General features: G+C 32.5%; 4 protein-coding genes across 5 annotated transcripts; 3 read left to right on the top strand and 1 right to left on the bottom strand.

Moving 5' to 3' along the window:
- The first annotated feature begins 15,732 nt into the window (after positions 1-15,732).
- Positions 15,733-16,885, top strand: LOC132602830 (protein GLUTAMINE DUMPER 3). Its single transcript, XM_060315617.1, has one exon. It carries the CDS (start codon positions 15,947-15,949, stop codon positions 16,571-16,573), a length of 627 nt encoding a protein of 208 aa, XP_060171600.1. The 5' UTR covers positions 15,733-15,946; the 3' UTR covers positions 16,574-16,885.
- Positions 16,886-31,922: 15,037 nt separating this feature from the next.
- Positions 31,923-35,258, top strand: LOC132602027 (PTI1-like tyrosine-protein kinase At3g15890). Its single transcript, XM_060315055.1, has 4 exons — positions 31,923-31,969; positions 32,553-32,703; positions 33,635-33,897; positions 34,562-35,258. Exons 1-4 carry the CDS (start codon positions 31,923-31,925, stop codon positions 35,256-35,258), a joined length of 1,158 nt encoding a protein of 385 aa, XP_060171038.1.
- A 5,056-nt stretch (positions 35,259-40,314) lies between these two features.
- Positions 40,315-47,092, top strand: LOC132602829 (probable receptor-like serine/threonine-protein kinase At5g57670). Of its 2 annotated transcripts, none has more exons than XM_060315615.1 (10): positions 40,315-40,542; positions 40,958-41,115; positions 41,854-41,972; positions 42,143-42,267; positions 42,790-43,167; positions 44,188-44,442; positions 44,661-44,818; positions 45,335-45,550; positions 46,452-46,601; positions 46,736-47,092. In XM_060315615.1, exons 1-10 carry the CDS (start codon positions 40,401-40,403, stop codon positions 46,880-46,882), a joined length of 1,848 nt encoding a protein of 615 aa, XP_060171598.1. In that variant the 5' UTR covers positions 40,315-40,400; the 3' UTR covers positions 46,883-47,092. The 2 variants fall into 2 exon arrangements, with proteins under 2 accessions (XP_060171598.1, XP_060171599.1); XM_060315616.1 differs by lacking the exon at positions 40,315-40,542 and adding an exon at positions 40,712-40,848.
- An 11,559-nt stretch (positions 47,093-58,651) lies between these two features.
- Positions 58,652-60,569, bottom strand: LOC132602828 (zinc finger protein CONSTANS-LIKE 5-like). Its single transcript, XM_060315614.1, has 2 exons — positions 59,678-60,569; positions 58,652-59,337 (listed from the first exon to the last, which is right to left on the bottom strand). Exons 1-2 carry the CDS (start codon positions 60,440-60,442, stop codon positions 58,963-58,965), a joined length of 1,140 nt encoding a protein of 379 aa, XP_060171597.1. The 5' UTR covers positions 60,443-60,569; the 3' UTR covers positions 58,652-58,962.
- Positions 60,570-72,089: the final 11,520 nt, after the last annotated feature.

The raw sequence follows: 72,089 nt of genomic DNA, 5'->3' as shown, positions 1-72,089 counted from the left end.
TTGCCTTAGTTAACCTCTAGGTGTCCTAATTCACCGTTAAACTAATTAGGTGGCGACTCCTTTAAAAACGATAAATAGGAATCACCAATACGTCATACTCCTAAATCAACCCGGTTAAAATGGGGTGTGACAAATAGAATTGAGTTTAAGTTAGTTGTATTAACTTTATTTCTTGCATTTCGCAGGTGCAACGTTTGATTCTTTTTTCGATCAAATATCAACTTTACCAGGGGTCCCAAGCAAAAACAAGAACAAAGACAAGAGTTTAAGTTATAAACACAGTTAGTATAATAACATTTTATATTATCAGATGAAAATTTACAGGTAAGTCTCCTTAAAATTTAGAATTTATAATCTTGAAAATAAGGCATGTTATCTGTTAGAACATAAATATGACTTGATGGTACTAAAATTCTAATACTAACGATGCACAGTCAAACCTTTAAAACGAGGTTGTTCGTCCGTATATTTTTAAACTGCTATAGCGAGATGTAGTAATATGAAAGTCGATTTCAAAAAAAACTTGACTGTTATAGTGAATTGTTGTTATAAAGGATAATTGTTATAGTTAGAGATATCGATAACATGACTTTGAAGTAAAAAATCACACATTCTTAAACAAAATACATAAATGTAATGATTTGTGTTGACTCCGTCAAGCAAATGGGTTCGAAAGGAAAAAATAAAGTAATAATGTCATACTGTCATTATCACTTTAATTGTGAATATTACCCAAAACTACCAAATGTCCCTATTGCTTAAGTGAAAATTTAACGTGAAACAAGAAAACAAGTACACTAATTAGATTCACTTGCGTGGATAAAATTTTCTGCTTTATCTTATTTGGGAATAAAGTGGCTCAAACTTTTTAGGGCTTGACAAAGAAACTCATGGCAAGTTTTGCAACCATGTATACGATTTAATTAGTTAGTTTAATGAGAATTATACCTGCCAAGTTAGTTATTGGGTGCCTTCTTCTTTTTGCATTCTATATTTCTACTATATTAGAAGCACCGGATGGTGAACTTTTTCGTCATCCGTTTGTGAGCCCAAAAAATTGTGGGCCCACATATTAAACACAAACCAACTAATATTAAAAAAAAAAAAGTGTGATCCCCATATTAAACACAAACAACTAATATTAAAAAAAAAAAAGTAAAAAAATGGAACCCACCATCTCCAAATTCACGGAGAAAAAAAAAGTGGACCTCATATTAACAAAATCAAGCAATATTAAAAAAAGTGAATCTCATATTAAAAAAACAAACAATGTCAATAAAAAAAACGTACAGACTTTGTATTCGTAGCAAACACTAATATAATAAAGTTTTAGATACGGAACACAAACTATAATGTTATATTAATCGTGTTTTGAACATTAAAAAAAAAAAACAGTGGAACCCGCCATCTCCAAACTCACGGGGAAAAAAAAGCGGGCCCATATTAACAAAATCAAGCAATATAAAAAAAAAAGTGAATCCCATATTAAAAAAATAAACAATGTAAAAAAAAACGTGCAAACTTTGTATTCGTAGAAAACACTAATATAATAAAGTTTTAGATACGGAGCACAAACTACAATGTTAATTGTGGGCCCACATATTAAACACAAACCAACCAATATTAAAAAAAAAAAGTAAAAAAAGTCAAACCCACCATCTCCAAACTCAAGGGGAAAAAAAGTGGACCCCATATTAACCAAATCAAGCAATATAAAAAAAAAGTGAATCTCATATTAAAAAAACAAACAATGTCAAAAAACAAACAAACCGTGCAGACTTTGCATTCGTAGCAAACACTAATATAATAAAGTTTTATATACGGAGCACAAACTACAATGTTATATTAATCGTGTTTTGAACATTAAAAAAAAAAAGTAAAAAAAGTGGAACTCACTATCTCCAAACTCACGGGGAAAAAAATGTGGACCCCATATTAACAAAATCAGGCAATATAAAAAAAAAAGTGAATCCCATATTAAAAAAAATAAAAAATGTCAAAAAAAAAACTTGCAGATTTTGTATTCGTAGCAAACACTAATATAATAAAGTTTTAGATACGGAACACAAACTACAATATTATATTAATCGTGTTTTGAACATAGTAGGACACTTTTTCGTCGTCCGTTTGTGGGCTCAAAAAAAAATTATGGGCTCACATATTAAACACAAACTAACCAATATTAAAAAAAAAAAAGAAAAAGAAAAAAAAAGAGGGTAAAAAAGTAGAACCCACCATCTCCAAACTCACGGAGAGAAAAAAAGTGGATCCCACATTAACAAAATCAAGCAATATAAAAAAAAAAAAAAAGTAAATCCCATATTAAAAAAATAAACAATGTAAAAAAAAAAACGTGCAGACTTTGTATTCGTAGCAAACACAAATATAATAAAGTTTTAGTTACGGAGCACAAATTATAATGTTATATTAATCGTGTTTTGAATATTAAAAAAAAAGTAAATAAAGTGGAACCCACCATGTCCAAACTCACGGGCCCATATTAACAAAATCAAGGAATATAAAAAAAAAGTGAATCCCATATTAAAAAAATAAACAATGTCAAAAAAAAAACGTGCAGACTTTGTATTCGTAGCAAACACTAATAATAAAGTTTTAGATACGGAGCACAAACTATAATGTTAATTGTGGGCCCACATATTAAACACAAACCAACCAATATTTAAAAAAAAAAGGTGTGGTCCCCATATTAAACACAAACCAACCAATATTAAAAAATAAAAATAAAAAGTAAAAAAAGTGGAACCCACCATCTCCAAACTCACGGGAAAAAAAGTGGACCCCATATTAATAAAATCAAGCAATATAAAAAAAAGTGAATCACATATTAAAAAAACAAACAATGTAAAAAACAAAACGTGCAAAATTTGTATTCGTTGCAAACACTAATATAATAAAGTTTTAGATACGGAGCACAAACTACAATGTTATATTAATTGTGTTTTGAACATTAAAAAAAAAAGTAAAAAAAACGGAACCCACTATCTCCAAACTCACGGGGAAAAAAAAAAGTGGACCCCATATTAACAAAATCAAGCAATATAAAAAAAAAGTGAATCCCATATTAAAAAAACAAACAATGTCAAAAAAAAAAACGTGTAGACTTTGTATTCGTACTAAATACTAATATAATAAAGGTTTAGATACGGAGCACAAACTACAATGTTATATTAATCGTGTTTTGAACATAGTATGTATATATATATATATTATATGCATAAAAATAGTGCAAACTAATAATTTCCAAAAGGATGGGCCCCATACTAAACAACAACAAGCAATATAAAAAATGGACCCCATATTAACAAAATCAAGCAATATAAAAAAAAAAAATGTGAACCCCATATTAAAAAAAATTATGTCAAAAAAAAAAAATTGACTTTGTATTCGTAGTAAACACTAATTTCTAATTTTCCAAAGTATCTCATTAAGTCAATAATGATGGATTCATTGCCACGTGCGTATCAATCCATTAGTGGAAGCAAATGAAACTGTTTTTCTTCAAAAAGTTAAGTAGTCAAACCATACAGTTTTCTTTCTTTTTTTATATTAGCCTGAGATCTAATCTAAATATTAAACTGTTGTATTTGCTATTCCGCAATGTCATTTATTTGTTATGTTCACTAAAATAAGTATACTTAAAATATTTATATTTTAAAATAAGATAGAATAATGTGAAAAGAGATTAATGTCGTAAAAAAAAATATATCAAATAGAGATCAACTAATGAATAAGATAAATTAGTCAAATTATAATTTTAATCGACGTTTTCTTAAAAAAACATGCAAAAGATAACATGACAAGTAAAATGAGCTAAACTGAGAATATTTACCAAAAATTAAAAATAGTATTTCGTCGTTTAAATAGAAAATCAATTTCTACTTTGTTTCGTTTTAAACATGTAAAATTAATTTAATAATTTGAATTAGAATTATCCAAATCAAAATTTGTTAAAAAATAACAAGTATTTTACATCTTTAAATTAATCGAATTAAAATTGCAAGTATCAACTGATGCTTAAATATTGCTATTGTTTTATCTCAAAGAGAGGAAAATAGTTTCCTTTTAAATAAGTTTTCTCTTTTAAAAAATATTAATAAATTTGCCGATTTTGTATTCGTAGCAAACATTAATATAATAAAATTTTAGATACGAAGCACAAACTATAATGTTATATTAATCGTGTTTTGAACATAATATATAGTGTATATATATATAATCACTATTCAAAGACAACTACATATACATAGATGCACTATAATCTAAAATGTTAGGCCCGTGCTGCGCCATCTAGTCAATTAATAAAGCTACTTGCTTTTGTGACGACCCACAGAATTACACAGAAGGATTGATGGGCTTCTAAGTTGACGTGTGACAAACTTTTGAAGTTATATTGAAATGAGAGAAGAAAAAGACTAGTTTTATACGGCATATCACAAGTTCATATGATATGTAAGTTTTTTGACTCGATGATATTGTATCTAGTGCAATGGACAAATTTGTGAGACCTATTGGGCCAAGACAACAATATACAATACGTGTCGTGAACTTGAATCGTGACAATTTTCTGAACTGGTTAATTTTATTGTTAGCTTTCAATATATCATATAATTAATTTTGAAGACCTTCTAGTATAAATAATGAAATGAAGAGGATTGAGTGTGTATTTATATTATTTCCTATTCTTACTTTGTGTTTCTCTGTAATTATTTAAGTAATTGGGTTTATTCTGCTTCTGTTTATTCGGATATATCATAGTCAGGTAGATTAGAAAAAAAAATTCTTATAAAAATAATAATTAGTTATTTATTAGATTCTCATTATAAAATAGATTTAATTCAAAAGCCTTATTAGATCAAGAAAAATAACCAAAACTTAACAAGCCAGAAGCTTCTAAATGAATTATACCTGGACACCTGAACCAAAAACATATCCAAATTTATCTTATCTTATAATGTTGCACTCTTAGTCCAAAAGCGTCTTTGATTAAAATAAACAAAATAATTAATTAGTGGTGCGTCCTTAGTAAGCACACAACAACAGTAGTTATTTTAACTCTTAATTAGTGTGAATCCTTAGTGTACGCACAACAATATTTATTTTAAATTAACTAGCAATGTTGCCATACAAGTTTAATCATTTCTTGTATGTATTTGCGCCCACAAATTCCAACATTATCCCATAGGCTATACACTTGAACTAGGTGTGGGTTTACTTAATTATTGTTCTAATATCAAATTACGAATTAATTAATTAGAAGTGTAATCACTGTTATCCAAATCTCTTATCACCTCCAAGCCATCTCATTCGAGTGCTCTCTCCACCACCGCACACGTATTTTTTTAAGGGCGAGTTCATGATTCAAACTGTTGAGGCCTTTTTTGAATAAAAATCTTAAGAGACAAATTTAAGTCCTGAGACCCTAATTTAAGGTTGGGTCAAAGCATACCGTACCTTGACAGTTGGGCGTAGGTCCGTATACATGTACATAATATCAAATCCAATACCTCCACCTTGTACGGTGGTGAGACAAACCTCTGCTGGAATGCTGAATCCCAAAGGGAGTTGAGTATAACAACTCATAGAACGCTAACCGTTGAAATTGAAAGGAAATTCATTGTAAAAATAGCCTTAGGCAAATTTCACAACGAAATAGGAAGACAAAAGTTAGGGAATCAAATAAAGGTATATTTATTATTCAACTATTGAGACGTCTTTCATTTAACGTTCGAGGGAACACAATTGTAAGGTATCAAAAGTTGAGCCATAGCAAACAATATTTTACTGTTAGACCTGAGCTTAACATAAAGCTGTGGTTTCATACCAAAATCACTTAAAAGCAAAATGGTAAACATTCGATGTACATCATGAATTCTTTATATGTTAGCAGAATACATTGTGCTTAATATTGTATTGTGTGCTATTCTATGAACTTCTTAGTCCTCCAAACAACCACTGGTTCTTTAAGATAGGATTATCCGAGCTATTCTTAAAACTTTAATAAACTATAATCTAATATATAGTTATATTTAATAAACTATAATTAATTGGACTCACTTGTTGACATATAGTTGGACAGAAAGAAAAGCAGTTGAAAATCAATTATTTTTGTGGTGGCCTACATCCGTATCAGATTAGTTAGCAACCAAATAAAATTATGTAAAAAAAATTATAAAGGTAGTGGAAATCCCACTTCAACTAAAGAATTTAAAAATGATTTCCTTATTGACATCAATGTCCAATAAATCTATCCAAATTTATCTACTCATCCAATATTTTAAGACTAACTATTCTTTTTTTTTTATTATTAGTTGGGAATACATAGGATTCTTTAATGAGGCTTACGTGAGCATCTCAAGATACCTTACCACTTTACTTAACGAGGGAAAATTTATTGCAGTACGTCGTACCAACTTTATCATTTTTCTCAAATTCTTTTATTAAAATTAGTTTAGTACAAATGAATCATTTTGTTCGTTTCTTTTATACTGTGATGATTTGTTGGAGGAAATTACTCTTTTTGTTATTTGGGAAGCGGAAAAGGGCCTAAAATACCCTTAAACTATTGAAAATTGAGTAAAAATACCCTCCATCCACCTTTCAGCCCCCAAATACCCTTATCATCCACCTATTGAGTCTAAAATACCCCTATTGCTAATAGAATATTCTGGTCAAACACGTGGCATTTTTTTATTGGTTGACTTATAAAATTAATTAAACTAATTGACCAGATAACCCAAGTGCCCCCACCCTCCTACCCCCCCCCCCGAGATTTTTTTTTTTTTTTGAAAAAAAAGTTGACATTTTTTTTGCACCCCACCCCGCACCCTACCCCTCCCCCGCACCCCTACCCCCCCCCCCCTGACGCAAAAAAATAAATATTTTTGAAAAAACAAGTTTTGACGTTTTTTTTGGGTTTTTTTAGCTGGGAGGGGAGGGGGGCGTAGGGGGAGGGTGCAGTGTGTAAAAAAAGTCAACTTGTGCCTTTTAGATTTTTGGGGGTGGGGGGCGGGGGTGCGGGCGAGGTGTAGGGTGCGGGGTGGGGTGCAAAAAAAATATTGTAGTCTACACTTGTGCCTTTTAGATTTTTTGTTGAAAATATACCATGTTTTTTAGGGTGAGATGTATTTTTTTTTTTGGTAACTCAATTACATTAGACATTTTAATTTATCAAGACATTTCACAGTACTTGTGCTTTTTACTAGGAAGTTGAGAAGCGTAACAATATTTTTTTTGCACCCCACCCCGCACCCTACGCCTCCCCCCCCCCAGCTGAAAAAAAAAGTTGACTTTTTTTTCCACCCCGCACCCTCCCCCTCCCCCCACCCCCCAATCCCCGCACCCTACCAGCTAAAACAACCCAAAAAAAAGGTCAAAACTTTTTTTTTCAAAAATATTAATTTTTTTTGCGTCGGGGGGGGGGGGGGGGGTAGGGGTGCGGGGGAGGGGTAGGATGCGGGGTGGGGTGCAAAAAAAAATGTCAACTTTTTTTTCAAAAAAAAAAAAAAAAATCACGGGGGTGGGGGGGGGGGGGTGGGGGGCACTATCTGGTCAATATTGCAAAAGTTAATTAGTTTAATTAATTTTATAAGCCAACCAATAGAAAAATGACACGTGTTTAATGAAAAGATTTTGTTAGTGATAGGGTATTTTAGACCCAATAGGTGGATGATAAGGGTAATTGGGGGCTGAAAGGTGGATGAAGGGTATTTTTGCACAATTTTCAATAGTTTGAGGGTAGTTTAGGCCCTTTTTCGTTTGGGAAGTCATCTGAGTCATTGTGTGATGCCCTGACGAAGGACGGACCAACGAGAACGGGTTGAAGAGTAGGACTGACAGATTTTTAGGCTAGCAACTTTTTAAAGAAGTAGGTTAGCAACTTTTCAAAGAAGTAGGAGCATATTATACCTTAAGTGAATCGCACATCAAAATGAGAGAGAAAAGTAAAGAAAAAGTTTATAAGGCATAGCATAAATACACACGGTACACGCATTTTTGGACAGATGAAGGTGTAGCACAAGGAACAAATATGTAAGTTTTATTAGGTCAAAGTGGACAATGCGTGTCATAATTGTCACAGAGATCGTGACATATCTATGGATTCTAAACATGCAATTCACATTTAGCCTAAGAAATTAAAGGAGTTAATTTATGGGCTTGATGTCATGTTATATATATATATATATATATATATATATATATATATATATATATATATATATATATATATATTCTCTTCATATACTGAATTAGATTCCTGCATGCAATTATTCTAGTTTAAGACTTCTGAGAATCCAATACTAGGTGGAAATTTATGATATTTAATCACATCTTGATTATGCTTTTAATTCAATTATAAATTAAATAAATCCTGCCAATGTATCATTAGGCCATTTAATATCAACAATAATTCTTATCTGCTCATAATATACATGTTGCTGTCGATCTTTAATTTGTTACAGTCTTGTCTTAACACAATGAAAATATTCTTTGATTCACATTCATTGTATCTTTCTTTTGTATTCATTTTTTAAGTGACCCCAAAAAATGAATCTGAATTTTCTTTTTTACTTTCTTCTCATTTAAGCATAACAAATGACGGAAAAAAAAAAGAATTAATTCCGGTGACATATAGACTAACGACATCACTTAGTAATTAGTTAGTAACATTGTCAACAACTTTATATTGCATTTTGGACATTTCTTTAAGCAGACCAACAGATCAAATGTTCATGAATTGTAAGAGTAGCAACTATTAGAACTTTCTAATGACTTATAATTTTTCCTATTAAAGAAAAAAGAACTTCTACTCAATTTTTTCTTTCAATCTAACTAATTAATAAAATTAATAGACATTAATAATTTGATTCATAGTCGAATATTTATACATATTCAATTAATTTTCCAATACAAATAAGGAATTTAAGCAAAAGTTATTGGATTCACGTGAACTTGTAGGCATAAGGCTAGATCCGTTGCCCCTAAAGTTGGTCATCCTCAACTTATTTTTTGTCTACTTATAAGCCCTTGCTTTGATCTAAATTTTATAATTTCATATCCGGCGTTCATCTTTTTCCTTATTAAGATACTGTTGAATTTACAAATTTTTAAAACAAAATTAAGGACATCTTTATCATTTTATCAAAAGAGAATCTTAATAGTTCAGTTGGTTGGCAACCTGAACTTTCACCTTGCTGGTGAGGGTTCTATTTCCCTCTCTCATTTCCCCTTCCCATAGTCCCAAATTTCAAAAAAAAAAAAGAATCATTTTATCAAAAGAAATTATAAAAATTTCTTATTATCAGTTTCAATACTTTTATTTACACACTAATTATTTATAAAATTACTTTCATTCCACACTTAGAAGTGTTTATCAACATGTAATGCTTATCAAATATTTGCAATTAGATAAATCAAACAGGCTCAAATTACAAGTTTAAGTACTTTGCCCTTTTTATTTTTTTATTTTTTCTTCTGCTTTTTCTTTGTAACTGGTGCGTTTCAAGTACAATAGTAGCATTAGCAACACTGTAGCAGTAGTAGTAGCTACAAACTTAAAATAACAAAACCGTTGATTATTATATATATGTTGGCATGAATATTATATTATAAATATACATCAACTTGTACTTTAGTTTCTTAATCAACTATTGTGAGTGGGATTTGGTTTTGGATTAGGACGTCAGTTGTATTATTGAAGATTAGTTTAACCTATTAGTGGTAAAAACAAGAAAATATTAAAGTAGCATAAATGATCACTCCATACTTTGTTGATTCTAAGATTGAAAAATATACTAAAAACAATTGGATTTCACATATGCTCACGTAAGAAAATATCCAATCGTCCTTGCCGTGTACGTCCATTTTCAAAATGGAAGCTGACGATGAAAGGGTCCATTTTTTCTTAGTGGGACCTATATTAGTCGTTTTATTCATAGTGAACATCTGTAACTTTTGTTTGGGTCCTACTATATCAATTAGTGAACATCTGTAACTTTTGTTTGGGTCGTACTATATCAATTAGTTTCCAATTGCTTTGACTTTTTCTTTTTCTTTTTCATATTTCTTTCCCATTTATTTGTAAAATTAGTCTGCGGTTGAAAGTAGTTTTTTCGATAAAAAAATATGTGAGCATTGAAGAATTCAGCTGAGGAAGACTATGTGAAAGACTCTCATTGACACTACTAGAGTACTTTATGTCGTAGTTGGTATGGTTCACTTGCATTACTTAGAGTATCTCCTACATGTATATTAGAGCGAGAGTAGGCGCTAACTTCCTAAACAAATTTTTCTTTGAAGTTGAGGTCTTGCCGCGCAAAAGTAAGAGGAAATAGGTATAGGTTGGATCAATAAGAGAAATAAAGAAAGTGTACAAGACTTCAATTGGGGTTATCTCTGGAGAAAGGTAGTGGTGACCTAGGAGAAGGATATTTTGGATCTCAATCAATTAGTATGTCAGGTCGTTCTAATTTCGAAACGAGAGGACCTCGCGTGAAATGGACGCAAACTCGAGCTCGAGAACGTGCGGTTCTAGTTCTCTCACATGAGATAAATCAAAAGCATCAGACGAGGAATCCTTTCCTCATTGCACATGGCTACAAGACAATCTTACTTGAATAAGAAATGGTTGAGGTCGCATAAAAACATAAGAGATACCATTTTATGACATTTTTTTATCTTTTCATCTCTTTATGTTAAAATCTAAAAGTAAATGAGATCACAAGTTCACAAAGTGTTCATTTCTTTTTAAATTTTTGTGTCCAGCCAGCCAAACATCGCAACATTAATTGAAAAGGAGAGAGTACTATTGATCAACTAGTTCTTCAATAATTTGTAGTAGTACTTTAAGTTATTGTAAGATATTCTATCAATCAAATATAAAGCATAGTACATGATTGACAGAGGGTAAAATAAAGGGGTGACGAATGGGATTCCTTATAATCATTTGGGGCAAAAATGAAATTCACAACTATTAGTAATGAAATAATGATGATTGTCTAGGGGTGGCAGGCCAAATCATGTACAAGTGGCAGGGTCTTTTCAGTAGACCCCCCAAAGTTTTTCGGGACCCATTTTCCACCCCCAATCTTATGATGAGTACTCCTAAAATCAACCAACATGATCAAATTGTATTGAAGTCTTGCTCTAATCTCCCAAGATTGGAAATGCATCTTGTGCATATTCTCTTGTGATCTCTTTAGCATTACAAAAGAAAATCATATCTTTATTATTTTCACTCTATTTGAAGTAAACACTACAAAAAGATTCCAAAATTAGCTACGAACTTCGTAGCTACTATCGCTAAATAGCTCGTAGCTACTATGCTAAATAGCTCGTAGCTAACATAAGTGTTTGACAATAAATTCGTTGCTAAATAAGATTAGCATCAGATTTTTTTGCTACAAAATTTATTAGTTGTTAATTCATGTGTTTTAGGAGTGAAACATTTATATGAAATTTTGATTATTGTGTTAATGAGTGGGAGGAAAGAACCATCGAGAGATGTGAGGGGATGAACGAGAGTCCTCCACCCTTACCCGAAGGTCTTATGTTTCAACCTAAAAATGGAGAAATTCAAAGTTGGAAACGCTTCTCCTTTAATGGGTTCTGCGCAATACAAATCTGGATCGATCAGATCAGTAAATTTTGAATACAAGATGATTAAAAAAGGAGCAGTGGGAGAGGTGGAGAGGTGGAGGGGGGAGGAACCTCATTTTCCCTTTCCTTTTCTTCTTTCATCTTTTGTTTCTTTCAAGTGTATTTTGCTTTTATTGATGTCTTTAATTACAAAGTATGGAGCCAACTTTTAATTGACATGGGGATATTTTTGTTGTATTCTACTTGAATTCTTCATTGCAATGATGTTATATCATATATGGGGATGAGAATGAATCCATTAATGTCTTGTACATTAGAATCTACAAGAATATGCTATTAATTTCTTCATAAAAAGATAGTGGGAAGCACACATATCTAATGAACAATGTAAATTTTCACATTCAAAAAAGAGAGATCTAGGTTTGAAATTTATCATGGTTAAATCTTGTTTTAATTCAAATTTATATGTTGGCAAAGTGTGTTTAGTAATATTTTATAACAACATAATGTGTTTAATAGGCACTTACTAGACAAGATGAGGTGTCAAAACAAAATATTGTGTCAAGTTGAGAGGTAAACTTATTTAGCGTTTTCTCCTCAAATGAGCGAAATACTCCCCCTCTCCAAGGTATTAAGAATTGGGGTCGGAATTAAAAGGGCCAAAGGGTTTATCAGAATTCCTTTTCATATAATCATACCATACATATCACGTTTTTTTTTTTTTCTGTGTGTTTATTTACAGTAGATGTTGAATCCTCTCAGTGAAAATTCTACCTTCGTCTCTATACATTCAATATTAATATCAAATCTATGAATGCGAGATTTTTGCCTTCATAAAATATTTAATTGATATGCATATCATTTATCATGGTTAAATTTTGTTTTAATTTTTATTATTAAAATTAAATTATTTAATTTGATATTATAAATATTAGATGCAAATAAATATTCATGTAAACGAGGAAAAAAACAAGAGAAACGAAAATAGCGTGAGAATTCCATTTTCCAAGACAACAGAATACATCAGCTTAGAAACCGTTTGCTGTCTTTAAAGAACTGTTACACATGTCATGCAACTGTCTAAATAGCTATTTTCATCAAGCAACACCCACCCCCTAGGCCACCCCCCTAAATCATGTTACTATTTTCTTAATATAGCCAGACACAACTAAAACAATATGACTTGAGAATTTTTCCAAATTTACCAAATGAGAAATGTACTTTTAACTATTTAATAAAGAAGCTATTAGTCGTCAATAGAATTGTCTTTTAATGTTCTAATGAAAAGGTGTTATTTTTGTTAATTATGAGATTGAATCTTTTGTGGTTCGGTCATTAACTGATTGCTTGTAGGTTTGATTAATTCGGAATTAAGAAATTTAGAATAAAAGGGCTCACTTTGCTTGTTAAGAGTAGACAATCCATTCCTCGTCTTTGTTCTTATTGCATACTATCTCATCTCATCATATTCTGTTATGCGAGATTAGAAAATTACCATCAATATCTCGGTTTAAATCTGAAATAATTATTTTTCATAGCCCTATGGCTATTTATAGCTAGCAACTTAAGAAGTCTCGGATGTACTGACCACTACTAGCATTGCATCTTTAATTTGATGCAGTCAATGATTTCTCGAAAAGTCACAATTACCACAAATAAAAATATTAATGATGAGGAATGAAATTGACTTGTGAAAAGCACAGAAATCATCAGTATCGGTATATCCCGATCCATTTCTAGGTTTTTGAGAAATTTTAAGTGACAATTTAGATTTAATAACTTGTTAACAATTTGAGGTTAATGAATGAGCAGGTTTTAGACCAGAAGAATATGTTGTACCTGTTATTCGGATTTGTGTAGAATATGAATATATGACAAGTAATTGATTAGTCAATTTCATTCTTCTTTTTTCTTTTTTGCTTTCATCATAATGAAAATATATTTTGACAATTTTTGGGGATGAGTACACCTGTTCAAAGTTCCCAAAAGCCTGATAGGGTGGGTTACAGAGTTACGCTATGGAAAATTGTCTGTTCCATTTGTTTTGTTTCATAAAGTGAAGAATATTTAGAAAAATGAAAAGTTAGTAATTGAGACTTGTAGCTTTCAACCAAAAAGTATTGTACTTCTTTCAATAATCAAATTTGTCTAATATATGTTCACGTAACTTAGCTTATGGTGTAATGGTATCGGTTAAAGTTGCATGAGGCTGAAGTGTATACACATTCGATTTCGGACAAAATGCAATGTCTGAAATTTCATACGGTTGAATGTTAGACCTTTATGCTTGAACTACCGCTATATATGTGTGGCCAAATTCATTTAATTTTTTAATTTAGATAAAGTGCGATGTTTGAAATTTCCTATCACTAAAGTTTAGTGCCATTTGCTTGAACTTCATAAGTATGTGGCTGAATTTATTCATTTTAATTATCTGAAGTTCATCCAATGAACCCATAACTCATTTTATTTATTACACCGGGGAGGGAGAAGGGGGAAAGGGGATGAGTGATATGCTATTTATGCAGTTTTAACTCTCCACCTCAACTGTGAAAGGCAGGGAGTGCACTGAGTGAGCCAACCCTTGACCCGTCACAACTCGTTTTAATTTTTAAATTCGCAATAAAATAGTTTTACATATTTAATGAACTTTCTAATACAGATACATAGTCTGAGCAAAGCGATTGAGTTCGACCAAATCCGTACTATTCTAGCTTCGCCCTTATGGATGAGACTCATATGTTCTTAATTAGATGTCCCATATTAGAGCTCTTAGAATGGAGAAAATTTTGATTGGGAGCACTTTTTCCTTAATGAATCTGATACGATGCGAACCCAAATGGATTAGGCTAGTAAATTTCCAATACTAGATAATTAAATTTACCTCCAAACTCGCTTTGCTTTCGTATGAATTTTTCAATTTTTCACATAAAACATGATACTAATCGATTGGGGTCATATACTCATATCCAACTTGTCTTTCAAACTTTAATCTTAGCAAGTTCTCAACCAATTATATATACCCCCTACCCCTTTATGCAATTCTCTAGGTAGGGTCCCAACATAAGGAACTTAAAAGCTAACTCTACTAAACTCTACGATGGATGATTCAAGCAAATTTAGCCTTATCTTAAAAGAAGAACAAATGATGAGCCTAACGGAACTCTTTTATGGACACCCTTTCTTTGATATTACGTATTAAAAACCGCTCTTCCTGCTTATTGTGACAATTGAATTTAGTACCTGAAATAACAAATATAAAAAGTTTGATTTAAAGTGTTTAGGATTGAGTAAATTATGAAGACAATAAGAAAGAAAAAGATCTATATATATCCGAGATCAATTATAGTATTAATTACGATTTCGAAAATATACGTGTTAGCCATCGGAAAGTCTGATTTTTCATCGAGAGTGGTTCAAGATTTAATATATAAGTATATAAAATATTCTTTTACGTATATACATAATTAGTATAATTTCTAAACGGTATAAATTTTCAATAAAAGATGTTCAATGGACCATCTAAACCGTTGCGGTTTAATTTAATCATGTAAGAGTATGTTTACAGGACCAACTTTAAGTTCTGTACTTTCTAGGAACCTTTTACATTATCTAGGTATATAAATCGGTTTAAAAAATAGTAATCCCTTCAATTATGTGGACGGATTATAGTCATTATAGGTCTATAGCCTTTAAAGTTTAGATCAATAATTGATCTTGACATGAGAAGACTAATTAACCCAAAAAATTCCTACTAATATCCTTAAGAAAAATCTCAAAACAATTAAAAAAGAAGGTTAGTTATAACAAATTCACCTATGAAATCATTAACAAAAAAAAAGGCAAAAGATGATTGGGACCCTCTTAACTCATCCATAATCAACCATCTTTCTTCCCATTGTTCCCCCCACCCCCCCCCCCCCCCCCCTTCTAAGTGCTTCACACTGTATTATATATAGATATTCCCAAAATACAAAAACATAATATATAAAATGCGACCCCACTTCTCATGCAATGACGACAAAATTCACTCCAAAAAAAAATAATCAAAATTCAAAAAACAAATAAATCCACTGTCATCATCCTCTATATATAACCACCTCCCTTTACTCATCATCTTCATTCCATTCTCTTTTCTTTCTCCTCCATCACCACTACCATTTTCCTACAAAAAGAAAAAACCTTTTCCAAAAAACTTATAAATTTCGTCAAAAAATCATTATACGAAAAAAAATCACGAGTCTACAGCTACCTAGCTAGTTGTATGTCCAAATTTTGTTGTTAACAAAATTATTTCTCGTTTGGAATAAGAAGATTATTATTTTTAACGATGACACATTTAGCTGCATCGTCATCAACTATTGCACCGGTGGGCTCGCCACGGTCACCGTGGCACTCACCGGTGCCGTATTTATTTGGTGGATTAGCAGCCATGTTAGGGCTAATTGCATTTGCACTACTAATATTAGCATGTTCTTATTGGAGACTTAGTGGTTATCTTGAAGAAAATCAAGAAGGTGATATTGAAGAAGGAAATAATAATAATAGTAGTGGTGATGGTGATGTTAAAATGGAGGATCCACCAATTCTTGAAGATAAATTTTTGGTTATTATGGCTGGACAATTGAAGCCAACTTATATTGCTACACCTAGTTTGTCTAGTAGGGCTTCATCTTTTGGCAGTAGTAGCAGTTGTACCGCGAGCAGTGAGATTAGTACGGATAAATCCGAGGGAGAAGAGAATGATGAAGAGAAGATGAAAGAAGAAAATGGTTCCTCCAGTTCGATCCCTGAAAATGAAGAAGTACCTACAGGAAGTGTTTCATCAAATGGTGTCTCGAGTTCAACCCGTGAAAATGAAGAAGTATCTGCAGAAGGTGTTTCATCAGATGGTGTTTCGAGTTCGACCCCTGAAAATGAAGAAGTACCTACCAGAAGCGTAACTAATCCCATGTGACACAAATCCGAATTAATTGAGACAGTGAATTCTAAATATCGAAAATGAAGAGCATGGTAAGCATCGGTGAGCCTAAGAAGAAAAAAAGTAAATTTTCGGATGTTATTTATGGATATGTGGGAAACTAGGCATGTTTGGGAAAAAAAAAATGGGGCTTTGGAAAGAAGAATGGGATTCCTCTTAATTAACTTTTGGTAGAGGTATAGATAGAGCTTTCTCTTGTTTTCTTTTTCCTTAATCTTGGAAATATCGGAAATGTATATACTTTTTGGAGAATTTTAATGAATGGGAAAGCTTTATCTTGGTACTTAATTTTTATATCTTAGTTTTTTTACTTTTTCATTTCTCATTCTTTGCATACTCATCTACGAAAAATAAAGAATCTTTTAATACCTTGTATATTTTTAATTCATTTGTTGAAGGTAAGATGCCTCATTCTTTGATCTGATTTCCAAATTTTTTCTAGTAATTTTTCAGAAAGTTTCTTATCTTCTAGATGGAGTATAAAATTATACGATAAAATAGTAAGAAATGAACACACTGTCTTTCAATACAGGACAATTTACTTTTTTATATTTAAATTATGACTTCATTGATCACACAAAAAGTTACAATATATTCTTTTCACCATGCATATACATCTTCTCGCAGGGATTTAAATTTAAATTTCAATAATATATAATAGGGCATTAAATTATCATTATCTTCTCACATATATGGTATGAATCATCCACCTTAAAAATAGTTAGGTTGACATTGAATAAGATGGTTCTTGATGTGGTCCTAAGACCTGAGATCCCAAACTCTGAAAATGCCTGAACATTATGAAAGCTCCCCCCTCTTGTTACTTTATCATAGAAATGATCAGTTACAATTTAACTAAAAAAATTATAGTAATATTTTATTATCAATTTTTGGTGTTATATTTTGTCGATCTTATATAAAAAGTACATTATTTAACTACAAAATATTTGTAATGGGTCATAAAATATTCGTAAGGATTCCTCCATAATCTACTCTTTATAGAGAGGTTTCGGATTCGAGTCCGTAGCATAGAAAATATTTTGGTAGGTAGGGGCAGAACTGTAGCATAAGAAGCGGGTTCAACAGAACATAATAATTTTTGTTTAGACCTTGTATCTGTTTTAAGAAATTCATTTAATAAGTATAAATTATTAAGTTAGAACCTAATAATTCCAAAACACTAAAATCCCAAATTCATGAACTTCATGTCTTAGCTCCGTGTCAAGTAGAAATGTTGCCTTTTCAAATAACCTTACATGACGTGAATCTTAATTAATTGAGTTTTAATATGAGTACCGAATACCCGATACAAATCTGTTCTTTTTAAAAACAAAAGTGTTATCCAAACTGATCGGTCTATTGGCTTCAGCTTTAACTAGGGAGTAGTTCAGATATTCACATCACAAAGAATAAATTACTGAATTCATTAACTTCGTATCTTGGCTCCACGTCGGCTAGTAGAAAGTGCTTCCTACTCAAATGACTCAAATGACACGTCGGCTAGTAGAAAGTGCTTCCTACTCAAATGACTTTACCTGACGCGAATCATAATTAATTGGATTTTAATAAGAGGCGGATTTAGGATTTAAATTTTAGGGGTCCAATCTTTTAAGATTTTTAGTTGAACTTATTATATTTTAAAAGTTATGGATTCATATTTATTATTTATCAAAATTTTAATAAATTTTTACACATAAATTTATGCTCTTCGTCGAAAGTTAGGAATTGAACCCCTAACTTTAAGGCTACATACGCCCCAGGTTTTAATACGAGTACTGAATACGTGATAAAAAAAATCAAATAAAAATCTGTTTTTTTAACAAAAAAAAAAGTGCTGTCCAAACTGATCTGTCTATGGGCTTCACCTTTAACCAGAGAGTAGTTCAGATATTCACATGAAAAACCAGACAGTTATAGCTTTAACCTGAAACTGATCGAAACAACAAGAATTCATGCATTAAATTCTTGTACAGTTGTTAGTCACGTGACACTTGTATTTATATGTCATAAATATTGGGGGTACCCCCGCTACCCTACCCTACCTGGCTCCCTCATGCTAAATACTTACCCACATTAATATTTACATTAAATTATATCAATTAATCATTGTTAAGTGGTTTAACGATTGTAAGAATACATATACTAATTAATCATGGCTGAGTCATAATAAAATTATGTACAAGAACGTAAAATGAATCTATATATTGATTTGTTGTGCATATCGAATAACTTTTTCCCGATTTGACATTGATGTGGCCGCTTGATATAAGTTCAAGTTATTGAGTTCTATCGAACCTGTAAGTATAATCATATTCATAGCTTTTCTTCTCATTGAAGTACACACAAACTGATTCGAACACCATTGTGAAAATGTAATATATATAATATGGTTGAGTTGCTACTAATGATCTTATGTAATTTATTAATGCAATATATAAGTTCTGATTACTTATTGCTTCATATGAAGAGACTTGAGAGAATTAAAAAAAATCGATTTTGGTTCGTGAAATGGAGATCAAAATAGGATAAGATCATACATAGGAAATGAGTTTTCAAATTCTCTAATGATGGTATTTTATTTTGTTCTTGGGGAAGTGGTACACAACAGCACGCATTGTCTTGTTGAATGGGTGCATTGTCTTGTTGAGTGGGTGCATTGTCTTTGAATATTACATCTACTTTGTTGAGGTTATTGGACTGTACACCATTTTTGTGGGATCATTTAAAATGATTTGTAACCATAATTATCTTTCACAAACTTATTGGCTAGTGCACACCATTAATTTGAGCATGTCACAAAATAGAGAGGTTCACCTTTTTTTTTTTTTTTTTTTTTTCATATGGTGTTTGATATTTGTTTTTCATGGGAGGTAAAATGCTACCTGCCAAAAGGAAACTGCTTTATTTCCAAGAGTTGAACTCGAGATTCTCATTAAAAATAGAGGGGTATATTTACTCTCCTACCGTATTCTTTGTCCTCATTTAACTTTTGGTCTAATATTATTCCAGCCATTAAGGAATAAGTCTCGGCTTTTCTTTTCTCTTGATCCTTAATGGCACTCAGACGTGAGGGTAGTTTCAAATCTAAATCAAAAGCTGATGAGGAGTAATTTAAAATTTTCCAGAAGAATTTAGACATCTAGAATCACGTATTTCACACTGAATTTATGTTAGTAACAAGTACGAATAAAAGACGATGTGCTAACACCAACAACATAAATGGCGACTAGGGTGAGTGGGAGCCAGGGAAGAAAAATTTAATTAGTATATCACAAAGTAGAGAGGTTAACTATTTCTTCCCATCCGATTGATGTTCACATAGTACCTGTTTTAGGGCTTGATTAATTATTATTCGTGCCAGTAAGTCTCACTTTGGAGGTAAGACATTCAAAGATAACTTCATTACCAATCTCGAATCAGAAATTTCTGATTAAAGATAGAGAAATACTTACTAGTTACTACCCTAGTATAACCTTTGATGGTTACATATATACGTTAAATCCTATAAAAACGAAAAATTAGCTTACAAGCTCAATTGAAACAAATAAAGAACCAGTAAAGACATGAGAATAATCTCAACCATAATGAACCCAATTAATCCTCAAATGTCAATCATGAAAAAGAAGCACAAATACTAAAAAGATGCCGCATCATGAAAATGCTGCTTAATTAGTGCAGTACACATTTCACTGTATTTTTTGAACAAAATATAGTGCAACCTTGTACTATCTATATCACTCAAGTACTTATTTTTCAATTACTTACTTTTAGGACAAACTAAAATTTGCCAAGTGTTTGTATGCTTTCGTTGGAAAGGTCTTTTTTAGCTATCTTCCGTTCTTGTCTAATCTAACCTTTTATTTAAATCACATTCATGGTTGACTTCTAAGGTTTAAATTTGAGTTAATTTCTTAAATAGTCATTTAACTTAAGATATTTTTGCAGTAGAGTTATTAAGCTGATTATATTATTTAAGAATAATCAGGCTTTGCTTGCATTGCTTAGCAAATTAAAATGTTTAGAATAACCCCATCAGTAGCAACGAGTTCAGTAATAAAAACTTAAAGATAGAAATCGTTAAATTAAAATTGGAAAAATAATAGGCATGCCACATTTACAACAATTCCAAGATATATATAGCTATCTTTCGTTCTTATAATACCTATTACCCAGACTAGAAAACATAAGAGCGATGCTTTCTCATTTTCAATCTTTTAGTTTTTAATTGTCTAATCTTGCCTTTTGCTTAAATCCCATCCATGGTTGCCTTTTAAGGTTTAAAATTATGCTCTTGTTCTTCATATTTATCCACACCGAACCAATACCTAACACCCAAATTCTTATTTATTAAAAGTTAGAGAATAAACCCCCTTAATTCCTTTTTAAAAATTGGGAATATTTCGAAGCTATTCTGTATTCTCTTTTTCTTAAGACTCCCTTTGTTTAACGTATGACATGACATAGAACAACTGCGAAATGCTATCACAAATATGTACATTTCTTGATATAAATAGTTAGCAACTATTCATTTCACAAAGTTCATGAAACTATATTTATGTAAGAATTTATGAATCAAATCTACTTTATCCTTGAAGCTTGAAAGACAGCTCGTGGCTAAAGTGTACAATAGGTTATAAAGTTGTGATTGAACCTTTGTGCAACAGAAGAAGTGCTCTTGGTCTTTTTGTGGTAAATAGAACTTGATACCCACTGTTAGAATTTAATACCAAAATAATATACACATATGAACACAACGGAATTTAACGTAAATATTATGGTGGTTTTCAAGACTCTTCTGGAAAACCTTAGTAGCCCGGTACGATAGGATAAAAAAAGACTCTTTAGAGTTTTCCTTGCATATATGTCTCTAGGACTTTATCGATCAAGCACTTCTTACAAAATGTACGAAATTGAAAGAAGAATCGCTACTTTAGAATGAGAGAATTAGATCCAGGATTCAGATTAGGAATTGCTAATCTTATTCTTGGCCTTATTTCATGACCTGAGGGCAAAAACTGTCATATCTTATGGTAGGGGTATCAGCCCTATGTGGGGAAGGGTCGACAGTTCATTTTTTGATAATCACTAAGTAGCATAAGTTTCGATAAACCTCCATAGTGATTTTTACCAACAATCTTAGCGACCTTTATCTATCCAATATTGATCTATATTTAAATAAGTGAATCGAATAAAATTTTCATAGCATTAAATGAAGTCCTCTTCAAACAATATTTAGAAAACTAACCATTATTCCACGAGGTATAATGAATAATATTCAAGCACTAACACTATATATGGTGTCCAAATGAAACCAAAAGATTTTTCAAGTGTGTGCTATGTGTGATCACAATCGAAGTACATCATTATATGGATTGCATAAGCCATATCTAGCTAGGCCACTTCTCAACTACATTTAGCATGAGAATAATATGAGGTCATGTTCTTATTCAATTGAATAGGAAGTCTTCATCAATTTTATGTTATTAGCATAAACTCCAATTGCTTACTTATGAACAGTTAAACTTGAATTCAATATTTTCAACTTGGAGCATAAATTATAAAGTTGTGAATATTAAACCTTTGCGCAAAAGAAGAAGTGCTGATCTTGATCTTTATGTGGTAATGGAATTTGAATAATCATTTATTCATCTAATTAAATGGATGAGATACACAAGAAGATTGTTAGAGTTTTCTTTGCATACATATCTATCAAGCACTTCATACAAAATGTACGAAATTGGAAGAAAAGTTGTTACTTTTACAACGAGAATTAGATCCAGGATTCATACTAGGATTGCTACTCATTCCAATGCACTTTGCCTTATTACATGACCTGAGAGCAGAAACTGACTTATCTTATGGTAGGGGTACCGATCCTATGTAGCGAAGGGCTTGCCTGATAATCGCTATAATCTTAGCAACTTCTATGCATCAATTATTGATCTAGATTGAAGTAAGTGCATAACGAAAATTTCATAGCATTAAGTGAAGTCCTATTCAAACAATTAGAAATGCAGCAATAATTAAATAGAGCAGAAGAAATATTCAAGCATAACACTATATGGTGTCCAAATGAAACCAAGTTATTTTTTAAAGTGTGTGCTATGTGTGATCCCAATCAAAGTACATCATTATATTGGTTGCATAAGCCATATCTAGTCCGTATCTCAACTACATATAGCCCATATAGAGAATAATATGAGGTCATAGTTCTTATTTCAATTCAAGACAAGTCTTTATCAATTTTCTGTCATTAGCCCAATATCCAATTGCTTACATATGAACAGTTCAAAGCATATTAATGCAACATCCACTAAAGTCCTTTGGTACATTCACTTAATAGTAGACTAGTAGTTTTTTCCAATAGTTGGAAAGAAAATTAGTGTCTTGCAATTTTTTAAAACTGAAAATTAATTATTTAGACCATAAATCTACCATATTCGTTCTGGTAAATCAATGAGCTTAATCTCATTTGTTTTCTATTAATCATATCAATGAAGTTGCGGCTCGTGAAAATTGTTATTATTTTGGTTGTTACTATTACAATCTCAGTTTATGACACGTATTGTTTACTTTGACTCAAGACATCACAAATATATATATATATATATATATATATATATATATATATATATATATATATATATATATATATATATATATATATATATATATATATTCTCATTGACCCGTACTCATCGGTCTATCCTTCGACGTCATGGACATCACAGTTACCTAGGAATTGGGTCACACTCATCAATTAAATGGAGTAGAGTTTTGTATTGGACAAGCCTCATTCGAAATTGTTGAAGTGTGTAATCATCTCATCTAAAAACTTAAGTTTTTAAAAAAAACACATACTTCAGTTTTTTGTTTAATAATATTATATCTCAACACACCTCACATATGAGCTTGATTCTTTTTCATGAGTGAAACATGTGGAAACACATATTTATTTTCTAATATATTATATTCCAACATAAATTCATCTGGTTTAGGATTTCAATTTAGTATGTTTGGTATTTTATAAATTATGGGAAAGGTTTATTAAAGAGGACAATGATGAGGCATTTCCTAATGATTATGACAACCATTGATATTTGTTTTGACGAGAGTCAATTATTTGAATTCGAATGATTTTTTTGATGAAGTAAGCCAAGACTGGAAAACGATTCGATAATTTCATCTAAAAAAGTAATGAAATAACAAGTCATAAGCTTCATTATTATACCCCATTTGGACAAGTTGTGGACAAGATGACAAGATGCAGGATTATTCTTTTTGCAAACGTCAACAATAATTATGCAGAAACTAGAGAAAGGGCCAATTGTTGGGTTTATATGCAAGTAAAATCGTTTTTTTGTTGGGAAAATGTCCACAAAATAATGCACTCACTTTAGTGCAATGTGACATTTTCCAGTATGCAAAAAATTGTTTGAAGTATGTCTCCAAAAATTATTCTGATTGAGATGTATATATATATATATATATATATTTTGGAGAAACCACCCCAAGATTTTGAAAACTATATTATCCTTAGATTTAACTTTGTTGCGAATAAAATGTTACTTTTTTTTTCTTTTTGGTTACTTGAAGTGTAGCAAAGCTGCTGGAAATTGCTTCAAGAGTTTGACTCTAAAATACTAGGTTCTGCTTAACCCGCGAACTTATAATTGAAGCCGCCATTAAATTCAAATATTTATCAATTTTCTTTGCAAGAAAGAAAAATATTGTGCTTATAAGAGTAAAGGATACGTAAATGCAATTTCGGATATGCAAGCATCCTTTCTGTTTGTTGTTGTAAATAATGTCTTCATCAGAAAAAATCATTTTTCTAAAGTAAAACTTCTTGATATGTTTGACTGATCCGTAGAATGGATTGATCTTATATCTTATCTAGCCAACTCCAAATGATCATTTCCTAATGGAAATGCATTCACTTGACATTATTTAATTGTTAAGGAGATGAATGCTATCTATCAGAAATTTTTTCAGTCTTAGGGTTCGAATTTGAAATTTCTTATTAAAAGTGGATGAATTATATCCATCACATGGTATTCTGGGCTAGTTGATTTTATTTTTTCACTAATTTTCCATGTTTGACTCCTCTAGCAGTAATAAATTGATCAAAGTAGTTTGTCTCTCTCTCTTTTTTGTTTTTTAGAAATAGAATACTTTTGATAAGCCATTTTTTGGTTTCTTTTGAAATTCTTCAAAATAATTTTGTTTTTCCTTTTAAAACTTTTAGAGTTACAAAAAATTTCTAAGACTTGGTGTGTGCGCGATGCTATATATCTAGATATAGTGATAATTTTAACAGTACAAGGACTTTGTAGAAAAACTATATGAGCTTAAACTTATCCGACAATATCACACAATGTTAAAAATATTTGTTTAGTTATTTTAGCCAACAAAACTATCAATCGGTCGAGCATCGACAGGAAGGGGCATCTATATTGATCTGTAAATGCAAGCCCAATTATATCTTTATATCTTGACCCAAGTTTGATTTTTTTCCACGGGTTGTCCTTCAAACGCATTGGTCTTTAATTTTTTTTCCCTTCAAATTGATGGTCTTTAATTTTTGCCCTTCATCTAAAAAAGTGACCGAAAATATTTTGAGATTCTGGGTTTGAATACTGGCTCAGTCAAAAAAACAAAATCGCAAGGCTAGGTTACGCGAAAGTTAGGCCTAGGCCTAACTTAGAACCTGTTTGATTGGGCTTAAAAAAAGCAGCTTATGCAAAAAAAAAAAAAAGGGGGTAGGTCAACTTATTTTTTTTGGCTTATAAGCTGCTTTAGATAAATTAAGTCAAGCCAAACGGGCCCAATTCTTTTTTTTGGGCTTATTTTAATCACAAAATGGCTTATTAGCTGGCCAGCCAAACACTCAAAAAAGCTGAAAACAACAACTTATAAGCCAATCCAAATAGGCTCTTAGTTATGTTGTAGTGTAGTTCAAGTTATGCTGGACAAGGGGTAAAGTTACGCCTTAAGGCATAACTTCTATATAGAAAGTATGCCTTAAGGCATAATTCGCCTTACGAATTGTTTTTTTTTTTACTCTGTTGGGATTCTACAAAAGTTATGCCTAAGGCTTAACTTTGCCCGAATAGGCCTAATTTTACTACAAATCTGCCTTGCGATTTTTTTTTGATTAAGTCGAAATTCGAACCCAGAACCTCGAGATATTTTAAGCGAAAGACAAAAATTAAAGACCACCCCGAATAAGGGAAATCGGTGCAAATTTGCCCCCAAATTTTAGTACATGATGATTGTGTTTCCTGAGCCCAATTACTAGGCATGGGTAACTCTTCTTGCTTTAGCTTTTGAAAAGAAAATGCAAAATCTTTCTTTCTAAACAATATAATAAATAATAGTACCATAAAGAAGAATAGGACTCAATTTACGAGTTCTGCAATTAAACATGCTACTATCTTCGGAGCTAATTCATACCTCCATTTATACTGTATGACTAGAAAATCGAATGATGATAGGTTACATCTATTTTACGACATATAGAATGGACAAGTGGCACACATTATCACATCTAACGATGAAAGCAATGTTTTTTTCAGAAAATTTATTATTTGACTGGTTCATATGTTGTTTTATGTGATAAATTTACATGTTTAACAAGTACTCATCTTGATTAGTTGGAGATTGTGTTTATGGTTGTGGACAGTCGTGAGACTTGAAGAGTGAAGTAGTAAACTAATAAGAATAATACACATCTCAGAATTGGCATTGGGCCACGAGTTTCTCCAAATTCGTGGGCCTACAATAAGTTTCCACTTACTTTCTTGGGCCAATTGGTTCTTTGGGCCAGCCATTTTCTTGAAGGGAAAATAACCTAATAATACCACTTAAGACTCTATATTACAAAACATAAGAATATTTTTTTTTATTTACAAAATATACCAATTTAATTACAAAACATAATGGATCTGGAAAAACATAAAAGTTCACCCTTCCCTTCCCTTTTTTCCCATTCTTTGTTTCATCCAAAACAGAGCCACCCCACCTTTCCTTTTTTTTTTTTTTTTTAAATAAGCTACTACCACATGGGTGGATATATTTTATTAATAATAGCCAAATATCCATAACACAAGCAAACAAAAAAATAGCTGGACGGACAGATCTACAAAGCCCAAGAAAAAGCAACACCACCCAAAATTCAACCAACAGATATCAACTCCATTGCTTCTTAGCTCAGGTATTTCCTTTGCTGCTCTTTGTTCCACAGAGCTTTCTTCCTCCATTGCTTTCCACAAAATTGAAATCTTTGTATGTGACTCTTGAATCTCTTTACCATTTTCAGTTTCAAGCCCCAATCTCATTATCAGTATTTATTGTAAATGGCTTTACCTATAATCGATCTGAGTTCACCAGCAATATAAATGATTACCCAGATTTCTAAATCCTCTATATAGCTGGGTCTTGTATGTTTTGTGTAAGTAGCATTTGAATCTTTGATTGACGCCAATTATATGTCCCTCGAAGCTCTCACCAGAGACTTGGCTAACAAACCATCAGGAGTATGCCTCCAGATTCAAAATGAACTAAATATCACAAAACTCACATTTCGAAGCTGTATAGACTCTCTAGAATGAAGAGTATATAGATAATCAACTTATCAATCCCTCATTATGGATGTGCAATTCTGAATGTTTCTCTGGTATTGATATCTCTTCAATAGAATGAGCCAAGCTAATACCACACATTGCCGAAATGTCAATACCTGAGTTACAATATTAGTCATGCACTCCTTAGAAGCCTCAAGTCCTTGCATTCCTTATCCTTAAGTTAGGAATTTGTTGTTTATCCAAGTTGAGAATTTTCCTCCCTGCACTAGGCAATTCAGAAAAAGAATAGAACTTTAAGGTACCTGCAAAATAAAAAACAATGTTAGTTAAAAAATCTGCAAGGGAGTTGCCTTCCCTGTACACATGTTGAATCTCCACATTCCAGTGCTCCTTCATTCTCCTTATGCTTTCAACATGTGGTACTATACACCAAGGTGCCACCCACACCCCTTCCACAACATTTTTAAGCAACAAAGAATCAGTCTCCAGAATTAACGGATGTAAATTATTATCAATGCAGTACTTCATCCCCTCCAACATTGCTCTTGCTTCAGCTACAACATTTGTGGTCTCTCCAATTTCCCCACTTTGAGCATAAACCACCTTTCCTTTCCCAATTCCCTTTCTTCCCATTTTCTATTTCCTCCAAAAATTCCACCACCCACCTTTCTCTGACGTCTTCTTTGGCGAGTTCAAGCCACGCTTTGGTGGCAGATCTAAACAAACATGATTTGAAAAAGCGCAGATCTAGAAAAAATACTGAGAGAATGAAGCCATTCTTCAAAATTAGCAACTATATACTAAATCATATATAGGCAATGTAGATCCGGGAATTTAGAGTTTAGGTTCAGTTTGTTCAGATCACGTTTGTACCATTACGAAAGTTCCCTTTATGTGGCAAATACCTCCGTCTTGTCCACCCACTTGAATTCCTCTTCTTTTTTGTTCTTGTTTAATTTTTTTTCTACTTGTTGTTTTCAGTCTCCGTTATTTGAATATGAGACATTAGGAATTCCTCTTTCTACTTTCTTTTTTCAAATTATAATTTCCTCTTTGGTCTTAAGTAGAGGCTAAAAGTAGTGTTAAGCGTTGATCTCAAAGGATTGAAAACAACTCCAAACATCGCAAAAATAATTAAACTACTCGAAAATTCAACTATCAAATCGGGAAATTTCAAGAATATGAAACTTTCTGTTAATCTCAAATTCGATTATCGTACTATGCGGATTCAGAACGAAGAAAAATTAGCGGACTGATTGTGGATCTGATGAGATTTGTTTCTCTTCAAATTTTGAAGTGAGATTCAAGTTGTATGATAATTATATGTTGAGTTTGTATGAACGTTATTTTTTATGTTTTATATTTTGTTGTAATTATATTAGTATTGTATGAAAGTTGTATACAATGTTGTTGTAATTGTATTAAATTTCATTCGAATTTTGAAGCGAGATTCAAAATTTGCATTAAATTTGTATGAAAGTTGTGTACAATATTTTTGTAGTCATATTAAATTTCCAAAAACCTAACATGAACTTTTTACAAATTTTATACAGTTATATACATATTCCATACTGTTTCTATACAGTTTTCATACACGAAAAATATGAGAATTCTAAGCCTTGAGCGAGATATACATATTTCATACAGTTTTCATACACAAAAATTGAGCGAAATTTTTAAGCCTTGAACGAGATATACATATTTCATACAGTTTTCATACACAAAATTTTGAGAGAAAAATTTAAGCTTTAAGCGAGATATATACATTTCATACACAAATTTCCGCATATGTTTTGTAAGAAATCTATTGGTATATTTTGTAAACTGAAAAGTATCGTCATATTTTGTAAATATACTCTATTCTTATGTATATATAGGTTATTCCCCCTTTCTTGAATCACCAAATGGACGTCAATGTTCATCGGAATAATTTTTTATTCAAAGAGGAATTGCAATAATGTTGACTTAGTGAACCCTCCAAAAAAATTATTTGGATTTGATTTGGTCTCATGTTGAACAAGGTTCGCTCTTGTAACTTTGGATATTTCAAATCGAGTTCAAAGAAGAAAGGAACTGTGATAGAACGAGAGGGCACAAGAAAAGCAAGATACAATATTCATTGGAACAAAAAGAGAGTAACAAAAAATAACAACTCAATTGAGAAAAAACTTATCACTTTTTTGGTATTCATTTGAGAGAATGGTCAAAAACAAACTTGAATCATCTCCTTTTTCGTGAGTTTTACTCTTCAACTATCAGTTGTGACCTTTCTCTATATGAATTATCACTATTTATATAATAAAACACACCTAGATGATAGTTCAAGTGGGAACAAGGAACAACTGATAATTGGCCTAATAAGTTTCGAGGTATATTCTAATATATAAATGGTGATAGTTCAAATAGGAAAAAAGAACAACGGATAGTTGGGATCTGAAACTGACAAAAAAGTGTTAGTTTGGTGTGTTTATTAACCATTAACTCTATTCATTTGTTCCAATAGGAAGATACATAAAAGATAGGGAACACGCTATAGGCAACTTAACGCCTTAACAATTTTATTTTGTCATAAAACCCCTTAAACTCTCTAAAGTGTACAAATTATGTCATTTATTTTGTAGAGTACATATGTTTACCAATACAAATTTATTTCAAACATTTCCTTTAAATTACACAAAAATCAACATGGATGCCGAAATAGTACGGAGAGTAATCATAAAAGGTTGTAGTGGAGTAGTAAGTACTCCTCCATCCTTAATCAGATATCTCGAATTTGAACTTAGAGAATGAAGTCGACTTTGACAGGAGTGGTTTACCCCCAAAGTTGAATTTCCTGGTGGTAATCTGGATTTATCGGCTCCAAAATAAGTGCCGAACACCTGATGAAAAATAAAAAAAGTATGGAGGGAATTTTGCATCTGATTTTCTTATTTCCTACTTCAAATTGGAATAGTATTTATTTTATTAGGTGGAAGTTGAAAATGACTTGGGAAACTGGAAATTGAAAACCTCGTCGATCATGGACATTTCTTAATCCATTTGGACTATCTTTTTTGGACTTGGGATTATGTGTCACAAAGCACTAATCTACCGAAATAACTGATCTTAAATCATTTCATCAGATTTGTCACAATTCATAATGTGTCCGAGATATCAATAATATTGTTAGGAAGCAAACAATATAGTGTCTATATTTTCTTATATCGACTTTGAACCGTAGGAATTTATAGGATAGTAAAGAGAAAAATTTACCACATTCATTTTTTTCCTAAAAAAATGGAGACTTTTTTCTTCGAACATATAGAAAAATTATAATAGATTGAACAGGAAAGTTCAACCTAAAAGATTAGTCTAGCAGCTAAGTGAACTCATTCAACATATAAACTCATTAGTATTTTTCTTTTTATTTGATGAGTGGCAATTAACACACAACAATCGCCCCCGCTTGAGAACTAACGACCTAGTTTGTCACGTCGGACTCTTTTTCTTTGATCCAGGCCACCACTCTTGGTGTCTCTTTGGCCTAGTTGGTCGCGACAGACATCTCATTCTTTCTTTATATTTGTTTTGGGGTCTAGTTAGTCACAATTGAGACCTCTCTTAGATCCATTCCATCACCCCCCCCCCCCCCAGGGGACACCTTACCAGTTGGTCACGATCAATCCGCCACCATTCTGAGTCCCCATCTTAAGTGTTGATCGCTACGATATCAATTATTATAGATTGAACAGGAAAGTTCAACCCAAAAAGCTATTCTATTTTAGGTAAGAAAACACATTCAACATATAACTCTCTCAGAACCATAAAAAGAAATAGAAATTAATAAATATGAATTGAAACTGTTCTACAAAATCCTTTTTTTCTCTCTTTAAAGTGGCGGGGTTGGGCAGGGGGGATATCTCCAACATTCTAATTACTTCAAATGGTGAGAATTGCCATTCCAAATAAATACAAAAGCTATTGAATATACAGATAAATACACAATTTTTTGGGATAATCGACAAATATAGTCGAAGAGAGAAGAGTTTCAATTGCATATTTTACTTCTTTAATTTTCTATTGGAACTGCCTATTAATACAAATTTGTGATTAGTCAAATATTTTTTACTTGTAAGACTAAAATTGAGATCCACATAGAAACAGCAACCTTTTGACCATTTTCATTAAGCCAAGTGGCAAAACGACACCAATTTTTTGGTGGTTAGTTTTTTACTAAATTAATTGTAGCAATAGCACATTAATAAGAATTTTAATCACACATAATTAACGTCTCTAAGTTGTGCCTACATTTTTTAGAAAAACAAAAGAGCTATAATCTACACTTTTTAACACTTAACTTTTTATTTTATTTTTTGCCATAAAATCCACTTTTATTTTGAGAAAAGGTTCAAAATTTTGAAATAATCAATATTAAGATGAATTTCTAATTAGAGGAAGCTAAACGTCGATTCTTATTTTAATTTATTATGCATGAACACTAAAACTAGTATAGTATGAATATTCGTTAATCCAAGATTTTTAACCTATCAATTTAAACAATAAAGAAAAGAAGATGATTCAATTGGAATTAAATATTTGACATATATATTATTAACATAAATCAAGCCGGCAGAGGACGGCAGTTTTAGCCTATGGAAATGACAAATTATTAAATTGTCATTTTTCAGGTTTAAAAAGGAGACAACCAAATTAATATTTCTCAATTGAACTCAGTTTGCATTTTGTGTGAATTAGAAGCAATGGGATCATCTTTCAGTTGCTGTAGTGATGAAAAAGTTGATGAAGGGTATGCACTAACCAAAAAAATCTAGTATTAACTTTTTTTCTCTATTTTCTTTTTATTAGTTATCCCACTACGAAAGACAGATTTAAGATTTAAACTATCAAAAGCAATCTATCATGTATACATGTATTTTTACAAATTTTTATATACGTATACATAATTCGAGCCACGAACACCGAGTGACCTTCGGTGAAGAATTTTTTGGTCTCGTTGATAACATTTGTTGTTGCATATCTATTACATTGAATCAGACTTTTTTGCCATCCTTCTCTCTATATATGTTTATATATATACACCGTGTGCCCTTCTTAAGTGCCATTTTTGGACCTATTAGCAGATAGGCAGACCGTGCCTGAATTCCTACTAATAACATGCATGAATTTCAAATGGAAATCTAATGGAAATTTGCGCGTTAAAAATGTTTCTGGCAAACTCTGTGAGATCTCCGATGAATTTTTGATAGAAATATCTATCAGAGTTTTTTTTTTTTTTTTTTTTGTGTGTGTGTGTGTGTATTTTGAAATTTTATGTCTACTAGAAAATTATACATAGGTAAAATTAATGTGTATTGATTGGGATTTTGTAGGCAAAACAATGAAGTGGTTGGTGGAAATTCATGGAGAATATTCACATACAAGGAGTTATATGCAGCAACAAATGGTTTCAATGAGAGTAACAAGCTTGGAGAAGGAGGTTTTGGAAGTGTCTATTGGGGTAAAACCTCTGATGGTATTCAGGTACTAAATAAATAAATAAATTAATAGCTTCTAATACATATTTCTTATTTACCACTCAATGTTTGATACTTACTTTGGAGTTCCGACTAATTTAGATTCGCATCGCGTAAGGATCATTAGAGGATGAAATACTCAAAACCCAAGACATCTGATTAAGACTGAAGTGATCTTATCCATCCCATAACAACCTTTCGTGGACCGTGGTGTGTCTTAATTATTATTACATCACTAATAAATATATTGGTACTCCCAACAAATAATTTTCAAAAATGTATGGATGATTATACGTTGAAGAATGACGAATGCAATAATATTTTGCTAAGAACCATATATTTTGTTGTGCCTCTGTTGTAAAAATGGCAGTCCTATTTTTTTCTTTAAAAATTTAAATCAAATATTATCATTATTTTGGAATGAAAAAAATAGAAAAATAATTTTAAAATATCGCGCTTTCCCTCCTGATGAGTCCTATGTAACGTGAATCTAGATTAATCAAGTCAATATGTTGCGGAGATCAAATGGTTATACTAAAAAAAGGTTTTCAAATATCAACATTTTTACTTTTCTAAAAATAAATTAATTTTTACTTCTATGTAAGTATCATGATGATGGAGAGCCTTCGACCAACAATTGTCTCCATATAATCGAGTCACGGGTTCGAGCTGTGACATCAGCCGTTGATGTCTGCATCAGGATAGACTGTCCACATTACACATTCTTGGCGTGCGACCCTTTCCCCGATCTGCATGAACGTGGATACCTTGTGCACCAGACTGCCTTTTATATCAAAAGGTGGTTTAGAGCACTAAGTTTTCTCTATGCGAGAAGTCCGGTGACGGATCAAACCTCATATTGTGTCTATAGTATGCAGTCTTACCTTACATTTTTGCAAGAGGTTAAATTAAATTATAGTAAAATTTTGGAATTGCAGATAGCAGTAAAGAAGCTGAAGTCAATGAATTCAAAAGCTGAAATGGAATTTGCTGTGGAAGTTGAAGTTCTTGGAAGAGTTAGGCACAAAAATCTATTAGGCCTAAGAGGCTATTGTGCTGGAAATGAACAAAGGCTAATTGTGTATGATTACATGCCAAATTTGAGTTTGCTCTCACATGTACATGGCCATTTATCAAGAGAAGTTCAATTGGATTGGAAGAAAAGAATGAAAATTGCTATTGGTTCTGCAGAAGGCCTCGTGTAAGTTTCTTTACTTCTTCGATCCTTTTAATACCCTATATACACTAAATCAAAATGTGAAATTAGCGACAGATAATTAATGTCACTAAATAATAAAAATCCTTCTCTAATCTTGTTTAACGACGGATTATCAAAAAGTCATGTTAGCTAGGGCTATTCAACGATAAATTTCCTTTTTTTGTGGTGTATTTACCTTATAAAGTTGATATTCTACCTAACTCGAGTAGAGTTTAACGTCTATATATTGACAATATAAAAGATCTTTTTTGCATTATTAAATAGAATAAAATATAATTACAGGCAATACCCATACTTAAAATATCTTGATCACATCTCCTATACTTCAATTTGAAAATCATATTTCAAATGGACTTAATATATTTTAACCTGTGAAGTAAATACACGAAAAAATCAAAAAAATCAACATTTATTATATATACATGAAAAATAATCTTAACCTTTTATTTACCGTATAATTTTCTGGCCAAAGGAATTCATATGAATCCTCTTGCGCCCCTAGCTCCACCCCTGCCTTAATAGAAGAATAGTTAGTTACTATTTTTATCAGGTTGCCGATTAATATTTTTTTCATAGAAATTTACCTGTGATCATAAAACTTACACTCTATTCAAAGTAATCATACGAATGCTCTTTGACTATATAGGTATTTGCATCATGAGGTTACACCCCATATAATTCACAGAGACATTAAAGCTAGTAATGTGCTACTTGACTCAAACTTTGAGCCACTTGTTGCTGATTTTGGCTTTGCAAAATTAATCCCAGAAGGTGTTAGTCACATGACGACACGTGTCAAAGGGACATTGGGTTATTTAGCACCAGAATATGCTATGTGGGGCAAAGTTTCTGAAAGTTGTGATGTCTATAGTTTTGGAATTCTTCTGCTTGAACTAATTACTGGTAGAAAACCAATTGAAAAACTTCCAAATGGTGTTAAAAGGACAATAACAGAGTGGATGGAACCAATGATAGCTAAAGAAAAATTTCGGGATCTTGTTGATCCTAAGCTAAAGGGGAATTTCGACGAAGTTCAATTGAAACGATCGATACGTGTAGCTGCATTGTGTGTTCAGAGTGAGCCTGATAAACGCCCAACGATGAAAGAAGTTGTGTGTATTTTGAAAGGGCAAGAGGTGAATAATGTTGTGAAGGCAAATCATAGGGATTTGAGAATTCAAAGTGTTAAGTATGGAGATGATTTAATGGCCATGGACCAAGCTAGTGATCAAGAAGATGAAAGTAGTAGTGATCAAGGTAATGAAAGTAGTGTTTATGGTGTGTTTGGTGCTATGGAAATGCAAAGGATGCAAGATCCTTACAAGCGTTTTGGAGAGAAATAATGTTCGAGGTGTGCGTAAGCTGACTCGAACAATATCGTTATACAACAAGAAATTTACTTATACGATGTTTTGGTTTAAATTTGTAATGACATTGGAATGCAAAATGTCAAGGAATTGAGATTCTGAGGGCCTTTCTGATGTGTTTAATTATTACTATGTTTTTATGCATTCTTTTGTGTTAGAGAATGGAACTTTGAGAATGTTACCACATACTACTAAATGTATCTTAAATTTATCCCTTTTCCACATAATAAAGATGCTAATTATTCGTTAAACAACATGATTAATCTCATTAGCACCTAATGAGCAATTTATTTGGAAGCCACAAAGATTTGAAAAAGAAAACTAAGACAAGATTCCCATAGAGATATTCAACGCAGATACTACCAAATGATGGATCAGAACAGAGTCGTGGAAGGACAATGTTTTGGCTGCTATAACAGGAAACATCTTCTTAATTATTGCCATTGGAGCAGACCACATTTTATGTAGAAAAAATAGATCTTACCAAGTATTTGTAGGGGGTGGGGGCAGAGTATATATAAAAGAGATCTTTACACGACGGATTGTGGAGGGATGAATAGGATCTCTTTATCCTTAATTAGAAGGCTCGGATTCAAGCACTTGTAATGGAAAAAATCCTGGTACGGAATGCTTCCCTTTTAATAGGCCCTATGGGTTGTAAATTTAGAATAGTCCAGCCAGTTCGGATAAGAGGTTTTAAATTATTTTGAAATGGATTAAGGTTACGTAAACTGAAAACTGGAAGAAAAAAAATTGTTCTTGATTTATACAAGTTTTCTTCCTTTCTTTTATAACCTTTTGGTATTAAAGTCCGATTAATTAAGATTCGCGTCGTATAGGGGCATTTAAAAGGGAAATTCTCCTTATCAGGATTTTTCTCCATCCCAAGGGCTCGAGCCCGAGACCTATTATTAGTTTTAAGCTAATTCTTCTAGCCAAGCGAATCAGTCTCGTACCTATTTGGAATTTAGCTTAATTCAAAGAATCGATCCCAAAATTAACAGACTCGATAAGATAAGTCCACCGTAATTAACATTTCTTTGTAATAAAATTAAATTTGTAACTAACTCTATTTCAGTTCAATGTATCTAACTCAGAAAGCATTCAGCTTGGAGCTAGCAATGTAACAGAAGATACTTAAACTCTTCATTTTTGTGCCTAATTTACGAATCTAATATCAAGAAACTATTAATTACGAGTATTAAACTTTTAATTTCCACTATGAATTCATCATTTTTAGAAATTAGAAACGGATGAACATAGCTTATGGTATCTTAACCAAAAGTCTAGAGTTTGAGTCTGGGGAATGATAAATTTTGTATTTTTCATTAGCCTTTTGGCTAGAGTTGTACAAACTTCTGAATTTTTTGATAAAATTTATAAAATTAGCCCTAGGTCAAAAGCCTAGTGGACTTTAATTAAAAAAAAAAAAGTCTGGGGAATGAAGTCGCCTTTGATGAACTGTTTTATCCCTCAAATTAAGTGAAACTACAACATAAATTTAAATTATTCGGACCCAAAATGGACATCAGACATCTTGTGGGAAAACGAAAAATTAGAGTATTGTACTCTTACAAGTTAAATATTTAATTGTCCGCTATAGGATCCATGAGGTGAATTGAATTAAGGATAAATCACTTTAACACGAAACTCTTGTTCCTAAAAACTATTATTAGAAACTTAAATAATTCAATGAACTTGAAATTTGACACTCTTCTTTCTGTTCATCATAATAATTTCTCATAAAATCTTCTGTTTATTTCCTTTTTATTTATTAGTGCACGTTTTTCTTAGTCTTAATAATAAAGAATTCAGCCTACATAAATCACATCATTTGGAAATGGATTTTGCTGAAAGACTTGTTCATTTGCCTAATTTCATGAGGTTAGTTATTATTTCTTCCTCCTTCTCCCCTCCCCTCCCCTCCCCTCCCCAGGAACCAGGAGGCGCTCGCTGAATAATTTTATTGTATATACAAAGTTAAAATTATTTAGATACTTAATCTCATTCGCCTCTTCATGTGTTTACTTATGAATATGTGGACCTTAAATTAATGATTTAATTATAAAATAAGAAGAAATCTAGTACAGTGTGAGTAGAGATGGATTCAAAATTTAAACTTTATGAATCCTGATATCTAGAAAAATGACTGTGCGCAAGCGTTAATAGCGGAATTCTATATTTTAATTTGTACAATTTTTAGTGAATTTGTTAACATACATATTGGGTTTAGGCCAAGGTTATCGAATTTTTTTCGAAAGCATATGTTAAAGCCTACCTCCGCCCCAATGTATGAGGATTGGTCTTTTGTTTTATATTTGTTGAAGAACTTCAATATCTCCTTTAGAATTTCATAATTTTGTAATTTACAAAGTAAATTTATATAGTAAAGTGAATATTGATTTGAAGTAAAGCCTCTGCCATACCCTAATAATTGGGAAAATGCTAATGATTGTACGGTTAGTTGCTGTCTCAAACTGCCATATATATAATTACACAATCATCATCATTGTTTTCTAGTTATTTGTATATTATTCTCTTGGTGAAGAATTATAATGCTGTCGTTACCACGTATAATTTTCTGCTTAAAGTGGTGTTAGGTCTAAAACTGTACTTTAGATTGCGTGACACAATGATGATCCCACCCAAGAATTGCGTTGGAATGGATAGGATCTATCATTTTTAGTAGAGATTTTGAGTATGAGTTTTGAGAATGAAAAAAAAAATATGATAGGAAACACATTCTTTTCAACCGGCCCTATACGATGCGAATCCTATTACGCATGATTGCAAAGTGAATACCGAATGTCGGATGAAGAAAAAAAGATACTTTGATGATCCTACCACCCAGGATTATGATGGGATTGATAGGATCACTTCACCTTTAATTAGAAGTTTCGGATTCGAGGCTTGAGATAGAAAAAATCATAGAAGAAAGCATTTACCCCTTTCATGAATCTTACGTGATGTGAATTTGAATTAGTCGGGACTTCAAAACAGGCAACGGACATTGAATAGGAAAAAATAAATACACTATGTGACCCCCAAGAGGCACATGTCAGACTTTGAAACAATAATTTTTTTTACTCCCTCCGTCCTATAATATGTGTCACCTTAGCCATTTGTCCCATAATAAGTGTTACCTTAGGAAACCAAGACATAAATTGACTAGTTTTTTTCAATTCTACCCTTAGACAATAAAATAACATCTAAATGATGATTGAAAAAGCCACATAGTAACTTGGTATTGTTGGATTCTCATGTCAAAAGGTTTACTTTTTGTGCATACTTTAATCAAAAGGTAAAAGTAATTTATTTTTATTTTATTACATAAGGGTAATTTGATAAAGTTCACATTGTATTATTGATTTCTTAATATGCGTGTTAGGTGACATTTATTATGGGACGGAGGGAGTAATTCCAAGCATGTAGGGAAAGTTTATTAGCCCCGCACCCACGCACACACCCCATTCACTCTCTCTCCTTCCGCAAACCCATGCACCATTTTTTCCTTGCATCCAATTATATTTTATTATTGGTTCATTCTCTTGATTAATTAGTAGTCACAAAAAGACTGTGCTGTACGTTTCCCCATTTGTTTGTCTATTTCTCTTTTTTCTGATATTCAGTCATTCACCAATCAATTTATATGGGGTCATTATATTCTATAGGGTTTAACTTATATAACTATACTAATGGCATAAATTAAAAATATTGGTACATTTTAACTTATTATACTCCCTCCGTCTCACAATAAGTGTCACCTTAGCCAATTTTTTTTTGTCCTATAATAAGTGTCAGGAAATCAATGCATATATTGACAAGTTTTTTCCAACTTTGCCCTTAGACAAAAACTGATAAATTTATGTGTTCAAGACAAAAAGCATATAGAAACTTGATATTATTGGAGCCCCAATGTCAAAAGACTTACTTTTCATGCATGCTCTAATCAAAAGGGAAAAATAATTTATTTTTATTATATAGGGGTAGTTTAGTAAAATCAACATTGCATGATTGATTTCTTAATATGCGTGTTTTTGGCTAAGGTGACACTTATTATGGGACGGAGGGAGTAATATATAGGTCAAAATTATCTTATTTTTCAGGTTGCTAATTTCATTTTTTATATGCAGTTACTTACGACTACTTCCTCCATCCCATAATAAGTGTCACCTTAGCTAAAAAAATTATCCCTCAATAAGTGTCACCTTAGGAAGCCATGACATAAATTGACTAGTTTTTTTTCAACTCCACCCTTAGACAAAAACTCACAATTTAAAGTAATATCTAAATGATGATTGGAAAAGTCACATAGTAACTTTGTATTGTTAGATTCCCAATGTCAATATGAGTACTACTTGTGCATGCTCTAATCAAGAGGAAAAAATAATTTATTTTTGTTAAATAAGGATAATTTAGTTAACTTTACATTGCATTATTGATTTCTTAATATGTGTGTTTTTTTGCTAAGGTGACACTTCTATACGAGTCGATAGTATAAATATACCCAAACAGATGACACTATTAGAAGGAGATTGGACTGTACTAAAATAAATTATATATTATCAGTGTATAAAAGTTAAACTCTAAAAAATATCCCCTCCACCAACCCCAAGAATGTTTCCTTTCCATGAAGGCGAGGCAAATAAGAGATTGTTTTTTTCTCACAAAGTTTTGAACATGGTAAAAAGAATCACTTCATTTGAGTAGCATACACAACTTTCCCTACCAAACTCATAAGGAAAAATGAAATGAACATTATTCCCTTTATAGTTTACCATATCAGGAAGGAACAATATAATAAGTCATGTACCAAACTTATGCAACAAGTGAAATCAAATGCAAAACCCCTTTACCTTTGCTAAATCCAAAAGTTACATTACCTTTTTTTTTTTTTTTGGGTCTATGCTTCTTATGAAAGAAAATAATTGAAAGGTGGTCACAATGTACCCCTACCCCAACCCAACAAGAAGTCCTAATAAATACTACTAATCATTCAAATGTCTCTTACACAAGTTTTTCTACTTCTCTTTGTCCATTCACTCATTGTGTAAGCTATCAAGAAAAAAAATAGTGAAGAAGTGATTAAAAAAAAAACATTTTTTAGTGCAAAAAAAAATGGCTAGTGTTTCAAGTATTAAACCTTCAAAAATTCTAGTGGGAATTTCTTTGGATGTTGAAGAAAGTAAAGAACTTCTTTCTTGGGCAATTAGAGTTTTAGCCAATCCTAATGATACCATTATAGCACTACACATTGTTGGTAAGTTTATGGCCACAATTTTTATTTTGTGATATTTTCTTGATTTTTTTGTTTTTTTGTTGTTTTTTTTTTATGTGTGAGTGCCGACCTCTGGAGAATGACACATGTGACTTTCATTTTTACACAAGTACTAGGGAAATAATCTTTTTTGTCCTTTTCAACTGCTTTTTAGTGCTAAACCAATCAAAAAGAAGATAAGAAAGACAAACAATAAAATTACTTAGAAGGAATCTTGATATTTATACATCTCTTTGTGGAATTTATTCAACATTCTCATATGTGACATAGAAGCTGCTGTTCTTCAAAGTTAGCAATATTTCAAGTTTTCATATTTTCCCAAAAATGTAGTTTTTTCAGTCCTTGAATTTTATATATTATGCATTAATTTTTTTGTTTTTATGCCTTGATGAAACAGTGGCAACAGAGAAAAGCAAGAGTTTTGGTGATCATCAAAGGAAAGAAGAAAGCAAGAAATGGCAGTCTATATCAAAAAACCAAACTCAAATTCGACAGGCAAAAGCATTTGTTATTTCTATCATGGGACAGTTTACAGAAACATGTCAATCTAAACAGGTACTACCAAAATATTTCAATAACTTTTTTTGCATTATAAGTTTTATTCAATGTGTCCTTTATTTCTATTACAATAGCAATTACATTTCAGTTCTGAACAAGTTGTGTCGGGCCGTCAGCTATATCAATGGGATCTTAACATTTTTAGCCAGTCGTTCAAAAGATTTTCACCTTCCTAAATAGTATGCGGTTGTGACTAGTGTATATACTCCAAGCATAGCCACAGTGGTAGTTACTGGTTCAACATAACTCAGTAACTTTTGCTCGAGCCCTGTATTTGTATTTTAGAATTTCATTTAATATGTACAAATAATTTATTAAGAACCCAATAAGCAAAAAGTATTATGATCTAGAACCTATAATCTAAAAATTTTGTCCCCGACTCTATGTTTTCATTGTATAACCAGTGACTATACGTTGATTATATACGACATAAAATGAAGATTATATGGTTAATTTTTATTATAGGGCTTTGCTAGACTATTTTATAGTATAAAAATCTTCCTTATTGTCCATGTTGTTCCACTTAAGCTCGTCTTAATCCAATTAATATTATAAAATGTCTATGTTTTTTTTTTTTAATATCGGGTAGGGGAAGGGGAAATGAGGAGGGGATTACAAGGTGGGATATCGAACCCTCACCAACAAGGTGAAAGTTCAGGTAGCCAGCCAACTGAGCTACCAAGATTTCCTTAAAAATGTCTATGTCATTTATATGTATTTATTGAAAATTTTCAGGTTGGTTTGGAGGCAAGACTTGGTTTTAGTTCTAATGCAGGGAAAGGTCTAATTAAAGAAGCTAAAAGTATTCCAGCTGATTACCTTCTCATTGGTGGCAAAAAGAATAAAACTTGCAGGTAATAATTTACTCAAGAAATTAATTTCAATATACTGACAGTGCAATAAAAAAAAAAAGATCCATGGGAAATTTGCGTGTTTTTAGTATTGTGTATTCTTAAAGAACCTAAAAATACTATAGTTCCTTTAGAAGGAAACTTACTATTTTATTTTATTTTTGTCAAATCAGATATCCATTCACAATTGCAAAGTATTGTTGTGAAAGAGTTCCAGATAGTTGTTCAATAGTTGTGGTAGCTAGAAAATCAGGGCAACCACCACGTAACATTCAATCCAATTCAATTCGCATCAAAGGTAATTCAAATTCCTATATATCCCACAAAAATTAAGTTAATTTTATCTATGGTCTCGTTACAATAATTCAGTCACAGGACAATATGTTTTGTCACGTCAAAGTAACTGAGTTTTACCTATCGCATCAATAAAGTCACTGAACTAGTTTTTGTCATATTAAAGAAAGTCAACTCTTATCAATTATGACAATGACGTCACAAACTTTGCCCACTATTACAGTAAAATCACCTCGATTGATAGGTGTGTTTTATCGTTATAGTGAATAAACTTAAGTGGCCTTACTGTTATATTTGATAAAATTCAGTTACTTTAATGTGACAAAATATAGTTTTTTGACTTTACTGACGTCACGTCGAATAAAGTTCGACTACACTTTAATGTTCGAAAAATATATTATAGTTTTGCGATTTAACTGCTGCTGTACTGAATAAAGTTCAGTAAGCATACGTGAAATTAACCTCACAAACATTCTGAATTTCAATTCATATTAACAACAATACTTACACAACCAAATTGTTGCAGAAAATAATAAGCCTAGTTCAAGATGGCCTAAAGAAAGTAATTCTCCTCCTCCAGAAGAGAAGCAAATTATTACAAGGCATTCACCAAGAACTGTACTAAATGGCTGTGAAGAAGAAAATAGTTCAAGTTTTGGAGAAAATTCCATTACTAAATCATCAATATCATCATCAATGATTAGCCAATTTAAAGAGCAACAAGATCAATTGAAGAAGCCAATGTCTCCGTTGAGGCGAATTTCGTCTTTTTTACGTTCACCATTTGATTCGAGCTCGAGGAAGAAGAGTTCAAGATTTCAACATGAGGAAAAATTACAACAGCCTCCATTGAAGTGTTTTAGCTATGAGGAGATTGCAAGTTCTACTAACTATTTCCATCCAGGTTTGTGTTCTTTTCATGTCTAATGCTATGATTTTCTTTTGCTAAAAATAGAATAGAACAGTCCAGGGACATGGTGGGATGGATGGGATTTTTCGAGCCTTAATTAGAGAATTCGGATTCGAGCCTCGGAAATGAAGAAATTTGTGGTGAAGTGCTTTCCTCTTAAATGGACCCTACAAGCAATAGTAGATACCAAAAATATTAATAGTCTCTAGCCAATATACATGAACTATACATATATATCGGCTACTTTTTGAATGAGCGGTTACTTACGATTAATTTCTCAAAAATAATTAGAAAGAAAATACGATTATGAAAGCACGCTTGAAGTTTTATGATATATAGCAAGTTCCTTAGTTGAAACTTGATTTCACTAACGTACCTCTCCAAATTTAATAAAAATAGTGTCTTATATATTCTCTCCCTCCAATTTCATGTGATGCACTTTTACAGGACACGAAGTTTACGAAAAGAAATTTGAAACTTGTGGTCTAAAACAAGCAATGTTACTTGCGTGGCTATGAATCATCTCATTAAAGATAAAAGTGGATGTTTAAAATTAATTTTTTTTTTTTTGAAAAATATATATTTCTTAAAAATGATTTCCGAGAAGTTGAAGGATGGAAAATATTTCTCGAAAGAACATTTAATGATATTTATAATAATTAGCAACCAGGATAGTGTTCTGATGAAATATTTGAATATTGAAGATTGAGAATAATGTTTATGTGTTGGTAAAGGAATTTTATTTGGTATCGGTATGCACATTGAGAACCCGACTGACCCCGATTCATGTTGATAGGGCCCATTAAAGGCGGAAGTACTCCCTATAATGATTTTGTCCATACTCCGAGCTTGAACCAACATTAATGTAGTGATGTATAGTTAAGAGTTGGAATAAATATGACAGGAAATTCTGGAAACATTTTCCAGTTAATATAAAAGAATCACTTATACTGATGATGTATATAACTTAAATTCATTTAGAAATTTCATTGATATACTTTCTTGTTTTTGCAGAGAATTTAGTAGGGCAAGGAGGGTATTCAGATGTATATAGAGGAGATCTTGTAGATGGAAAAACAATAGCAGTAAAGAGATTAACAAAGGACAGCAATGATATGAACAAAGAAAAAGAATTCCTAATGGAATTAGGTGTAATTAGTCATGTTAATCATCCAAATACAGCAAGTTTAACTGGTTATTGCATTGAAAATGGCTTCTATCTGATCTTCAAGTTCTATCCCAATGGTACTCTCTCTTCTGCATTACATGGTATGTGCTTGAACCTAATTTACTCTTTGATTTCATACTAATCTGTCTATAGCGACGGACAAATTATGTAGTTAAACAGCTAGCATAATCCGCCACTAATCCTATTTAGCGACGAATTAGCGACAAAATATCAAAAAAACAAAGTTTGTTATAGCTACGAGCAATTTAACACAGTTCATGACTAATTTGATTTTTTTTTTTTTCCTTCTTGGTTGCAGGAAAATCAAATAAATCACTTGAATGGCCAATGAGATATAAAATTGCCCTTGGAATTGCAAGAGGTTTACATTATCTTCACAAATGTTGTAAACATCGTATAATACATCGAGATATCAAAGCATCAAATGTACTACTAGGACCAGACTACGAGCCTCAGGTAAAATTGATAAAGCATGTTTTTGTAATTTTTATCGCGTTTTCTGTACCTTTGCTAACTCTTCTACGTGTAAAATTCAAAAACAACCACTTTTCGAACTTGGATTTGAAAAAAAGCCATAGATTCAAAAGTCATTGCAAAATAGACAATTTTTGGAGTCCATCACAGTATCCTAGACGTAATATACAGGATATTTTCATGGTGTTCGCAATTTTTAAGTCAAAACCCATGTCAGTGCCATGAATTTCGAAAGTCATGACAATATCCTGAATTTTTCACTTGGTTAAGTTTGAAATCTGTGATATTGTCAATCTGTCTGATGTTTTCACATCAAAAGTGATCATTTTTCAACAACATTTAAAATACTGGCTATTTCTTAAAAGTTGTTTCGAAAGTTGGCTAGCCCGTATAATTTTTGCTCTTCTACCTATACGAAAGCTTGAAGGATGAAATTAAAGTTTTTTTTTTTTTCTTCTTATTTTTCGTCACTCTTTTTTTTTTTTTTTTCCTTAAAAGATATCAGATTTTGGGCTAGCAAAATGGCTACCAAATAAATGGACACACCATGCGGTAATTCCAATTGAGGGCACATTTGGGTACTTAGCACCAGAGTATTTCATGCATGGAACTGTGGATGAGAAAACAGATATTTATGCATTTGGAGTTCTTCTTCTTGAAATTATCACTGGTAGAAGGCCTGTGGACTCATCAAGACAAAATCTACTTTTATGGGTAAATCTATAAGATATTTAACATTTTATTACTCCTTCCGTCCGTTTTGATTTATGTGAGCCCATCTTTTTCCGGTCTGTGTCACAAAAAAAAAATTGCTTTCTAAATTTGAAAAAAATTGATTTAAACTTTCTGTTTTGCCTTTAATGAGAAGCTTTAATAGCTACGCAAATATTATGGCAGGGTTATGGCCTCAAGTTTCAAAAGTCCGACTCCCGACGTCTCAATTTATGTGACGATGCTTGACTAGACACGGAGTTTAAAAAGAAAAAAAAACTTCTAAAACTTGTTGTTTAAAATAAATTATAAGCATTTATGTGGCTATAAATCTCATCATCACTGGTAATATGAGAAGTAAAAGTTGAATTATTTTTAAAAGAGAAAGTCAAACTATAAAGGAAAATATGTCATATAAGTTAGAACAGAAGGAATACTGTTATCTTTTAAGCTTTATGCCATGTTAAATATGTTCACATTAATAATTAAGACGAATGGAGTATTTTTTTTTTTTTTAACTTTATTTGAAATTTCTTGAAAAATCCAATGAAAAAGACAACAAAAGTTTGGACTTTGGTCCCCAGATTTAATGATAATAGTAATTGCTCTAAGAAATATTCCATTGGCTTCTTTTTTTACTTTTTTGGATTTCCAACCAAAGTGATTCAAGACAGGAACGAACACAAACAAGCATGTGTAAGTTGGATATGAAAATGACATGTTACCTAATGGGGGCAGAAAAAAATCTAAGAAATTATCTTATGCTTTTTGAGAAAATATATTCTGATATTTTCAAAAAATAAATACTCCATGAAGGATGATAAGATAGCTGTATGTGTAATTTCTACAATTCATTTGAGGAATTCCTTTTTATTTCATTGCTAAATAAATTACTTTTTTTTAGGCAACACCTTTGATGGAAGCTGGAAAATTAATCGATTTAGCAGATCCAAAGTTAGAGGGTGAATTTGATATGGACGAATTGCATAAAATGGTTCTCACAGCTTCTTATTGTGTAAGGCAATCCTCAGTATGGCGTCCGTCAACGACCGAGGTAAAATACTTTATTTTATTTTAAAATAAAAATATTCAATTATAACAAACGACAATTACTATGCCTCGATTACAAGCAAATCGTAATCGGTTATATGAATCTTCATTTATATTTTTTTTCCCTTAATTTTTTAGGTGTTAGAGTTGTTGAGATATGGAGATGATTCTGAGGCAGCAAGGAGTTGGAGAATACCAAAATTTACAAGTGATGAAATTGATGATTACTCAATGGTTTTTGGATATGATCTTCCCTCTGATTTAATTTTGGAAGACCTTTTCTAATATCTTTTCTCATAATGTAGAATTATTTTTCTCTTTTTTCTTAGATTTCCCACTTAAACATACATAATGTTTAGGGTATTATGACTTGCATAGGGCACATATATAAGGTTTTGGTTAGCCCTTGTTAAAGAAATTGGGAGCTTGTACCCAATTGCAATTGCCATTTGTAATAGATTAATAATTATAGCATAGAAAATTTCCATTTAAGTACTTTCATAAGGTACTTTGATTTTTTTTTTCTTCAAGTTAATTCTTTTATTTGACATTTTTTCCGTTTTGTTATGATTGTGTCATTTTCATGAATTCTCAATTTTTTGCTTTAGCTTTGAACCTAATAAGAAAATTTTGATTTTTTTTTGTCATTTGTTGTTAAATAAAACAATTTCTCGTATATTTCACTCTCAACTAGCAATAACTTACATACGTCAAGTATTTACATTAGAAATAGTTCATAAGCTAATAAGCATTTTTTGGTGCTGAAACTGATTTATACATAAGCAGTTACTACATGTTTGTGTTGAATCACTGATAATAAACAATCGATGTGTTTTGATAAGCAGTTTTCTCCTAGAATGACTAATATGTCCTTTAAATTATTTAATTAAATTATTAAATTAGAAAATATATGTATAGGGAGAATAAGAAATGATGAAAATGGCATGAAGAGGGAATCGGGAGTTCTACTATGGGAAAACGATTTTGAAAATTAGAAAATAAATTAGGGATAAAACATTAAAACACTTGGTCAAATCAAAAGTGCTTATAAGCTGAAATGTCATAAGAGGGTGACCAACTTATGAGTTTTGGTTTCAGCACAAACAGAGAGATAGCATGGTTAGAGTTCGAGAGATCGTGGTCCAGTTACACCTCAGAGGGACTCAACAACAGAGATGGAAGACGATTTTAGGACAGTTAAACAGTTATCCTAGCTAGCTTTACATTATTTGTTGTTTGCTGTTTTACTGTAGCAAGAGACTATTTTTGAGGACCAGTTCTAGAGTACAAAGAACTGGCAGCTTTGAAAATATTTACTTGGTTAAAATAAAATTTTCCCACTTCGACCAAAAAAAAAATTATGAGTTTTGGTTGTTTTTGGCTTATAAACAGTTTGTGCGTTTAACAAACGCGAAATAGGTTTAAAAAAATACTTATAAACTAATTTGATCAACTTATAAGTATAGTCTAACATCCTCTGAGTTTTTCTATGATAGCTAATCAAGTCAACTACCCCAACATTATACAGCAGGCTAACTAAAATTATTAAGATTCATGAAAAAATTATAGGAAAATTTACTTGCCATAGCTACCTGTAAGACTTATTTATGAATAATAATTACCTTATTTTTTATTTAATTTTCGTAGCTTTATTTTTTCAAAATTACATTTCATAACTGGTCCAGTAACTTTTGAAATACATGTACCTCTCTATTCTCCCTCACTACACATTTAAGATTTATCATCTTCTCCAAACCCTAAAAAAAAAATTCCCTCTCCTCTCTCTCCTTCCCCTCACTACCGCCTCTCTCCCTCTCTTACTCTATCTCCCGCCTCTCTTCTCCTTCCCCTCACTTACCCCTCCCTCCCTTCTCTATCTCCACCACCCACACCGCCGTCAACACCACCACCACTATTACTATCATCTCCATCTCCAAACTCGAAAAAAAACCTTTAAGGTTCTAGTTCTTCAGATCTGAACTCCATATGCTTCTGTTCCATCACCTACCCTAGATCTCATTTTCTCTTACAAATCAGAAGAATCCTACAGTAGTAGCAGCAGCCATGGTCAACGACGGAGTGAAAAAAAGAGCTCTAACAACGGTGAAAGACGACGGAGTGAAGATTTATTAACTAGTCCAATTGAAAGTCCTTATCTCCGGATAACGTCCTTTTTGTAGCAACCTGAGACAACTCGTTTCTTTCCCATAAGAACACCATTGATGAGAGTTGTGGAGCTTCATGCTCACCAAGTGTTTGATAAAATGTTTCAGCATATTTCAGTGTATTAACAAACTGTCACGACCCGACTCGGGGCCGCGACGAGCACCCGGTTCTAACCCACCCGAGCACCCTCTTAGCTTACTCTTATACTTACATCTAGGTGAGCCACATAATTATACATGCATTTCCATTGATTCGTCAACTAGTCCCATATGGACGACCGCACATTTATATCATCATAAGCATTTATGCTACGTCAATATACATGGGCCAACGTGGCCGACAAAATGATATACAAAACATAGGCCGACAAGGCCAAACACATCTACCCACACACACACACGTCTACGAGCCTCTAAGAGTATAACATATCACATTAGCGGGACAGGACCCCGCTATGCCCATAATTATATACACAAAAGAATGAGTACCCAAAAGATATGGCTCCGAAGGAAATGGAGCTCTCTATGAAATCTCCGAATAGGCGGCTAAGGATCAAATCTGTCTCCCTGCGCACCTGCGGGCATGACGCAGCGTCCACAAACAAAAGGACGTCAGTACGAAGAATGTACTGAGTATGTAAAGCATGATCAACATCAATATAGAAGCATAATAGATATCATATGAAGATAGCATAGGAGGGGAGACAGTAATATCATCATCATGTCGCTTACTTGCATACATCGTCGTTCGTATCCCATAGTAATACTCGTACCATACTTGTGCTCATATTCGCATACATGTCCTTATCCATATTCCTATACATAGTCTTTTCACATTCATATTCATATTATATACATAGTCACTTCATATACATAGCATTTACATAGCATACCCGGCCTCATGGGATCGGTGTCTTATACATACTTGGCCAACCAAGGCTCAAGGTCATACATACCTGGCCCTACCAAGGCATCAGGGTTTTCCGTACCCTCTGCAGAGGTGTGCGCGCGTTTCGTAATCGTATACATACTTTATACATAGTCATATACATATAGTCTTACCCGGCATCATAAGCTCGGGGTCTTATTATAGCCCTTCATAGGCACACATACACATATATCGTAGCTCGTAAGCATCTCTAGTCTCATTTTACTCTCATCATCATTTCTATCTTCATCATTATCGTTACATTTACATTATAGACTTACTCGTCATACGAGGAACGTAGTATAAGCATAGTACATATCAAGGGTCGTGAGCTTATGAGCTCGGAATGTCAACCATGTGAAGACAACATACTCATATAGAGGAATTTAGGAATTTGGCCAAGAACCATGCCTTATGAAAGAAGGGTTAGCCTTACATACCTTTCCGTCGAACTATTCTATGCTTGCACGTTCCCTTCCAATGCTAGCGTTTATACCTTCATTAATATCATAACAATGGCCATTAGTCATTCACATTATCCACATTATCTAGAATTCCTCAATTTGCCTCTAATTCACCCACATTCATGATTATAACTCCCATCTTCGTCCATTCGTCTAAAGTGTTTAGTTCATGATCTTAATACCATTTATAACACATTCATATCACAACACAACAACATTCATAACTCAATTCAAACTATTTCTCAAAATGTCACTATTCATCATTCATGACCTAGTTGGCCACATTTTCTACAATCCATGTATTTTAATTCTCCAATACCTCAAACATCTTGTAAAAATCATGGATCTTACCTTAGAAGTTGTAGGAACAAGCTTTGGTTGATAATACTCTTCTTTGAGCAAAACCCTAGTTTTTCTCCATTTGGATTTCTTGACTTGGATGATCCTTGATGATTCCCTTATCCTTGATTTACTTGTCTTAATGTTATGGATGACTTATAATCCTTGAAAACTCATAAAATAAATGTAGAGGGAAGTTCTAGAGAGAAGTGGTGTAATATTGTAAATGAAATAAGACAAGTCTTGATCCTCATATTTAATGAATTGAAAAATCTGTGCTGGGTGAACAGTGGTCGTCCATGGAGGTTTACGGTCCGTATTTCAGTTTACGGACCGTCCCTCGTGGTCGTTTTTAAGCTTAAGCAGAACCAGAAACTTTGGCCTGCATGCATGGTGATTTACGACCATGGTTTACGGGCCGTAAATCACTTTACGGTCCGTCCACCAGGTCGTATTATACCCCTTCCTCAGCTGACAGAAAGTTGAAGTTTGGTATGCCAGTTTACGACCTGGCAGTTTATGGACCGTATACCAGTTTACGGTCCGTATTTGCACTTTACGACCACTGGCAGAAAGCTGAAGCTTTTGCATGGCACTTTACGACTGCCAGTTTACGGACCGTATTGCACTTTGCGGTCCGTATTTTGCAATATACGACCACTGGGCAGTTTTGCCAACTTTCAATTTTTCTCATTTCTCGACTTTTCATTCTAATCATCCACATCCCTTTACATACATTTCCCATGAAACATTATACACTCGCACTCCTCGCACACCTCATTAGTTCATTTACTTGCGTACCAACGGGAAATTTTCCGAGGTGTAACACAAACAATACATTTAATTTTCAGTATATTTCAGTACATTATTTCGTTGTATTTCAATGTATTTATCTTTTTTTGGTGTAGATATAGTGAATGTTCCAAATATAGATCTTATTTTTACTACACTTTGTTTTCACGACTTTTGTATTTCGCTGTATTTCAATGTATTTCTGCATTTTGTATTTCTAATTTATGAAACAGTTTCTGATATATTTCATTGTATTCCATCGTATATACGCATACTACAACTTTATATTTCTTAAACAATAAACCATATTTCATTATATTTCAGTGTATATGTTTCTGTATTTGGAAGTTTTTAGATCTTTAGTTGTTTTTGAATTCAAAAAGTTTTGATTGTGATAAAAGTTGAGAGAGATTCGTAAGCTTTTATGGAAGAACAACTGCTATGCGTGATTTATGGGAAGTTTTAAATTGAATCCCATAATTTTTTTAAAAAAAAAACTGTTCCATAAATAGGGCCTGATTTTACTCTTCAGTGATTTGTGTGAAATATGATTGATTTAATTTGACTTACTATTTAAAAAGGAAAAGAATATTATGTTAAAAAAATATAGCCTATTTTTTCTCTCAGAATTTTTAAAAAAAAATATGTTCCAAAAATAGAGCCTAAATTTACTCTAACGTGTTTTGTATTTCTCTGTATTTCGCTATATTTCACTGTGTTTAAAAAATGCGAGATACAACTGAAATATAGCCAAAAGCAACTACGAATTATAAATCTTCAACTTGTAGCTATAACTAGTTAGAAGCTATTAAAAGGTAGCTATTTGTGTAAGTTTCACAAAATTATAACAACAACCGAGTGTGATCCCACAAGTATAATGGATATAAAATTATAATATACCTAGTGTAATTTCACATGCGGTGTCTGGAAAAAATAAAGTGTACGCAGACCTTATCTCTATTTTGTAAGTAGAAAGGTTGTTTCCTATAAATCCTTGGTACAAGTATATTGGATATAAAATTAAAGTTTCTAAAATTAGAAAGAAAAAAAAAACAGATACAAATTGATGGATTTCAGACAAGAGACTTAAAATAGGCCAAAATGTTTTGTTGGTAAGCTAGCAACTGGATGTATACATACAAATAGAGTCCTCGAATGGACCAAATATTGGGCCTACATAGCACGTGAAGTTCACGAGGTAAACTCATGTATTTGGGCCCACACTACAAGTGATAGAGACTAGAGGGTTAGGCTCAATTTGTGATACATAGCAACAAAAAAGGAAGAAAAAAAGTGAATATATAACCAAACAAAAAAAAGTGACAACAATTTAATCTTACAAATAAAAATAAACTCTTATAATCCTGCATCAGATACTTTTCTTTTGAGCCTAGGGTATATCGGAAACAACCTCTCTACCTTACAAGGGTGGAGGTTAATATCTGCGTACATCCTATCCTCACCAAACCCCACTTCTTATGCAATTACACTGAATATGTTGTTGTTGGTGTTTGTAAATAATAACAAAACTCGAAGGCCACATTGGTGGATCTACATCGACATATGAGAAAAGTGTCAAACTTGTTGATGTATTATTCAAAATGGAACACCTGGGGTCAAATGTATTTCTATATTATTCAAAATCGAATCATACCACCCTATTTTAGACTCCTGATCTCGTATAATAAGTCTCATGCTTGCTCTTGATCATTGACGGCGTTTTAATCTGATGGTAATTTTAAATTACAATTAAAAGTTGAGGGGTAAATTTGAACCTTTTCTCCTTGAAGAACTTGGACACGTGCATCCATCCATTTTGTACTGGAGCTGTTATCCGTTAAAAAAGACAGTTTGCATACAAAAGGATGTGAATAGACCAAAATTATGCTATTTGCGAAATTGAGCGATTTCAACTGGTACATGAATATATTTATATCTTTTATTACCTTTAGAAAAGAAAAAAAAAAGAGTTTCAACTTGACTAACAGATTTAAAATGATAATAGCTAGTGAAAAGCATGCAAGAAATAAGATTTTTTTTCGGGCTTTCTGTACTTTGTTCTCTGTTTCATATTTATGTGCCTAATCTTCAAATTGCCAAACTACAAAAACAAATATCTAATTATCATGTAGGACTAATTGTTTTGAAACTTCACAAATTCCAGATTCAAATGTCTCTCTCAGTAATTGCTGAAAATAATTAAAAGACGTCGTGTTGTTGTTGTGATAAAAGATGTTTTACTACATAAAAAATGAGAGGTAATGATCTCTTATATAAAAAAATGTGAGGTAATGATCTCTTATGGCCATTTAGATCCTTATGTCATACTAAAGATGCACCACCAAAGGTGTTGATAGGATGGGATGACTAGAGTTCTCCACATTTAATTAAATGTCTCGAGTACGAGTTTTAAAAATTAAAACATTTAGATAAGAAGTCTTTTATCCCATTCGTGGACCTACTCGATTGATATAAATTCGAATTAATTGAATCAGTGAATTTCGTGAATCAGATGATTAAATAGGGGAAAATATTGAAGATGCAATAAATATTTACTCGCACTTTACATCAAATTTCAAACCATACAATTTAAATTTAACAGTTAAAAGTTAAACATATACTACATATCACTGAAGGAATAGATGAGTATATAAAAAGACAAATGTCATGCATTTATTAATTTGATGCAAATATCGGATAAATGGAATCCATGTAATTTTGTTATTTTTAGAAGATGGAGTCCATGTAATTTTGTTAGTCATTTTCTTAATATTATTATAATTAATATTTATTGAAGTTGAACATCAAGGACAGATTAATTATAGATAAATGATGAGACAAGATGTTTACGAAGTGCTACAAGCCTACAACATTAATTTCTTTCTTGTAATATATGCGTACAAAATTCTTTGAAAAACTTCCCCAGTGTGTGGTTAGGAATCTTACAAAATCTAAGATTGACCTAAACCTTTGTCTGTTTGGTATATATACTTTTAGATTTTAACATATATACATCAACAATTCAAATTAAAGAAAGTTTTATTCATCAAATCATTCAAAATATATTTATATATAATTATCCATAAAAAGTGAAACTTATAATCTTGAAAAATAAGGCAAATTACTTGCTGCAATAAATTTGGTTAACTTGGCAGCGTAAAAGTTTATTATTTTATCGATCTATATAAGTTAAAATCATATGATATACCAAGACTCAGATAAGAATTGTATGGCGTTGGGCTATGTAAACTCATTTGTTTCGTATTTTTGTTTAAAAATCTGAAAAATACACCATGAAAATAGGTTTGTTATTATTTTGTTCAGCAAGAAATGAAAAATTGACTTATATTTAATCACATTAACTTTTTCAAAAAAAAACAAAAAAAAAATCTCCAAAACTTTCTTACATATCAATCATTATAAATTCGTAAGCGTTATTGAAAGAGAGAATCATAAAAGTGCAAGGTTTGATTCTCATTGTGCAACAGTTATGTATTATTTTAGATTAGTATATAGTCATGTAGTTTTTTTTTTTTTCTTTTTTCCTATAGGTTTTTTCTAGCTATCACTAAAGAGGTTGTTTTCAGAAGACCCTCGGTTCGAAAAGAAAGAAAATATATATATGTATCATTATACTTTAAAATAAAGTGTGTGTTTGTTTGCACGCTTAAGTGTCACAAATGTTGAACACAATTTAGTTCCTAATTATGTCTAAGTGGACAAACAGTTAGTTAATTGCCATTGGCCAACCTTCTTGATTAATAATAGTGACTAAAACTATTAACAAAACTTTGGGCCTCTTACAGAATTTGGACACTTCATCACCTCTATAGAACTTCGACAACATTTCTAACTAATATTTAGTGAATTGACAACATCTTTTGGGTCTCAATCTAGCCAAACTTTCCAAAACAAAATTATATAAACTTTAACCTAACTTTGTCTCTTATCTTAGTTGTTATTAGCCTAATAAAAGCTGATGTAAGGGAGCCAAAGTAAACAAAAATTAAATAGACAAGGTCCATAATGGATAAAGCCAATTAGAATTTATCAAAAGATATACCATGTTATGTAGTCAAGGCCAGCTTTTAGAAATTAAAGAAATCTGGTACATGTCAAGGCAAAGGTTAGTGATCCCATGGCAATAAATATGCTTTGTAAATATATATTTTTGTTTATCCTTTACTTTTTGCTCTTTTTTTTCATAGGGTGGTTGGGTATCTAATGCATATCTTTTTTACTCCGGTTTGTCCATTTGGTATCTGACGTTCACTAATTGGATTAATCCTGATTGAGGTAGGTCGATCAAGAGAAAAAACTTCTATCAGTCAAAAGTTTTACTGCTATTCTTGAGATTCAAACCCGATAGTACATTCCTCGCACCTCATCTCTAGGTGGTGGAAAGAGATATTAATCTGGAATCGCACCATGTAGGGATGGTTAAAAATGAAGGGATAGTTCAACTTTACATATAATGTTTAGAAACTACAAGATGATCTTATCCTTTCCAAAAGCTTTGATTTCATTAAAAGAAATCTCAATTCATTTTGATGTAACTGACTCTAAACAGGGACTAAGGAAAATGCCAATTATTTGTATGACCATGATTGAAATGGCATTTTGGCAAAAAGGTCATAGCTTAAACCGTCCATTTTTAGTTTTTTACTTATCTTATATACTAAATATAGTTCTCCATTTTTACTTATTCCGATTGAAAAATCAAGAGATAATTTAACATATCATATCTATTTTTATCGTTATTATTAACTATTGAATTGGAAAGTTTAAAAAATTCTTGTACAACTTTTAAAGTAATATTTATTAATTTCAATCATTAGATAATTTAATAATAATTAAAGGTGATATAATAAAATTATCATTGCATATTCCAAATAAGGAATACTATATTATAAGAACAAAAAATATCAATATTTATGAAAGTGGCTAAAGGACAGATGAATGGTCGGCTGGATAAGGCAAATTTCTTTATATATATATCTACGATAAAATTGTCCTGATACCTGACATTATGATATGTCCAACACCAAATGTGGGACATAACACAGTTAAGAATAGCCAATCAAAATTCAGAAACAGATATATCTCCACTGCCATTGATATTGACAACTCAATACTGTGGGGCTGAATGGTTTCAATAGCCAATTAGATTTTAGAAACAGATCCCTTTGAAAGAGGAAACTACAATGAAAGACCTCAGATATGGAAGTAGAAACAATTGACACTAATAATGGACTTGCAAAGGAGTCAAGTTCAATTGCTCTGGTCTCTTTTTCCTTTTTCTTTTTCTTTTTTTAACTATTAAGTTTTCGGTATATTCACTTATATGATTACTCTAGATTTATGCATTCATTAAAAGAGAAGACATTTCTTGACAGGAATTTCTCCATTTTTAGGATTTGAACCTAAGACCTTTGGTTACGGTTGAGTTCTATGATTTGATATTCAGATAATCCGGATTCACGCGCTCATTATAGAGACCAAAAAGGCTCCCAAATAGAAACTTTTCTATTCCTAAAACTCAAATCGGAGAGTTTTGATTAAGGATAAAAAGATCTATTCCTTTACGTAACTAAACAAGAAATTCAGCCTTGCTTGAATAATCACCATGATTCAGAAACAGATCCTAAACAAACTAAAAATATACCTGAAAAGTCTAATAGAGAAAACTAAAACTTTGACTAATATTTAAGATACCAAAAAACCCTTCCATAAGTACATAAAAAACATAAAACCTTGAAATAGTCAGTACGTATGCAGTGGCGGAGCCAGAATTTTAATTAAAGGGGTTCAAAAATATAAAAAAGTAGACAAACGAAGAAGCCGAGGGGGTCCAACAACTACTATATATACATAAAAAATAATTTTCACCTTATATATACAGTATAAATTTTTGTCGAAAGGGACCCCTTTGGCTTTTACCGGCTCCGCCCCTGTACGTACGGCTTACTAAAGACAGAAATAATGTTTATTTTACGTAAATGTGAGCATACTAAGTAAGAAGAAATCATGCAAAAAAATATGTTTAGAGTTCCTTTTGAGCCAAGAACAAATTCTTCTTTATAATAGTAGGAGTAAGATTTAATCCTTCAATGGAAGATACTCTTTTTTGAAAATAAATATCCAAACCATCAAAGCTATGCACTAGTTTAATTTCACATTGCATTTGTAGTATTTAGCCATAAATACTAGTTAGGAAAATAATGGGTTTTCCTCACCGAAGTGGATTTGCATTAATTATGATTTGAGTCACCACTCAGTCCAAAATCCTTAAGAAGCAGATGAATTCACTTTGTCCGCGGCCTAGATAACCTCTAGAAGATGCAAAGTGCTTTCTCAATGCAAACCCCGTCATATTATAGTGGAAAATGTATTTTTTTTTCAACACCTATAATGCTACATTTAGATAACTATATATAGTTGGTGTTTAAGAAAAGGACAAGCTAATGATTTAATTAGCACCCTTATAAATGGATGCGGCCTAATAACTTTTTCCCACAGCGTTAATCCAATTAATTTCACATCAAGGTCAAATCATTATCACTAACTTCACTTTCACATGACCAAATTGTTATACCTATTTAGGAGTATTATTAACCATTATTATTGTAATACGGTAAATTACACTACGTCATTTGGTAGGTGGCTAAACTTGCAGTTTCAATCCCAATAAAATACAGTACAATATAAAAAAGCTGATTGAACCATTTTTAATATTTAATATTAAAACAGATCTACTACGTGTCCATTTAAGCCTATTTGTGGAGTCACAGCTGGCTTCAACAACCAATCAGAATTTAATAACAGATCTTCAACACGCTACTGTAGTTAAATAGAAACGAAAAGAAAACTAATACTAATACTTTGACTATTATTGAAGTTACCAAAATACCTATCCATAAGTACATAAAAAAAATAAAAATATAAAAACCTATTGGACATCGGATAATTGGAAATACAGCTTACACTAAAAAATAGAAATAACTATTTTCTTTTCTTCATTATTACTATACGTTAAAACCGAAGGAACGATGCCGTATCATGAATTAGGCGCAATGAAACTGGCGCCGGTTAAAATAAGAAAATTAAAAAAAATAATTAATAATTTGACTATTAATTAGTTACCAAAACACCTTCCATAGTGCATAAAAAAGTTAAAAAAACAAAAACCCATAGGACATTTAGGGTTAATTGTAAATACAACTTATACTAAAACAACAACAACAACAACATACAACAATATATGTTATCTGAGAAAACAGAAGTATAACTATTTTCTTTTCTTAATTATTACTAGTGCATTAAAAAAGAAGTAACGACGCCGTATGGTGAAACAACACAATGAAAATAAGAAAATAAAAAACTAATACTTTGACTATTAACTTAGTTATCAAAATAACCTTCCATAAGTGCATAGAGAAAAAGTTAAAAAACCAAAAACCCATTAAACATTCGGGTAATTGGAAATACATCTTATACTATACTAAAAAAAAGAAATAACTGTCTTTGGTACTGCGTTGTTGAGCCGAGGATCCATCTTAAATTGTCTCTCTATCCCAGTAAAGTAAATTAAGGATAAGTTCTGCATACATTTTATCCTCGTCAGACATCACTTATGACATTACACATTAGTACGTTGTTGTTGTACTTTAATTATTACTAATGCGTTAAAAACGAAGGAACAACACCGTATCGCGAATCAGGCACAACATTAAAATCATTGCCTGAAAAAATCTTGTCAACACCACCAGTGCTATCCATTCTCTTAGCAAAACGACCTTTAATTCTTGGCCTTTTTTCTGCATAAGCTTTTCTTGAAGCATATCGAATTGTTTTCTCAAATTTTCGATTTTTTTTCTTTTCTCTGTACCTTAATACTCTTGCTTCTCTATCTAAACCAATTAATTTTTCACCTTGATTAGCAGAATTTGCTAAATCAAGATTGTTGTTAACATTTTTGATAAATGGATGTGATATTTCTGAAATTGAACTTCCATCTGGTACAATTCCAACATCTAAAGATGATGATGACACCTGAAAAATAAAATAAAAGTAGAATTGTAGCTTAACTTTCAAGAAATTACAAATTTGGGTACGGGACTTTAGCTAAAAACAAGAAAGTTAGCTTAACTTTCAAAGAAACTTGCAAATTTGGGTGTTGGTAAAAAGATGGGATTTTTAGCAAAAAACAAGAAAATTAGCTCAACATACAATAAATTGCAAATTTGGGTGTTTGTTAAATAAAAAAAAAATCAAGAAAAAATAGCTCAACTTTGAAGAAATTTGCAAATTTGCGTGCTGGTAAACTGATAGAGTTTTCAAGAAAAAATTGGCTCAACTTTCAAGAGGAGAAAGATTTGTTTTTGGTACTTACACTGTGACTGAGTGATGGGGTGTTGTAAGATTTGATGTGTGATTGAGTGAAATCAATCTCAAAATGGTTTTCTTGATGATGAAATGGTATTGGCTTTGTTGTAGTTTGTACTGGTACAACACTGTCATTTGCTGAATTGTATTGAAGTTGTGATTGTGTGTCTATAGATGCAGAATAATCAAAATCAAGAAAACTTTCTGATTCTGGAAATAAGAAATCCATTGATTTGATTTCTGTATTCAATGGAAGTTTAGAAGTTATTGTGTTTGGTGGAATCCATGGATCAGTGTTGTAATCTTTCTCATGATGTCCAATACAAGTAGGGGCTATTATGCCCGTGGTCGCAGTCGTGGTCGTGTTGATATCGTTCGAACCGTTGGTTGAGAAGAGGAGAGTGGCGGCGGTTGACTTTACGATGGACTCGACGGGGTCGTAGAACGGGACGACCGGGATGCGCTCGTGGCGCTGTGCCAAGGGGTTGGCGGAGTGGATGTCGCGGTCGCAAGTGACGCAGAGGGCGGCCGCGTCAGCTCTGCACGTGACGCTGGCTGCCGCCTGCTCGCAGACCTCGCACATCCACACACGCTCGTGGCTGGCATGCAGGCGCGTGTCGCAGGACAGGCAAACGAATATGTTGTCTTTCCTGCAAAACACCAACGCGGCGGCCAGATGGCAATACTCGCACGGTTTTGCCATCCCGGCCGCCGCGCCGCCGCTCCATATTCCTCCAGGGAAGCAATTGAGGCCTTCTCTCAATATGCCCATATTATTCTTCTTCTTTCCTTTTTTTTTTTTTTCTTTTTTTTGTTCTTTTCTTTGAGGCCTAAAGCTGATGGCTAAAGCTTTGTTAAGGGTGTTGAATTTTTTTTTTCGGTTTGTGAAATGAACAGCTATGGCTTGTGCTTCTTAAGGGAAATCTTGATGCTGACGAGTATAGGGGTGACACGTGGGATGAATTTTGGCCACAAAAAAGATTTATATGACAAAGCAAATGATATTATTTTGTATTAATTTGTCATATGTCTGTGCCGACGTAGGGCCAACTTTGAGGGTAGTGGGTGGGTTTTTGTTTTTTTTTTGTTTTTTGTTTGTGGGGGTAAGTTGAAGGGGTGTTATTAAATTATAAAGATGAAATTTGGGTGGAGGTTGATTGTGATGGGGCGACTTGTTTTAAGTTTTTATAAAAATAAAGAGGAAATCTAGAGTTAGAGCACGAGAAGAATGAGAAGTGAAAAGTTGTAAGTAAAGCTTTATAGCTTTTCTAGTAAAGTTTGGTTATTTGTAGATAGTAAAATGATATCACAGTACTTTATGTTGGTATTAATATTGGAACTCCGATTAATTCAAATTTACTTCCCTTAAGGCTCATTAAACGTGAAGGCACCCTCTATCTACATAAAATAAAAATAAAATATGCGTACATTGTATCCTTCTTGTGAAATTACGTTGGGTATATTGTTGTATTGTCGGAATTAATGACAAATTATTTTCCTATATACATCATAAAAAGGACTACACCTAACCCCATGTGGCTAAATGTCTGCCTTTTGTGGATTATAATAGGTAACCACTAACCAGTATGTTGAGCCAACATTGGAGTAGTTATAATTCTCAAAGGTGAGTAAAGCTATGAAAAGATTGCTTGTTATACCTTAAACAAAAATTGTATTCTATGTGAGAAAACAAGTGTTTTCAAGAAATAGGTTAATATCACGTATGGTCACGACTTATTTTGCTTATGGTAATGTCGTAAAATTACTCTTTATTACATTAAAGTAATTAACTAAATTTTATCCACTATAATAAGTCATAAAACTAGTGATGTTAAAGCGATTGAACTGGTATAGTGCGGTGGATATATTAAAGTTCAATTATCATAGGTTAAATTAAACATACCACCAAAGGATGTGGTGCAGCGGATGAGGCTACTCCTCCCTTAATCAGAGGTCTCGAGTTCGAGCCCTGCATATGAAAAAATTCTTGGTAGCGCTTTCCCCCGAATGAGGTCCTATGTGGAGCGAATCCAGATATAGTCGAACTTCAATGCAGATACCGGATACCGGGTGGAAACCAAGAAAAAAAGGGGAGGAAAAAAAAAAAGAGATTTTAACCTTAGAAAGAAGTTGATGATGTGAAGATTGAGAGGAAAATAAAGAGTAAATAGCTCTTACCTAACTAATCGCCGAGTTCGGAACCAAAATGCCCAAAAAAAAATCATTTTGAACCTAAATACCCCAACAAAAAAAATGTTACAAAACTACTTTTAGCGCAGTATTTTAATGTGCTATAGCAATTTGTCCCTCACCTATAGCGCATTAAAATACTGCGCTATAGGACTCCACCATTTTCCACTAACAGCCTCTTATTACATTTTCACTCCTTTTTACGTAGTTTAGCCGTATATTAATCATGCTTTGAGACTCCAGAACTTCAATATTTTATATAGAACCCTATTTATATTTGTACAATTAATAAGATAGGCTCAATACATCAAGAATACGCAATACTTTGGATTGTCGTTTTAGTGGTTGAAAAGTGCTCGAAGTCCTTTTTGTTTGAAGACTTGTAGTCATTAGCTTTACGTTATTTATCTTTTAGGGTTTCGTTTTATTTTTAAATTAATGCTTAATTTTATTTCGAATGTGTCACGTTTTTTTTTTATTATCAATTTAGGATGTGAAACTATAAACAATAATAAAGACTAAGATAATATTTATAAATATGCAAAAAATATATAATATTTACGATGAATTGTACAACACTAATGTATATACACTATCGAGGATGGGTCCCACATGTAGTATGCCAGAGACTATCCCTAGGCCTAAGGCTCATACCATCCCCACAGCCCTAGCCATCGTCTCCATCGCCCTTTTTCCTCTTAATAACCGGGCGCTCCAAGTCATGATCATCTCCTCTTCCCCTTGCCTGTGCGCCCTTGACCAGAATGTGCTTCTTCTTGGGATCTGGTCCCGCTCGCACGGGCAGAACCTCATGATGACCTGGGTCTGGAAACTCGGACTCTTCCTCGTCAGGGGTTGCCACCGTGGGCGCCGAAGAATGAACCTAAAAAATATATAATAATTAGTACCATTTCTTATTTATATTGAATACATTAATGTTATTTATTTAATCAAACCTGTGTGTCAACGGGCGCCTGAGTAGGCTCCTGAGATGGGTGGGTCTGTGGTGAATATGAGGTAGTCTCCTGAACGAGATGTTGTTCGAAGCCCAAGTAAAGGTTATAAAAATTAAATAAATATTTACCTTATATTGAATAAAATTAATTTTAAGTAAACAACTTACATGCGCCTCGGTAGTCTCATGAGAAGACACCTCTGTCTCGGCAGGCTGATGAGAAGGCTCCTGAATGGGTCTCTCATGTGGACCCACTGGCGCCGAATCCTAAAATATGTAAAAAAAATGAAATAATAAATAACATACATATTTAAAATAAGTAATTTAAATAATCAAATATGTATATTAAATATTGACCTTATATTGCATAAAACAATTTTTTTTAAAAAAAAAAGCTTACTTGTGGCTCGACAGTCACATGGGAAGACACCGCTGGCTCGGCAGACCTATGAGAAAATGCCTGAGTGGGTGGCTCTGGTGGACCCGCTGGCGCCGAATCCTAAAATATAAAATATTACTAAAAAATTATATATATATATATATATATATATATATATATATATATATATATATATATATATAATTTAAATGAACAAATAAATAATTTAAATACTAACCGGGATCAAAAACTCATCGAAGTCAAGAATCTTGGCTCCCTCTAAATTCCTCACAGGCCGCTCATCAGCTAATGAAGCGCGTAACGCCGCCCAATCAACGTTATCACGCTCCTCCATGTATGCATTCTGGCTCGGCTGTGATGAAGACCCAGGTATCTCAGCAAGTAAGAGCGCCGGCGTAAACGTAGGTGAGTTCCCAGGTGAGCTGCCACTGGTCTGGAATGGCTGCGGATGGACTAGACCGTGAACGCCCTCTGGAATGGGATCGTCCTCATCCGCCACATTTACCAGATAGTGTCCTCCACCACCAGGTCCTCTAGCAGCAGCACCGCGTCCTCTACGCGCACGGCGTCCTCTGCCAGCACGACCTCCTCCTCTGGGAGCACCCTTTCCTCCTCCTGGCGCTGCCTGATACTCAGCCTCCAGAACAGGCTCCTCCCTGCGCCTAATCTCTCCTGTCTGCCGGATATCATCCTCGGATATCCGTACCATCTCAGACGGAAGCCCCGCAAGCCCAGGGAAAGGCATATGCTCTAACCCCAAGATGCGTAAACGTTGTACGACCACCAGCTGCATTTGTGTTCAACAGAAAAAAAAAGTTATTTTTTAAAACGTAACAATTAATGCAATTAAATAAATCTAAATACGATAAACTTACCAATGCCTCGTACTGCCCCGCGAGTGCTGAGTATCCTACATCCCTAGGGGGACGCAAAGCTGGGTTGCCGATCAATCGACGTGTAATCTGATGATACCACAACATGTAATGCTCAATGGGAGTCAAATGGCCGACCACCGCTAAAGTGCCCACCCTGTTCTCCCAAAGGTGGAGCTGGACATCCATGAAAGCCAGAAAATCATCATCAACGGCAGCCCGATCGTCCCGCTGGTAATGTTGGAGCTCATGACGGACGTCATGGGGTATACTCTGTGTATGCCCTAACTGTCGTAAGAAACGCTCGGGCATGTGGTCCTCTACGATGTCCAGGTGTCTCAATGGACACCGCGACCTCCAAACCCCCTGACCTGCCCTGCAAAAGTCCGACAAACCATCTAATATAGCAACGTACGACGTCCATATAAATAGTTGCATAACATATAAATACAAATCAGTGATCACCAAGTAGAAAAAATGTTTAATTAAATTATTAATGTAAATTTAAATAGTTTTACCGCATCGTCCGTCATGTGATCAAGCTGGTGTTGGAATGCAAGAATACTGTGGTGCGTATCCACATCCCGGTCAAAACCCGCTGTCCACCTCCTCGCATAAGGCATGTCAATCTCGAGGTGATCCCTACGTACGGGCTGAAAAGGCAGCATCCTCTCCCACGCCCATAACTGTAAGCGATATTAGAAAATATGATTTTTAAGTCGTCGTTTCAAGAGGTTTGTCTACATTAAAGGAAGGCACACTTAAAATATTACCTGGAGAAGAGCAAAAATCCACACACATCTCTGACAACACTAATAGACGCTCGGCACAGGCATCTGTAAAGATACGCCAAAACAGCACCGCCCAGCTGTAGTCTCCCAAGCGGTCCAGATGCTCCAAGAAAACCAAATAACGTAAACTGACAAAGGCACCCGATGAGTTCGGGAACAAGATGCCCCCTAATATAATAAGCAGGTACAAACGGGCATGACGATCAACATCGTCCTGCGGGGTGCCGTCCACAACAGGATGCAAACCCTCCAAATAAGTGCAGAGTGCACTAATCTTAACCCGACTCTGTCCCGAAATCTGGTCCTCGGCATCAGGCACGAAGTGGGTGGGCCTAGTCAACTCTGTCGCCCACGTCTGACCGGGAGGAGGCTCGTACCGAGTGTATAGTGGCTCTCCATTTAACCGCAATCTAAAGAGGACCTCCACATCCTGAAATGTAATCGTGGTCTCACCAGTGCGAAGATGGAAGGTATGTGTCTCTGGCCCCACCGCTCAACCATGGCCGTGATGAGCACCCAATCATGCTGTACCCGACCAACGGACACACAATGGTAGATGCCGCCCCGAAACAATATCTCCAAGACGCGAGGGTGTGGGGGGTGCTCGCGTAAAAGAGTCCACTTTCTCTGCAGCCTACGGGGACGGAGCCTTGTAGATATCCCTATAGTACCGGCCCATAATCACTCTGACCTATGATTGTCTTGCAAAGACAATACTGATCTATCAGCTGGCCCCGGGTGAACAGCGAGCCCGGGGTGATCATCGGGTCCCGGGTGAGCATCGGGCCCTGGGGGAACATCGGGCCCAGGGGGAACATTCGAATCCATGAAAGAGTCCGGTCTATACAAACTAATTAGTCATTATTCTTGAAATGAAAGATAAATTATATTAACTAATTAATAATTTGTAGGGAATATGTGAATTATGTAGTATTATATCTTGTGAATAATTAACATGGGATATGCAGTAAATTTAATATGTGATAGTAAGGACACATATGTGATGGCAAAGACTTTTAAGTTAATTACTTTTGAATTATGTGATAGCAAAGACTTGTTAAGTTAATTAGTTTGGAAATCGAAATTCAGCAGTAATATTTGCTTAGTACTCTATTTTGAATATGTGATATATTTTTAGTTGACCAACTAGCCAACACAACTACGATAAAATTAGACTAAAAGAGTATATTCGTCGACCACATATGTTCCTACAAATTTTACATTTTTTCGTTAACTTATGTATTTATGAAAAGAAGAACTTTAACTATTCCTTTTTAGATAATCTTTTTTTATTTAACATATATATTCATGCTTTTAAAATAATATAGATTAACAATTCATAATCATTTACAACTTGTTTGGATGGTTGTTACCTATTGTATTCTATTATGTTGTTAGTTTAAATACAATGTTTGCTTTGATTGTTACTTTAATTTTATTGTTATGTAACGACGAAAGGTCGTATTTTATATAACCACTGATTTGGTCCTATACAATATAACACAATACGATATATTATGAAACAATACATAACAATCATCCAAACAAAGTGTTAACAACATAATAATTCATTACCAATCAACTTCTTTCAATTCATAAACAATATTTAACAACTAATAAATTCATAATCAATATTTAACAAATAATCAATTAACAAAATAATAATTCATTAACAATTCATGAATAATTAACAAATTAACAACTCATAAACATATAACAAATTAACAATTCATAATTTAATAAATTAACAATTCATAAATATTTAACAAATAATGAATTAAAAAAAAAAAAAAACGAAACAGTGGCAAAAGCCACTGCCCAGTCGAACAAGAACATTTTTTTTTTTTTTTGGAAAATAGCAAGGATTAAATGTTAAGCATGCTTAGAATATAATGTATATAACAAAATAATAACAAAAGTTCATAGTAGAAAACCTTAATCGAAGACTTTTTGTAGAGTTATTTTAATCGAGTTGTATGCCGCTTTTTCCCAAAATTCGAACTTAGAATCTTTCTCCTTCACTTGAATATACCGAGAATCTAAACTTTCCGGACGAAATTTAATAGAAAATGACGTCTTTGGATGTGGGGACCACTTCGGTTTCGCCTCCAATGGCGTTTTCAATTTTTTTTTTTTGGCCACTGGAGGGACCAGTGGTGGAACCCGACGGGTTTTAATGTGGACTACTATAGCGCAGTATTTTACTACGCTATAGGTGAGAGAAAAATTTCTATAGCACAGTAAAATAATGCGCTAAAGCACTTAACGGGTCCGTTACGGTTAAGTGCTTTAGCGCAGTATTTTACTGCACTAAAGGTAATTTTGTAACTTTTTTTTTATTGGGGTATTTTGGTTCAAAATAATTTTTTTAGGGGTATTTTGGTTCCGGACCCACTAATCGCCCTAGTGATGAACTAGATGTCTTTGGATGTGTAGAGCAGTCGCGGAGCTAAAGAGATGGCTAAGGGGTTCGAGTGAATTTTTTTCGCCAAAAAATTGTACTGCATAAACAGATTAAAAACAATTTTTTTATTAGTATTATATATGGACAATGGAATCTCTTAGCATAAGAAAAAATTCTAGTGTTGTGGTAAAAACAATTCCTCTGCCCTCATGCCAAAGTTATTATAAACTCCATCAATTATGATTCTTTGCACCTAAAGATTTAGAAGGTTTATTGTAAGAATTAAATCGGGTAGATCATAAACAAAACTCTACTATAACAATAAAATCTCAATAAATAAATTTATTCTTAAGTTTACTTTGAACATCTTGGGAATAAAGTCAGAAATTCACGAACTAAGTGTCTTTTATCCTTCTATGGTTATTGAAGAGGAAGAAGCGAGTTAGCGTTATGAGATGTTGTAAAAGAGAAGTTAACGCTCACCAAAACTGAATAATAACCCCGGAACTATTAACCATGTGTAGTAGTTTTATTTTGAAAATATTTTCTTTATCTTTAATTTTATCAACTGGTCAAGTCAGTCCACGTGGAGCGACTTACAACCCAAACTCAATATCCGACATTTATTACCTAAAAAAAAGTTATAAATTACATTTAAAGGATTAGTTGACATTCACTATTTGAAAAGACTTTTTGGATCAATTTTATTTTATGTATAAGTTGTTGCATGAGGGCAAAGGAATTGCATGATCCCTTTACTTTTCCCTGCATTGGTTTCCAGTTTTGTCATTATCAAGCATTGAATAACGGAAGCACCACTTCAATTTTGGATATCAAGAATTTTAATTAAAAATATTTCCCTTTCCTAATGTAAAATTGAATTAAAGAAGTTTCTTGAAACCAAAAGCGTGTACATTTATAGCATTTTCAAATGATAGACATGGATGGTTATATAAATTGACTATGGAATTTTTCAAAGATATGCATATGTTGAACAATTAATGAGGATTAAATGAAATTAGTCGAAGGTCTTGTTATTAAAAGGACGTGAACTTTTTTTCTTCAATTCATATTGTTGATCGTTACAACAACCCAGTGAAATCCCACATCGTGGGGTCTGCGAAGGGTAGAGTGTACACAAATCTTACTCCTATCAGGGTAGGACGACTGTTTTTGAAAGACTCTCGGCTCAATAGAAAGCATAAAAAGAGATCAAATAAAGCCAAGAAATTCAAAGCGATATGAAAATGAAAATAAAAAAAACGACTAAGCTGCAGTTTGCAAAGGACAGTAGCCATCACAGATAAAATAAAAATAATCAACGTACATAAAATAACATCTTATTTATGTACTATTTGGCAAATATGACTCCTAACATGAGACGGGGAAAAAAACACATAAATTCGATATTAGTTCAGCGTAACTTTATTGGTAACATATTAATATTGAAAATTGAAAATACTCCCTTTAAAAGAATCGATTTGCATGGTATCCAGGAAAAAATGAGTTTCAGTAAAGCCAGAGATAGTTGTCAAAGGAGAATGATTGATGATAGACCCGAAACAACAATACTTTTACTAGTACTACTATTTTATTAGGCATGTTGAGTTTCACTCTTTCAATAATGTTTTACTATTTTGTTCTTATCAATTAACAGGTTGGGCCGGTCGAATTGGCACCCACTCCAACGAGATACAGTCATAAAGCTGAAGGAAGAAAATAAAATATATACATGTCTAAATTCACGCCGGAAAATTCCTCATTCATTCTCAGTCGCTGAATTCGAAATTTCTGCTTAAGAATGATGATATACTTATCATTCCATCACAATTTTTAGTGTAACAAATATAATCTATATTGCAGCTCAAATTAATTGCACATATTGTCCACTTTGATCTAACTGACTTCATCAATTTATCCCCCGGTTATATCATCATTGAGTCCAAAAGCAGGTGTACTATATGGATGGGTGTTGTGCTCTATAAAACTCTTTCATTTTACTCTCTCGCATTTTTCATATGAAATTTGCATAAAATATCATGTAGACGCTTTCTTCAAAAGCTTGTCCACCTAAAATCCTATCCATCCTTCTCTTTAACCCACTCTTGTGTGCCCACCTTCTATCATGGGTCTCACATTTAAAGAAGAAAAGTTTACAGAGAATGTGTAGATAAAATAACTATTATGAAAGTAAGATGAATGGTTATTTACTCATTCTTAAGAGATGATAGTACTTTTAGTCGAACTTTTAACAAAAACTTCCAAAACATCTACTTTAAAAGGTATAAAAGTTCCAGCAAAAGCAAGAAAAGCTATATCATGAAAATATTTAGGCCTCGTTGCAATAATTGAAGTGATACGATTTTTTTTTTGTTGCATTATATGCAGAGTTTTTAATATAATGAATCAAACATATTTTTTAGTTATCAGAAATATATTATTTCTAATTCATAACACAAAAGTTTTATATTACAAGTTAAATATTATTACTTGTTATTATTCTTTCGTATGTAATTAACCAAACGACCCTCAAGAATACAAATCAGAACAGTACAAACTTCCCCCCATTTACACTAAATCAATGAATACAAATACACACAACTATATGTGATTAATTAATGAATATTTTTATTTTATTAAACCACTTAATTATATAATAAATTGCATTAATATCCAGTAAAATTCATATATTTAGGCGAATGTGATTTAGGGGATGTATATTTCTTTTATAGTTTTTCATTTGATGTCCAGTATCTGCATTGAGATTCGAATAAATTTGTATTCCTGTCAAGAAGTCTCACATCGGGAGGTAACCAAGATCAAACTTGAAAGATATGGTTAAGGATAAAAAAAAATTAAAAAAATTAAAAAAGAAGAAAAGAACTTACCACTGTACCAGAACCGGCTATTGACGGAAAAATACTCCTCCCTCTGTTCCAAAAAGATTGTCCTCTTTTAACTTAGCACAAAGTTTAAGAAATAAAGAAAGACTTTTGAAATGTGTGGTCCAAAACAAGCCTTCGATATTTGTATGACTGTAAATCATCTCATAACGTTAAATTATTTTTAAATATAGTAAAAAGATAATTTTTCTGAAACAGACTTAAAAGGAAAGGAGGACAGAACATCGGGAGTATATTACAAAATACAGTTGCAAGTTGCAACAACTTAAGTACTCCCTCTGTTTTAATTTGTTTGAACATATTTCCTTTTTAATTCGTGCCAAAATGAATGACCTCTTTCCTAATTTGGAAACAAATTCACTTTATGAATGATTTACAACCACACAAATTTTCAAGGCTTATTTTGAGCCACAAGTTTCAAAAGTTTTCCTTCTTTCTTAAATGTCCAGTCCAGTCAAATGAGTTCATATAAATTGAAACGGAGGGAGTATTAATGAATTATCCAGGTCATGACTAAGTGTAAAGCATATAGTATTGAGTAAAGAGATATCATAGGCACAAGACAGGCTATGAGTAGATCATGTGACCTACCAATTAATTTTTTTTATTTAACCGTATGTTATTAGGGAGCGTTGATCCATTTAATTCAAATTTGATTTTTGTAGCGCTCATTTAAATAAGAAATACTCCGTATAAAAATAAAAAGTCTTATTTCAAAACTCGACCGAATTATTTTTTGTAAGAAAATAAAGAATAGTTGTGGCTCAACTCGAAATTAATTAAATAACAACTACTAATACTTAGCTTATAGTTTAGTAAGAGTAACAGTTATGAGAATCTATTTCACTTGCAAAATCCTAATACGTTAGGTAAAACACTCTTTACTTGAGGTATATTTTCAAAACTCAGAACTGTGATTCAGGATCAAGAATATTACATGCTTTTTGTGATAAAAATAAGAAAAAGATGTCTTGAAAAAATAAGATGACCTCATGCTATGCGTAATCTTAGGAGAAATATTATTATCTGTAGATAATTCTACCTAGAGGAAGAAAAGAAGAAGATAATTCTACCCTAAAAAAATAAAAAATAAAATTCTACCCTCTCAAGAAAGTTATGGAAAAGCCAGAAAGACTTTTTGAGTGTCCAACAAACAACAATTGCCAAGCAGAAAATGATATTTCTTCATTTATTACTTCTTTTTCTTCTTTCTTCTTTTTACTTTCTTCTTTTTCATTTCATTTGTTTATATATACTCCTTCCATCCTATAACAAATATCACGTTAACCAAAAACACGCATATTAGGAAACTAATAATGCAATATGAAGTTTTTCAATTTACCTCTATATAATAAAAACAAGTTATTTTTACCTCTTGATTAAAGCATGCACAAAAAGTAAACTTTTTGACATTGGAAATTCAACAATACCAAGTTATTATACATCTTTTTCAATAATCATTTAGATGTTACTTTATTGTCCAAGGGTAGAACTGAAAAACAGTAGCCAATTTATGTATTGATTTTTTAAGATGACACTTATTATGAGATAAAAAAAATTGGCTAAGGTGACACTTATTATGATACGGAGGAGTAGTTATTTATCGCTCTTTTGTTTTATTATCCATTTGTCCTCTTGTACAAAGTGGCCAAATGGATCCCATATTTGTTCTCATGATATAGAGCAGGGTGGGTCCAATGTCACGTGCTTCACCAGCTATTATACGGGTCAAGGGAATTAATTTTTTATTATTAAAACTTACATATATGGAAAAACTTTGATCTTATTTGTCCTATATAATTTTTCGACCAAAATAACTTAATTAAGCCTCTTTAATGTCCACCTAATTCTGGCCCCTTGTTGTGTCCTAGATTTATAAGATAGTGTGTTATTGTAAACTATTT

Source organism: Lycium barbarum, chromosome 7 (genome assembly GCF_019175385.1).
Source record: "Lycium barbarum isolate Lr01 chromosome 7, ASM1917538v2, whole genome shotgun sequence".
NCBI classification, from domain to species: domain Eukaryota; kingdom Viridiplantae; phylum Streptophyta; class Magnoliopsida; order Solanales; family Solanaceae; genus Lycium; species Lycium barbarum.
This window is presented reverse-complemented; position numbering and strand designations above follow the sequence as displayed.

What these genes read in the sequence shown, in the direction of transcription:
- LOC132602830 (XM_060315617.1), top strand. Translation starts at nt 15,947, where the DNA reads ATGACACATTTAGCTGCATCGTCATCAACTATTGCACCGGTGGGCTCG.
- LOC132602027 (XM_060315055.1), top strand. Translation starts at nt 31,923, where the DNA reads ATGGGATCATCTTTCAGTTGCTGTAGTGATGAAAAAGTTGATGAAGG. An exon ending in GATGAAAAAGTTGATGAAGG is followed by an intron (nt 31,970 to 32,552) that starts GTATGCACTAAC and finishes GGGATTTTGTAG; the next exon opens with GCAAAACAATGAAGTGGTTG. An exon ending in GGTTCTGCAGAAGGCCTCGT is followed by an intron (nt 33,898 to 34,561) that starts GTAAGTTTCTTT and finishes TTGACTATATAG; the next exon opens with GTATTTGCATCATGAGGTTA.
- LOC132602829 (XM_060315615.1), top strand. Translation starts at nt 40,401, where the DNA reads ATGGCTAGTGTTTCAAGTATTAAACCTTCAAAAATTCTAGTGGGAATT. An exon ending in TATAGCACTACACATTGTTG is followed by an intron (nt 40,543 to 40,957) that starts GTAAGTTTATGG and finishes TTGATGAAACAG; the next exon opens with TGGCAACAGAGAAAAGCAAG. An exon ending in CAATTCAATTCGCATCAAAG is followed by an intron (nt 42,268 to 42,789) that starts GTAATTCAAATT and finishes AAATTGTTGCAG; the next exon opens with AAAATAATAAGCCTAGTTCA.
- LOC132602828 (XM_060315614.1), bottom strand. Translation starts at nt 60,442, where the DNA reads ATGGGCATATTGAGAGAAGGCCTCAATTGCTTCCCTGGAGGAATATGG. An exon ending in CCCCATCACTCAGTCACAGT is followed by an intron (nt 59,338 to 59,677) that starts GTAAGTACCAAA and finishes TTTATTTTTCAG; the next exon opens with GTGTCATCATCATCTTTAGA.